This window comes from Dryas octopetala, chromosome 3, assembly GCF_963921425.1.
Source record: "Dryas octopetala chromosome 3, drDryOcto1.1, whole genome shotgun sequence".
Classification (NCBI taxonomy): domain Eukaryota; kingdom Viridiplantae; phylum Streptophyta; class Magnoliopsida; order Rosales; family Rosaceae; genus Dryas; species Dryas octopetala.
Genome location: NC_141368.1, coordinates 24,057,191 through 24,129,279, shown reverse-complemented (window position 1 = coordinate 24,129,279; position 72,089 = coordinate 24,057,191). Strand labels below are relative to the sequence as shown.

General features: G+C 36.4%; 2 protein-coding genes and 1 pseudogene across 3 annotated transcripts; 2 read left to right on the top strand and 1 right to left on the bottom strand.

Moving 5' to 3' along the window:
* Nucleotides 1–29,505: 29,505 nt before the first annotated feature.
* LOC147291933 (putative disease resistance RPP13-like protein 1 pseudogene) lies at nucleotides 29,506–34,083 on the bottom strand (annotated as a pseudogene).
* Nucleotides 34,084–45,767: 11,684 nt separating this feature from the next.
* On the top strand, nucleotides 45,768–49,224 carry LOC147291932 (helicase sen1-like). 2 transcript variants are annotated; one of them, XM_086236457.1, is made up of 4 exons: nucleotides 45,768–45,985; nucleotides 46,851–47,396; nucleotides 47,741–49,070; nucleotides 49,196–49,224. In XM_086236457.1, the coding sequence occupies exons 1-3, from the start codon at nucleotides 45,911–45,913 to the stop codon at nucleotides 48,938–48,940; spliced, it is 1,821 nt and encodes a 606-aa protein (XP_086092583.1). In that variant the 5' UTR covers nucleotides 45,768–45,910; the 3' UTR covers nucleotides 48,941–49,070; nucleotides 49,196–49,224. The 2 variants fall into 2 exon arrangements, with proteins under 2 accessions (XP_086092583.1, XP_086092584.1); XM_086236458.1 differs by lacking the exon at nucleotides 49,196–49,224 and adding an exon at nucleotides 49,145–49,195.
* Nucleotides 49,225–53,218: 3,994 nt separating this feature from the next.
* LOC147291931 (uncharacterized) lies at nucleotides 53,219–65,077 on the top strand. The gene is given in 13 exon segments (XM_086236456.1): nucleotides 53,219–53,336; nucleotides 54,188–54,733; nucleotides 55,075–56,277; nucleotides 56,403–56,730; nucleotides 57,589–57,847; nucleotides 57,933–58,149; nucleotides 58,329–58,696; nucleotides 58,816–59,325; nucleotides 59,623–60,493; nucleotides 60,495–60,827; nucleotides 61,107–61,460; nucleotides 61,701–61,938; nucleotides 62,173–65,077. Coding segments are annotated over 13 exon segments (8,079 nt in total). The 5' UTR covers nucleotides 53,219–53,261; the 3' UTR covers nucleotides 64,950–65,077.
* The last annotated feature ends 7,012 nt before the right edge of the window (nucleotides 65,078–72,089 follow it).

Genomic DNA, 72,089 nt, shown 5'->3' with positions numbered 1-72,089 from the left:
CTTTTCAAAATACTATTATAGTCAATATTGACTAAAATGTAATAAACCATATTACAAACTATGCAAAAGAGGACATAACATTACAAGAAAGGAAAATTTCATTAAATAGCCCTTTTTAATACAACAATATCTTTTCTAACCCTTCCTTCACATCTTTATTTTTTTTATAGATCTTTAGTCAATTTTCGGACAAAAATACCCTCATATATAAGTCATATGTAGATAGTGTCTGTGTGTTCACAACACTGTCGACCTTCACCCCTAAGAGCAGCCATTATCTCCGATCAACAACCAATAGCCATTAACCCTATGCTCGCAACCATTCTCCGATCAAATACTTTATCCGATCAATATTCCTCGATCAAAGACCTTTATTCGATCAATATTCTCCGATCAAAGACCTTTGTCCGATCAATAGCCATTCTCGCAATGTCCATCTTCGATCTAGCAATATCGAAGGCCCAAGTCTTGCAGAGCAACAGAGCCCATTAACATTGATGAAAGATCCATTACACCTAGGTATGATCTGATCTGAAAACGATTTAGGTATCCGTTCCATGGGGGTTATTCATTAATAAGGTCACTGATTAAACCATATGTATGTCCAATTTTTTAGGGTTTATGAGAGAACTTTTTCCAGAATGAAATTTTTTAGGGTTTATGAGAGAATGTGTGTTTACAAAAGTTTATCCAGAATTTTGCGAAATAATGTGGGTTTACAAAATCCTGGACTGTGTGTTTACATTATTTACAAAAGAATTTGTTTCCATAATTTTTGACTATAGGTTTACAAAAGAATTTGTGTTTAGAAAATTTTTGAAATAAATTAGCAATACAGAATTTTGTCCAGTTGATTTTGTATTTACAAAAGAATGTGCTATAGCAAAATGAGATTCATTGTGGGACGTTTGAATCTATTGCGGGCTACAGCACCAAGTATGCCTAGTGTTGCAGCACCAATTTAGTATGCCAGGTGCTGCAACACCTTACAACCAGTATCCGGACTTGTATATGAAAATGGCCTTTTTTACTTAGGGCTTTAAATTGTCTACACATGTTTCACTTTTCCATTAATTGACATTTGCTTTATAATCTGGAAACCTTTTGCAGGACATGGATGGGGGCATAAGGTATAAGCTTAAGCACAAATGCCCCCCACACCAGGTGAGGATGTCGTGTAGGTTAGTGATCAACGAGTGCTTAGGGAACATAAGGAGCGTGTTCAGCCAGCATCAGCTGGAATAGTTCAGGACCATCTGTTTTGGTCACTTCCTCGAGGTCGAGGACAAACTTAAATTCAGTGGACAACTATTGTAACGCCCCGATCCTCGGGCCCATAAAAACACCGAAACATCAACTTTTTAAATCTGTTTTCTCTTTCTTTTGAGCCATGCACATAAATATAAATAAATAAATTTCTTTCAAATAAAACATTTATGTAAAACCTCTGTATAAAAACATTTAAACAAAACAAAGTGGGTCCCATTGCGTCGACTTCTCTTTACTGCCTCCTCAGCCTGCTTAACCTGCAAAAACTCAAATAATCACACTACACCATATCCATGGTACACCGGGTCATTCAAACAAACAACCCGGTAAGCTCACTAGAATTCGTATGAGTGAAATGACTTAAACAAATAACCTCAATAATTTCTTCAATTTTCATACTCAAAAGTAATCCACAATAATAACCAAAATTTACTCAATCACATAATAATTTCATCACCAATCATCCAAGCATCAAGATAAATCATAAATCCTCGTATTCAAATCAAATCTCATTAATAAATAATAATAATCATTCTGCAATTTAAATGCATAATCGTCAACTATTAACCTTAACCTCAAATCATTCACATCCTAATCAACAACCTCAATGCATAATAATCATCAATTCCATCCTCAAGATTCAAGCCTAGATTTTACCAAGTCCTAGCAAACAATGCAATACAAGCACACAATACAAATAATCATCTATCTAATTTCATTCACATCGCTCTTTGAAAATCCCCCAGTTTTAAAACCATTTCTCAAATCCATTTTTAAATCATCTCCAAAACTGTAAATCTCACTCCACACTAGTACCCGGGGAACTGATGGTCATACACTGAGGTAATTAAGCTCGTCACATCTCGTGCATAGGCACAAGCAAGCAGATAAGCTCGCCACTTCCTGTGCAGAGTGATCTCGATGCACGGGCAGGCAAGTAAGCTCGCACAACCTCAATCACAGCATTCTTGAAACTAACTCATAACTTTTGATTGTTTAAAAAAAATATATATTAATGTCCCTTGTATTTCTTTTCAGATTCACCTCTACATATGCTTCATCATCCACACTTGCTGTGAGAAAATTTATTCCTAAAACATTTATAAAACAAGGTCCACTCACTATTTACTCCGAACTATGCCGAATCCTTTCCGAAGTTGATTCCTACTCACGACCCCTCACTTGTTTGTCACTCAAATTATACCCACTTCCTCAATAATTAATTTGATCATTTTGTATAATAACTGCCTAATCATCATTTATTTATCTCGACAATAAACATTCCTTCTCTAATTCAGCAATTATCCTCAGAGCAACTCTATAATTCCCAATTAATTTCTTAGCCTCAAATCCTTGTCAATTCATTCTCATGATTCAAATCCTACACTTACCTTCTCTAACATATAACAGTAAACACACAAAACAGACAATTCACTAACAGTACTTCACAATATAACTAGATAAGTCTCACTCACAGTTTAACCACGTGAAATGACTGAAATGCCCTTCATGGCGCCATTGCTCGAATCTACAATCCGGCAGCATAATGGCATCGGGAATGAGATTTTACGAGCCCGTATACCTGTTAAAACCAGACAACCAACAATTTCACAACCCAGAAATACAAATGGCTGCTAAACGACTGAAACGAGCGGCCGCCACCACACACGGTCGCTGCCCGACTTAGAACAGTACACAAAACACACAGAAACTCACCCACGGGCTTTGGGTGACTGGCCAGAGGCCAAAAACCAATAATTCAAGTCATCGGCACGGCCAAATGCCCGTAATTCTTAAACCGTAACTTGGATTTACGCGTGCTTCGTGTCTACGAACTCGTGGACTCGAGACCTATCCAACGTAGCCAAAGTCAAAGACGAAAGCCCACTAGTTTTAAAGGTCAACTTTGGGTCAAGCCCAATTATAAACATTAATTTAAAAATAAACATTTAAAAAAAAAAACTATAACTCTCCAGCAATTCATGTAAAAACAAGATAAATTATAAAGGAAAATTTGAATTTTCTAGGATATTACAACTATTGCACTTGCTGCTGCTTCGCCAGGGGCACAACGAAGATGACCAAGGTGAAGGCATGGTGATTATGCTGTCCAACAGCCAGGTGGCGAGGTTTGGCAAGAAGGAGTTTGCCCTTATCACCGGCCTTCGCTTTGGCAAGAAACCACTAATTAAGTTCAGTCCTAGTGGAAGCGTGGACTAGATGGACATCAGTTCTAGGCTAAACGCAACATATTTCAAGAAGAGGAAACACGTTACCAGAGGGGATTTAGAACTGGTGTTTATGTCTTGCCAGAACAATGAAGACATATATTGTTTGGGAATAGGTTAGTAGTGAATGTTCACTTGTTGTGTGCAATGTGAAACAAAGGCTAGTAGTGAATAGGTTTGGTTTAGCTTTGATTGCTTGCATCTTGATAGTAGCTGATAGTTCACTTGCATGGTAAAACATAAACATACACACATGCACAGTGTATATATATATATAGGCTCGATCAGGTGCGGACGTTCGCACCCTACACCTGAATAAAATTATATATATATATATACACAAACAGACACACCGCAGAGAAGTTGTCATTTTTGTGTGTAATGTGAAACAAGTCTAGTAGTGAATAGTGAATAGGTTTTGTTCTGCTTTAGTTGCTTCCAAAAATCACAGTAGCTGTGCCATAGTGTTTGATTTCTAAATTGTGAAAAACCCTACTTATTTTCGCCAAATAAAGGTTCATAATGTGCCACAGTGTTTGTTTGATATTATGAGTTCATTGTGTGTTTGTCATACACTGGTACACAGATACTGACACAAAACTTATGCACCTGCGCAGATCCAAAAATAAATGGCACCAAAAAAGACACAGAGTGAGGACGAAATGACACTTAAAAAGGCCCAATATCAGTGCAACTTGCAGGGGTTCTTTAAACAAATTGAGAGAATTAGAGATGATCTTTCTAAAGATCAACTTGATTTGTTGAAGAAGACACACTTTTGGCCACTTATTGGGCCATTTTACTTTGGGAGAATGGATAAGTTACATTGCATGAAGTCTGAAGATGATCTTTTAGAGTTGCTAAAAGCTTACGATGTTCAATCTGAAACTTTCAGATTTAGAAGTAAAGACATGAAAATCACACCAAAGGATGTGTCTAGAATATTTGGATTCAAAGAGGAGCGTCGTAAGCCAAGAATAACTCAGACTCTTTCAAGGTACACAGATGGCAAGAGAAAACTTTTGGAATCAAAACATGCATGACCATCAAAGAAAAAAGTGGAAGAACAATTGCAGGAAGCACTACAAGCAGCTAAAAAATATGAAGCAAAAGAAAGAAACTAATAGAGAAGATCGAAGAAGAGAAAGACCAAGACAGAAAAGTTGTACGATTGATAATCATAGATCTAATGACCACTGTCCTCTTTCTGAATTTTGCCAGCTCACTTGACTGGACTTTTATCAAATGTTGCAATGGCTTGGAGAAGCTGTTCGAATATTCATGGTAAAAGTTGTAGCTTTCTACCCCCATAAGTCAATCAATAGCAAAGCTAAAGAAAGGGGAATCCAAAAAGATTCCCTTAGAAATGTTGTTGGGGCTACGATACTAATATTGATGAGTAAAACCAAATAGATAAATTTAGAAACATATTAGATACTGTTGAACATATACTAATGATTTCCTTTTGGTTATGCAGTACAAAATTTGTGAGATGATGACTGTAGTCAAAGAAAAAGTGGGATTTGAAAACCAAAAGCCAAGTATGGTAAAGTGGAGCCTGCAGGATCTAAATTCAAAGTTTGTACAAGTAGGACTTCCAAATCTTGAGGTAAAACAAAAACAGACACACATGCACACAAATTTGTGAGATGATGACTCTAGTCAAAGAAAAAGTGGGATTTGAAAACCAAAAGCCAAGTATGGTAAAGTGGAGCCTGCAGGATCTAAATTCAAAGTTTGTACAAGTAGGGCTTCCAAATCTTGAGGTAAAACAAAAACAAACACACATGCACAGTGTCTATAAATATACATATTTATACACAAACATATAAATGTATACTTTTCTATACTAAGTTATTAAACATATAAATGGGTTCAAACACAGGAATATATAAAGAAGGACTGCACAACAACAATTGAAGTTGAAAGTGATATGAATGAAAATGAAAATGAAGAAGCAACAAGTGAGGAAGGTGATGAAGGAGGTGATGATACTGAAGAAGAAAGCAACAAGGATGAGGCTGAAGATGACGACGATGATGATGAGTATGACCATGACTGTCAAAACATGGAACTTTTTGCATCAGACCCAGTGTCACCACATTTTGTAAGTATTCTTAAACAGTGGCTACTTGACAGTGTGCACTTCTAAATTCAAGTTTTGCTGGAATAACAGTTAGAGAAAAAATTTAAAAACTCTTTTTTTGCAATTTTACAGGTGAAAGAAAGAGACCCAACTGTCTCAGACCAAGCGTCAGAATACCATTCACTTGAAGAGTGTGAAGCACAAGACATTAAGATGGTTCACTATGATACGTGCAACTTGTTCAAAAAAATACTTGAAGAAGAACAAAGAATTATACCCAGATTGGGAATGCCCCAGAGAAGTTAAAACGTGGTTGGATCATAGTGACCTAAATAAAGATTGCAACATAGATGATTTATGGGAATTGTTGATCAACTCAACCACTAAAGCACAAAGTTACAAGGAAAAAGAAAGGAAAGGAAAGGCAAAGATGCCTATCCAAAATGAAACTGCAAAAAATGAAAGAAACAAAATGCTTCGGTCTTTACATGAAGAGATTTACGTGCTGATTACACAACGAGACTCGGCTATTATTGAGCTGTAGAAAATAAAAGAAAGAAATGAAATGATAGAACAAGAAAACAGTGAATTGCGTTTGCGCAGGTTTACAGTGTATCAAGAGGCCCTAGATGAAATTGTTGTGCTGAATATTGAGAAGAGAAGAGCACTCCAAGAAGTGGAAAATCTGAAAATAAAAATTGAAGAGTTGGAATCTTTACTAAAGCAGAATGCTCATTTGAAATCCAAAGTAAATCTGACGTAAGAAGAAAAGCAAAAAGACAGAGAGTGAGGATGAAATGACACCTAAGAAGGCCCAATACCGGTGCAACTTACCTGGGTTCTTTAAAAAAATTGAGAAAATTAGAGATGATCTTTCTAAAGAGTTGGAGACGTTGTTTGACTATTCATGGTAAAAATTGTAGCTTTCTACCTCCACAAGTCGATCAAGAGCAAAGCTGAAGAAAAGAGGAATCCAAAAGATTCTCTTGGAAATGTTCGCGGGGCTACAATATTGATCTTGGTGAGTAAAAACAAATAAATGAAATTTAGAAAAATTCACATACTACTGAACATATACTAATGATTTCCTTTTAGTTTATGCAGTACAAACTTTATGAGATGATGACTCTAGTCAAAGAAAAAGTGGGATTCGAAAACCAAAAGCCAAGTATGGTAAAGTGGAGCTTGAGGGATCTAAATTCAAAGTTTGTACAAGTAGGGCTTCCAAATTTTGAGGTAAAATAAAAACAGACACACATGCACAGTGTTTGTGTATATATATATAAGGGAAAACTGCAATTTAGTACTTCAAGTTTGCCTCGTATTGCAAGTTGGTACTCCCAGTTCAACTTTTTGGCAATTACATACCTCCGATAAATTTTTCATCCAAAACTCTGTTAAGTGATGATGTGGCGATGACGAAGTGCACAGGTGGCGTTGAAAAATAGCCACGTGGCAAATTAACATAAATTATAAGAAAAAAAAAGCATTTTTTCATAAATTAAAGAATTTAAAATTAACATAAATTATAAGAAAAAAAAAAACATTTTTTTCTTTCTTCTTCTTCTATTTCTTGTTTGCAACTCTCTCCCAATCTCCAAAAAAAATATGTTCTTTGTTCTTTCTTGTTCTTCTTGTTCAGCTATTAAATTAAAAAAAACCCACCTCCTTTGCAAATCGCGGGACCTGGTTAGGCAACAGTTTAGGCTTGACGATCCCGATGTAGAGGAAGCTGGAGGGCGGCGCACACAAAGATGAATCGCCGTGGAACCTCTGGGAATTGAGGTCGCCGCCGCCATTGACAAGCTTCTGGGACTTGGAGGGGTGTTTGACGTGGTGGCAGTATAGGAAGAATGCGAGGTCGAAGAGCATGCTGAACGTGACGATGCCGACGGAGATGGCAATGGCGACTTTCTTGGTGGGTTTGGTTGGCTCGATGCTTGTGGGAACGATACGGTGGTTCCATTGACTGGTAGTGCGGGGTTGATTCTTCATAGATGCACATGATTGTCTTATGCTCACAGTTTATCCAAATGAATTGACAATATAGACTTCCAATGAACGTTTAGTCTCATAAATTTCAGAAAGTCAATGCATCAGGATAAAGATACCACATGGCTCCCACCACTTGTACCACTATCCTTTTCTAAATTCATTCAAGTCTCAATACTCTATCTCTCTCTCTCTGTGAACATTTTTCTTATTATATATTGTTCTTTTTGTTTTTTTTACAGGATTGAATTCATCATGAAGAGTCATTCTTTCTCTTTCTGATTCTTCTCTGTTTGGAAAGACACAAATTCGAAGACAGAGAAAAAAGAAAGTGTGAGTGAGTGGGAGGGAGAGATTGGGAGAGAGTTGCAGACAAGATATAGAAGAAAGAAAAAAGTGTTTTTTATTTTATTTTTTATGATTTATTTTTATTTTAAAATATTTTATTATTTATTTGCCACATGTCTATTTTTCAACGCCACCTATGCGCCACCTGTGCACTTTGTCATCACCACATCATCACTTAATAGAGTTTTGGACGGAGGATTTAACGGAGGTATGTAATTGCCAAAAAAATGAAGATCGTTGAAAATTAAATTGAGAGTACCAACTTGCAATACGAGGCAAACTTGAGGTACTAAATTGCAGTTTGCCCTATATATAACTATATATATATATATATATACACAAACATATAAGGGCTTGTTTGGTATGTCAGACTGTACTGACTAATTTCTGTCGAATAGTATTAATCTATTTCGGAGAGTACTGACTGTTTATCCAGAATATTATCAGGCGTTTAGTACTGTTCCGGATAAACAGTCTGACTAAGTTATACTGTGTTTGGTGCTCCATCGGATAGCAGCGAATCAGACTATTTTTTTTAATTCTTTAATAACTTAGTGAAAATTGAAATTCATATGACACATTATTTTTGGCAAGATTCATATGACAAGAAATTTTTGTTTCTTTTGTTTTTGCCAAGATTTATAGGACAAGAGGACATGAACTAACCCTTTTTGAAGAAAAACTAAACCCTATTTGAAGGAAAAATCATAACATAATTCCCATAAAAATGTAATAAAATCTATTAAATAAATCTAAAAGAAAATGAAAAATAATTAAACAAGAAGAAATTGGTTATGGTCAGGACCTAGCAAATAAATAAATAAACAAATATATATTAAAAAAATAAGAAAGAAATCAGCAAGCTTATATTGATGGACTTGAACAATTTTGTATCATTATAGGCCGTCCTAATGATTCAACCATGTCTTTTTATCTCATTCAAAGAGCAAAATTGCTTTCGACCCAAGAAAAAAAATTGCTCTCTTCATTAATTAGCAAAGACTCAAGGGAATTTGCTACCATGTTGTGGTTTCTGAGAAAAGAACAGAGAAGAAGCATATTGAGAAAGAAAGAAAGAGGGAGAGAGAGAGAGAGAGAGAGAGAGAGAGAGAGAGAGAGAGAGAGATGGATACCTGGAGAATAGTGAAGAGAATAACTTGTGGAGAAGATAGTAGAGAAGAACCTTAGGGAGAAAAAGATGAAAAGAGCGTCTGCTGGATTTCACGTAGAAAGCGTGTTTTTATTTTCCCAAGTCTTTATAAATAAGCATGTATTATCTAATCCGGCCTGGGTGTATGAGTTGTGTTAGTTAGTCAGATAAGAATAGTATTAAAAGCCCAGTCCGGTTTACATAGTCAGATAATTAAATAATACAAGTTGACACCAAACAACTGATATGGACTATTTACTCCTATCCAGAGTCTAATACGGTGTACCAAACATGCCCTAAATGTATACTTTTCTACACTAAGTTACTGAAAACATATTATTGTTATTTTTTAAATTCGATTCCACAAGACTTTATCAAGGATGACAAGAAAAAAAAAAAGACAAGCCAAGATGATGATGATCAAGAAGACAGTGTAAATGGCATAGATCAAGATGGTAGAGATGATAATGATGATGATGATGATGATGATGTTAATCAACAAAATGGCAGCAATGAAACAGATTATCCAAGAAAAAACTTAGCAGACTATGTAAGTGTATATAAAATTAGAAGTTCAATTAAGCTAATAACTGTCGAACAGCTACAGATACCAAAAATAACAAAGTTGAAAACTTAAATTTCGCAAGTGAATGAGCTGAAAGAAAAGCAAGAACAAGAAAATGATAAAAACAAAGAAAAGAAAAGAAGAAAGCAGATACTGACATAGATGATTGGTGATGAGATATACAAGTCTTTCAAAGACTATGTGAAGAACCATCTACAATCACATCCACATTGGGAATGCCCAACACCAATTTCTTATTGGCTGCAAAAGATCGAGTGATGAATATGATGACAAAGTGGATGAGTTGTGGGATATGTTAATCACTGCAGTGAATGATGCCCAAGAATACAAGGAGAAACAAAGATAAACTACTAGAAGTCAAAAAGCTTACAGAAAGAGTAACAATCTTGGAAAGCCAGCAAATGAGAAGAAGTCCAAACATTGATGCATATGTGCAGATGGATGATATAAATGTTGAAGTGATCGAAAGACACCAATGAGAAGGAGGAAAACAGTGAGGGGGACAAAAGTACTATTTTTTATTGAATATATAAATATATGTATATTAGACATTGAATAAGTGAAACATTCTTGGAAATTTAATATGTTCTTATAAAAAAAACACTTATTCGTGTATGCAGAAACATACATTGTCCAACAGTCACCGAAAAGTGACTTGCACAGGGAGGCGAAAATGTTCAAGAAGAGAATAACATTCGTGAAAGTGGCAAGGGAGACTTTAGCTCAAATTCAAATACCAAAAGAAGAAGGTCAGCAACAAGATGACAACGCATTTGAAGAACAAAACCAAACTCTCCAAGAAGAAGGTAAACATTCAAAAATTGGTCAAAAGAGAAAGAGCCATCCACCAATGACATCAACAACAAAGAGACTAAAATCAAAAAGCAGAAGGGAGCTTAAGGACCCATAATATAAGTAAAATTTGAAGGGAATGAAAACAAAGAAGGGTGCAAAGCCAATTACTATAGCAGAGCCGCTACAGTAAGTACCAATGGAGCAAACAGATCAAGTTGCTGATCATTAATTTTACAGTAAGTACCAATGGAGACTGTTGTCATCCATTTTGCAGATCTCGAATGTCCTGTAAAAAGGAAGAAAAAAAAAATTAAGGTGAAAAAGCAAGCCGGTCTTTGCAAACATGTTGCGAGATCATCAACAAATAATTGAAGATTTCATGCTGAATGAATATGATCGAGTAAGTAAAGTTTAAATAAGATATATTGCAAACTTAAAATTCGCATTGAAATAGTAACTGTCCAACATTTACTGTTAACAAAAAAACATTATTTCCCTTTTGTACAGCTTAACATTGTTGAAGTTGAAGGATGAAAGCATTAAAAACAGTGAAGTTGAAGCTATAGTCTTGGAAAGTGCACTTAAACAAAATGTGAGCACAACCAAAAACTTATTCTCTCAATGAAATTCAAAAATATATTACATACACTATGCAACAGATACTGACACAAAACTATACACTGTGCAACATATCGTTAATGTTTTCATAAGTTTGGAAGAAGAAAAATGGATACAAAAGCAGATACGAGCACCACTATACTTCAACACATGAATTGCGGTAATCATTTATCTTAATCCACATACTATATTACTAATACATGTGAACTAATCATCAATATTAATGATAACAGGAACACACCAAAGAAGATGAAAAAGCAGCGCGGCTGACAATGAATGTATACAAGCCACACTGGAAGCATTTTGGAAAGAGCACAATGATATTTTTCCCAATAATTTCAGGAGACGCTGCATACTACAATCTTCTTGTCCTCAACAAGGATACTTGAACATGGACATTGTATGATCCATTAAGGAAACTTGCTCAAAGGGATGCTCAAAATTGTCGCAACATAGGGATGAAAATTGTAAGTCACTGCTTCCTACAAATTCTCTAAAACTTTCAAAACACAACATGAACTAATCACACACATGTACTGTGGCATGGTTCACTTTTTAGGAGATTGTGAAATCAGTGACTGTGCAATAGTGTTTGGTTTCTGAATTTTTAACAACTCTTGTCATTTTTCCCAAGTTGAATGACTAACTTATACTTATTTTTATGCAGTTTTACATTGTTGGAAACTGGATGTCTGACTTGAAGGAAAACGCATAAGCATTATTCAAAGCATGAAAAAGAGAAATTCCACAAATAAAGCGCAAGGAAATTAAGTATGTGGTCAAAGAGATGGATGAAGATGAAAAGAGTACTATTGAGTGGATAAAAAAAATGACATCAACTTTAAATTGATGTTTGACGGTGAATCCGCACAACAAAGAGATGGATCGTAAGTATACCAACTTTCAAAAAACATAATATAAGTGCGTTGATTATAACTGACCAAAACTTACTTTTTATTTAATTTCAGGAATGACTGTGAAATCTTCATACTGCACTACATGACAAAGCTTGCAAATGGAAACAAAATTCCATCTAATTTGACAGATGAGTACATACTTAGTCTCAGAGTAACATTGCTTCATGACATCATCAACCATCCGGAAATTTGGAGCTCGAAGAAGACAAAACAAGTTCAAGCATAAGCAAACATATCAGAAACAGACTTCCTAATATAAAAAATGAAAAAATAGTGGGTTTCAATTGCACATTGAACAAGTTCAAAGTTTTTTCCTCTTTCAGTTTCAGTACTTTACGTATTTTCCAGTCATGTTTAAGTACTTTAAGTTCTTGATTCACACAAACAAGTGACAGTTTCTATTTAGCAAAATTAAATTATCAATTTTATTTGTTTTCGTTTATTTAAAATTTGATGATTGTGCCACAGTGTTTACTTTCAGAAATTTTGAAACACTCTTCTTATTTTGCCAAAGTTCAGTGGCTTACTTATACATGTAATTCTGGTTTTGAAAAATCACAAAATGTATAACAATTTGCAATAAAAATAAAAAAACTTATTGAGAGGGTTGCGGTGCAGCGGCACACTACTCTTTTAAGTGATTGAAAATTCGATAACTGTGCAACAATTGGGTTCTAGTGATTGCCTGACAATGTGCGAAAGAATGAATGATGAATATTTAGAACCAATTACTCAATGCAAACACTACCTACTTAGTGTTTGTCCAGCTTATGTTGTTTTAATGTTGAATGACTAAAATGGACTTAGCACAAGTAAGAAAAAAATGAGGTTAAAAAAGAAAAGAAAAATAAGAGGCAGTCATTCAGTACTACTTGATAGTGTGCAGACAGTGTGACAATGACTGACTTATTGAAAATTCACACACTGTGTGACAATGACCATTTGTACAACAAAAAAAAAAACTTATTGAGAGTCTTAGGGTGGAGCGGCATGGTGCTCTGTTAGGTGATTAACAAATCGATGACTATGTAACAATATTTGGATTCTGAATTTTGAAAAAAAAAAAAAATTAAAAAAAAATATATAAAGAATAAACATAACCGTTCAGTAATTGCCAAACAATGTGCGAAAGAGTGAAAGATGAGATATGTGATTGAGAAACCAGTAGCTGTGCAACAATGTTTGGTTACTAAAATTGTTTGATAGTCTTGCGGTTCAGCGGCACGCTGCTCTTTCATATGATTGAATAAACCATGTGACCCTTCCCTCACTAAGCAAAGAATAGCATTTACCATTTCAACGAAAAAGGACCTTATTGAGAGCCTTAGGGTGCATCAGCATGCTACTCATATAGGTGATTGAGAAACCAGTAGTTGTGCAATAGTGTTTGGTTACTAAAAAATTTTCAGTCTTGCGGTGCAGCGGCACGCTGCTCTTTCATAGCATTGTCCAATTCAACGATAAAATACCTTATTGAGAACCTTAAGGTGTAATGGACGGTGCTCTTTTAAGTGATTAAGAAACCAGTAGCTGTGAAACAGTGTTTGGTTAATAAAATTGTTAATAATATGTATTTCAGTAATTATGTGATAGTGTACGTATTCATTTTGGATCCTCATAACAAGTAATGGACAAAACCATTAACAAAGCAACTTTATAACCAAAATGAGTTATAATAAAGCAAAATATTACTATTTCAAAATAAAATCCATAATCCAAAATGACAATCTTAAGTAACCATTCCAATTCTAAAAATTCAAATGACCAAAAACTAACAACTACTGAACAAAAAGCACAAGAAAACATCAAATATCATTATGAATAATCCGAGTGCAAGAACACTTGTTGTGATCTCCAACTTCGCCACAACGACCACATGTCATCTTCCTTTTAATAGCTTTGCCAGAAGACTTTGCTCTTGAAATTTTTGGTCTTCCTGGAGGCCGTTTACTAATTGGGGAAATGATAACATATGATTATGTGTTATCCTCAACCAAATCCTTCTGAAGATATGGAATCGGTTTAATTCCAAACTCGTATGCCAATATGTGATAGTTAACCTTGAAATAGTTTTCAATATAATCATACACACATTTTCCGGTTTGTCGAATCACAGCCACTGCATGTGTGCATGAAAAGCTATTCAATTGCCACTGACAGCAACTACAATACCCTGTGGACAAATTCACCATAAAATTGTAATTTGTTTGAACCTTGGCAATATTCTCATCAGAATGTCTAACCATCCAATGTCTTCCAACCTCTATATTTTCTTTCAACTCTTTCTGCATGTTTGGACATAGGACAGTAGTCCAACTTTCTCCTTCCATTTTATGTTTAGCATTAAAAACCATCAATTTCTTCCGAATCTCTTCAATCATTTCATGGATTGGCAGCATTCTGAATTCTAAAATCCAGGAATTGAATGATTTTGAAATGCTGTTAGACATCTTCTCATAGCGCTTACCTACAAACTATGCACTTAATTGCATAATGCTCTTTAGGAAAATTATTCAAAAAGTATTGAATCCTAGGACGACCAACAGCAAGAAGATCATCCATATATTTATGATAAGCAATGAGAGTAGGTGCATAAGCAACCTTGGTAAACAAGCTCAAAACCTTTTCCCGAAGTGCCTTCTCTTGTGGTTGAGTTCCACCAAACTTCTTGGATAAATTCTGGGTTAAATGGTGAAAACAATATGAATGTGAATAATCTGGAAAGACATTAGAAATTTCATCGAACAAGCCTTTTTCTTATATGAAGAAAAGGTGATGATCCTTTGTTGCGGAACAATAATCCCAGACAATTTATTTGCAAACCAAGTCCAATTATCCTTTCTCTCAAGGTCAACTATAGCAAAAGCTAGTGGATAGAACCCTGGAAACATTAAAAAAAAAAATTAGAAAAAGAAAAGGAAAACTAAATAGATAAACAGACATTGTTGCACAGTTACAGATACAAAAACTGCAATAACAATTTAATTCTAAAAAGAGACATAACATTATAAAACAATAAATGGCATGGGAAACATTATTTATTGCGTCGTGGTACACCAGCACGCTGCTATTTGAAAATGTACAATTTGTGATTGTTCAAAAATATCTCATTTTCATTATTTGATAAAACCTGACACTGTCTAATAGTACACAATTCATGAAACGTGTCCTTCCAGAATTATGAATTCAAAATAAATATTATCTTGATTCCCAGTCCTTCTAGTTGCTCCGAGAAACTATCCTTTGTACTTTCCTTTCAAGAAGGTTGCATTAATGTAAAGAAGTGGCAAACAGTAGCTAAACGTATGCAGCAATATAACTCCCAAAAGAGAGAAAGGAACGCTAAAAACGATGCGTTCGCGGGTCACATTCCAACAAACAAATTGAGTCAGGGTTTGTAGAGTGCACATCGTCAACATACCAACGTAAATGGTCATATGATAAGGATTTGTGACCATGCAACTCATGTGAAGCCAAATTGTTTCCATACCAAGCTTTACGACATGTCACATTAAGACCATAGTAATCCTTGAATTACTTCACAATTTCTTTCAGTGTAAGACCTGAATTTTCATGAAGTTGGTCCTTAAACAATGAGGAAACAATGCTGGCCTTCATCATTTTGCTAGTAGGCTCAAGAACTAGACCATAGCATTTATGAAGATTGTTCAGCTTTCTAATAACAAAAGCACCAATAGATTTATCAATAGCAACATACACTCGCCAATCACAACTTTCATCTTCTCTCTTTGAGCACACAAACAATGATACGCTCCCTATCATTCGTTTTATACAAAAATTTGAAACCTCTTTTAATAGCATACTTAACCAGTTTATCTAGAAAATCTTCAACCCCTCCCTCAAACCGTTGAACTACTTCACTTATGTAAGAAACCCAATCACTAGAAACAAATGTTTTTGGCTCGGCTCTCTTATATCTTCCAAGACATTGGTTTTCATCAATGGTAGCACTAGATGATGAACTCACAGTAGAATATCCACTTTTATCCTCATAAGCAATATCACTGTTCGCCATACCTGTAATTGCAACAGTGATATTGCGAACTAGAATATCTATAAACTTGCTGTTAGCTATATTTATGCACACCAACATCAACTCAAAATCTTCTTAAGAATCTAGAAGAGAACTGGAATATCCAGGAAGAGAATACCGAATAGTAAAGCTTCTTGGTCTAAGGCTATTGAACCTCAAACAAATTGTATTCAATACATCCATATAAAAGCTATTGGGCAAGATACAAAATATCACCATATTTGAAATGTAAGTACAGCGGGAAATAATATCAGCGTCCATGACTTCACCAAAAAAGTCTTAATTAGTAAAATAAAAGATCAAAAAAATCAGACACTATCGTACAGATACTGAAACAAAAATGATGTCACCATATAAGAAACATAGCATAAAAAGAACAATCAGACATTAAAAAAAAAAAAAAAACACAAACATCTTAAAACAACCTATTGAGCCTTAAAACAAAAAAAATGGACAAACAAAAAACAAAATTTAGAAGAACAAAATAAAGAAATAACAGGAACTGAAACTATAAGTAAAAGATAGATACATAAACAATAATAACAATATAATTTTAAACCAAGACATGAAATCAATTAAAACTTACACTCAGATACAACCTAAAAGAAAAAAATACAAAACTAAAAAAGAGAAAATGAACACCATAAAGTTGTATCTGTCATACAGATACAATAAAAAAGAAGAATCAAAACCAATAGAGTAAAACAGCTAAATCAACGTAAAAAGAACAAATGAACAACTAAAACTACCATAGAAAACTTAAATTTAGAAGCTGAAAAACTCTATGTCGAACAAATTTCACCAAAACAAAGCTAAAAAAATCGGCGAAAATCAATATCAAAAGCGAAATTTGAATAACAATCCTCAAAAATTGAAAAAGCAACCAAAAACTAACAAAAAAAAAAAATAAAACCTGTTTGGATAAAACTCAAAGAAAAATGAAGAGATAGATGGATCAAGTAGAACCTTTTTGGAAAATTGAAGGACGAGTTTGAACCAGAGTAGACGCCAAAAATAGAAAGACAAGTCCAAGTACAAGTAAAAAACTGCCAAAAATGGAAAGAATAAATTGTACAATCGTAATTAATGGGCTGGGCTAGAGCAGAGCAGACGCTAAGAATAAACCAGAGCATACCCCAAGAATAAACCGTACAAATTAATCGTAATGGGCGAGGCCAGTGGGCGATTGACTAAAATGCAATTCTTCATAATATCCAATTGACTAAAATTAAAACAATTAAAAAACATAAAATGAACTCAATCACTGTTTCAAGTAAATCCGGTAATGAGCTGGGCCATTGATTAAAATGTAATTTCTTAAATATACCATTAACTAATATGAGATAAGAAATTTTGTATTGACAATAATGTAATTTCGAAATTTTTTATTGACTTTTTTGTAATTTGCTATAAAATTAATCTATGAATAGTACTAGTTTCTAGGCCTATGTTTTGACAAAAGATAGATTTAGAGGTTAAACCTTAGGGCTTATATATATATTTAATCTATGAATTTATGAATAGTACTAGTTTCGCGACTTCATATATGTCATTATTTAATTTAATATATATATATTCCTTAGTATTGTTTGGGTCTTTGACAAAATTATTTTCTTTTTCAGTCCAGTTCGCAATTACTGGAGATTGACTTTTGAGGAAATCTATGTCCGACCTGGCTGTGATGCGGCCAAGGCGAAACACGTTAGTTTTTTATCTTTTAATTTTTTCCACAATTATTTATATTTATATTTAATTTCCTAGTTTCTAACTTGTGTATAACATTTTGAAGGATGAGATGGTGACCAACAGGACAAGGTATTTGGAGGACTTGGCCAAGGTGCTCCCTCCTGATACTCCGTTGGAGTTTATCCAAGTATCTGATCCCGAAGTTGGCCTTCATTTTATGAAATGGATTTGCAACTGAGTCCTGACGAAAAAGAAACATCGATCATTCGATTTTTGTTTCGTTCAAGCAAGCAAAAGCACATTATGCCTAGTTCCATTATTGGGATGGTTGTGATAGGAAAGACAAAGTTACAAATAATATGCGCGAACTCATCGCTAACAATAACCGTAAGAATGTTCGAAACCTTGTTTTATATATTTATCAATATGATATTGTGTACTAATTAGATGAGTTATGCATGATTATCACTATGATAGTGCATACTAGTTATGTGTGCAACTCTTCACTTTCACATCATGATCGTGCAAACTATGTTTTTATACTAAGGTACAAAGCAATTTAGTGTTGAGCCATGCATAAGTATCCTTCTGGTAATTATGTCATTATTCAGACTTTTCTTGTTGTCTAAGTTACTTGGGAATGTGTGCATTGTGAGGGTTTTTCACTTTATTTTGCACTAATGAGCCTCTCTTTCTTTCTTGTCTTTTTCTTTTATGTCTAGATCCAACACGGACTCTGTGATGGAAGTCACTGTGGAGGTAGAGCACCTCGTGGAGATTTTGGACTTAACCACGGAGAGTGATGATAAGGGGGCCTACTTGGAGTCAGAGACCCAGTGGTGGAATATATTTGCTTGGACACGGAGCTTGAGACAGAGAGCAAGTCAAAGAGTGACTCGGACTTTGATGATGACGCTTTTGTTGATGGGATGATGGCTGAAGCTGGATAGGAAATTTGGACAGATAGCGAGGATGATTACAATATGGATGAGATGGTTGTAGTGGAGCCGATCCCGAAGGGTGTTGAGGACCCCAGAGTCGACAGGATCCTGGCAGATATTGCTAGAATACTGGCGAATTTGAGGCAAGAGGTAGAGCTAGTGGAGCAGGTTGAGCCACTACCTAAGCCAAATCCTGATGTAGCAGTAGTGCCGAAGATTCCTATGAGAGTTCTCATTGTACCTCATCCTGTTGTTGTAGACTACATGGGTATATTGGCAAATATACACCACATCGTGCAGTCGGTTTCATTAGTTCGCAAGTATGAGTGTCGGTTTAGGGCACTAGCTTTTTAGCTTCCTGCTTACTTATTCTTGGAGGCTGATTGGGCAGCGAGGTTTGCCTTCGGGCTTGACGATTCAGTTTGCGAGTATATTCGTTGCCAATTTGTTCCGCTGACCTATGATAACATGGTCCAACGTGCTTTGGAGTGGGAGGTTATGCGTATTACAAGGGGAAAGGCCCCCATTGATCCGAATGCACCCGGACCATCCCACTGATTTGGACTTGACTTGTTTGACTTTTGCTACTTTCTGAGACTATGTTGTGTTGTAATTATTTCTGCTACACTTTGTGTTGTACGTGTTAGATTAGGCTGACCACCAAATTTTGTTAGCCTTCCTTCGATGATGACTCCTATAGTTTCGAGGGCGGAACTTATTTCAAGGGGGAAGGATGTGATACCCGGTGAAAGTTCACTCTGAATTTTTCTCATTTTACTTTAGGTCACACGTACCTTCTTTTGTTAGCTAGACGTGCCACTACTTTTGATTTTGTTGTAAACGTGACTCGTCTACTTTTGCTTATTGATGAAACTACCCTTGTCCTTGTTACCGTTACTTTTCATTTTATTTTCTTTTATTTTGTAGCTCGTGCCTTGTGAGTGAAGTGAGGATTAACGGTGACTAACCTCATAAGGGTAATTTAGTAATTTCACACCCGAAGCCCTTAAACCCGAGCTTAAGTGTGACACGTGGCAAGTGGGGGTCGGCTTCCCATTTGTTCGGAAGCCCATTTATTTTTCCTTAGAAGAAATTATTTGTTTTGGACTCTAGTAAGTAACTACAAGCCCACTATTAAATTGCCCAATCAATTGGAGCCTTAACTAGGCCCAACAACCTAGTATTAGCATTAAGTGAGGCCCAATTATTGCACCCAAGACAGCTGGGTTTATTTTATTTTAATTTGTTAGTTAATTTAAAACCCTATTTAAGACCAGCACAGCCCAAAAGCCTATTTTAAAGAGCCTAAACTCAGACAAACCACAAATACACACATGCCAACTCTTCCTCTTCCTTGCAATGTTCCCCCCTCTGTCTTCTCTCTGGGCCTGTTTGGTTCACGAAATTGATTTTTTAGGAAATTAATTCCTTTACATTTTCCGGGGGGAAGAGAATGGGAAATCCTTTTTCCAGTGTCTGGTAAACTTAGGAAAGTAAACCAGAAATTACCTTTATATTTTCATTCCCATGCTTGGGTTGTGCAGAAATTGGAAATGAAAGTGTCATTTTTCCAATTATACACTCATTTATTATTTATTTAAGGAATGACAATAGATATGACATTTTAAAATAATAGCAGAGATAGTTTTGTCAAAAAAAAGAAGAAGCAATAAATGTTTTCCCAAGAGGGGGAAAACAAAACCCAAGCTGGAGCAAGGGTTTCATTCCCCCCCCCCCCCCCCAATAAGGGCATCAAATTCCATAAACCACTAGAAACCCCAAACCCGAACACTACCTGCCGAAAACTTATACCTTGAGTTGTTCCGTGAGGTTGGAAACCAGTGAAGGTTTTGATTTTCTTTTCTACTTTCCTAGCATCCAAACATCTAAAAAGGGGCTCTGATTAAAGGATTGGAGCAAGGGAGACCATAGCAGCCATCAAACTCAGGTAATAGACCTAAACTCGATACCCATTGTTTCGAGTTTGAAGCTTTTCACAATCAACCATTGAGTTATTTGTTTCTAACCCTCTGTCTTGTTGGAAACCTCATTGCATGTTGAATCTGAGAAGGGAGAAGGTGAGATACTGGTAAGACCTGAAACCAAGACCCTTTTTCCTAGACCTTTTATTCCATTCAACATAATTAACCCTTGTGACCACTAGTTTGTGACATACAAGGTCAAAAATTGAGTTTTGGGAAACAAAGTCGCTGCCTTTGCTCTCGGGTTGGTTCATTCCTTAACTAAAGGTAAGGTCTTGAAGCTTTCAGCCTTTGTGTGTGTTGCAAGACCTTTAGATATTCCTAATCCTCAGGCTTGTTTGTGACAGTCTTTCAGAGCTTGGGTAGAATTACTTGCATGCAGGGTAGTCCTTGAGCTTTTCTCCAAGCCGAGCTGTATTTTAGGGTAAGGACGTACCCTCTAACTGGTTGTGAACCCTGTGAAACACTTGCATTGATGTGTTTGACTGTGCATGCTTATTTGATGTTGGCAAGAGAGTCCCTGGTCTCAAGTTCTTACATAAAATTCCTATTTTTATGGTTTTGATAGTCACTGACCTTGTGACACACTTTGCAAATTCTGTATTGATTGGTAAGTGGGTTGAGCTAAATTTTGGTGAGTATAGACTAAACATCCTAATGGTTATTTAAAGACCAAGATCACCTCAATTGAACATCAAATGCATTAGTTATGCATTTTCTAATTGACCCTGAATTTCTCAAATCTGTCAGCAGCTATCCTCTTTGCATGTTTATATCTTCTTACCCTTCTCGTGTTCCTTGTGATTTTAACCCAAACTAAGATTGATGGAATGATGTTAGATCTTTGGAGATTGGTTTTCTTACGTTAAAAGATAGGGTTTGAGGTTGTGGGACATTAATCACTCAACCCTTGGATTTGGAGGATGAGCATTGCACCCAAATCCTAGGCTTGATTGATTAATGAAATTGTATTGATCTACAACTCCACAAAATTTGAAATTTTTTGTTGATGAACCACTGTATGTCTAAAATCATTCCACCAATTTTCAAAGCATTTGGAGGGGTACTTATTTTTTAAAAAATCTGAGAGTATACCCTGCCCCTGTGAGTCTATTCCTTGGCAGTCAACCTTGCAGTATACTTTCTTCCTTTCAAAACCCTCTCATTGATTTGAAAGTGATTTGTAACCTAATAAACATCCCCTGGAGTCTATCTAGAGCTCAATAAAGTCTTTTCATCTTTGATTGATACCCGATATCACTCTTGTTTGCCAAACAAGTACTAACACTCAATAAAACCTTAGTTTTGGACTTGTGTGTAACCTAGAGTGTGGTTGTGTCTCTTTGCATAACTTGTTGGTTTCTTGGAACTTTGGAGTTGGGGCAGCTACTTGGAAAGGTATGGAGAGACCCTACTTGACCTTGTTTGACCTTGTGTGTGGTTGTGTGTTGTTTACTTTGTAAACTTGATTGTGATCTTGATGCATGAGTTGTGTACTGTTGTAAGCTTATTGCAGAGGCTGCCTTGATCCTTTGGTTGTTATGCCATGCCTCATTTCTTGTGTAGTTGCTGCCATGAAATGTGTGTGTTGAACCATTACATAATTGCTTGTCTTTATGTGTTTTGGAATGGATTAAGGGCTGCCATGTTTCATGTGTTTGAGAAGGTGTCAACATATTTAGGCATGTTGATGACTTCAACTTGCTTCTTGGGAGTTGAGATTCGGCTTGTGCTGTGGTGAGTTCATTGAGATCAATGGCTCTATTGGAAACCTTTTGGTTAACAAGGGAATGGAAAGAGAAGTGTCAAGGTCGTTGACCCCTCTATTCGAATTTGGTTCCTTGCTTTGAAGTTGTTGTTTTGCTCTTTCATTCTTTTCCTTACTTACTCTTGATTACTTGAAGTGTTTCCTTGTTACTCTCTAATGGCATAAGAGCATGATTAGAGTTGTACCTTGTAGGTGAAGTGAGAACTTAATCAATCTAGATAACATGGCTTTATTAACTAATCTTGAGCATGAAACTGGTTAGGGTAATGTGACTCCACTCTTGCTTTGCTTGCTTGCTTGTCTTGTACCTGAACCCTAGAACTAGGTTAGGATGCATAACCGGTTAGAAGTAGATTTAACAACCTAGACAAGATGGTTTTGTGTTGCTTGTGAATAAAAGGATAGAGATTAGGGTTAGTTGAACTAGCCTAATGAACTTTGCCTCTTTGTTTGCTCTTGGCTTGTATCCTAAAACTTGATAATTTACATTAATTGAGGATTGGTAATGAGACTAATAATCATGTTTGAATAACTTTTGTTCTCTATTGGTTTACCTACTTTTCCTTGCCTTGGTTTATAATGATATTCACATACATGAATATGGTGATTGTGCATTGCATGCCTCGGGTACTATTTATGTATACATGCTAGAGATCTAGCATGGTTGTTCCATGTGCATACATATGATATATTTTGGATTGTGATCATGTCATTGAATCATGCATACATGGATGTTGGATATCATTTTCATTATATGTGAACTATTGAAGATGAAGTGTTTGGACTACTAGCTTAATAGCAAAGGAGCCTGTGGGGCGTGCCTTGGGTTTCGATCCCCTAAACTACCGGTAAGAACCTAGTAGGCAGTAATTAGCCCCTTAGATTACGGTCAGACTGCTATGTTGGCGACAGTGTGGTTACTCTGTGTGAGTATGACTAGAGAGCGGGTTGTGAAGCTATCACAAATGCATGCTTATATTGGACGTTCTTGCTACTAGGGATCAGTGGATGCTGTATATGTAACGCCCCGACCCTCAGGCCCATAAAAATACTGAAACACTACCTTTCAACCCTTTTTCAAAGAATGAGCCATGCACATAAACATAAATAAATAAATTTCTTTCAAATAAAACATTTATGTAAAACTTCTGTATAAAAATATTTAAACAAACAAAGTGGGTTCCACTGCCTCGACTTCTCCTCACTGTCTCCTCGGCCTGCTTAACCTGCAAAACACAACCCTACACCACATCCATGGTGTACCGGGTTATACAACAAACCCGGTAAGCTCGAAAGCTCGTATGAGTGAAAAGACTTAATTAATTATCCTCAATTTCCATACTCAATAATAATCCACAATGAAATCCATAATTAAATAATAATTATCCAATCACATAATATTTCAATCACCAATGATCCAAGCATCAAGATAATCATAATTCCTCATATCCACATCAAATCCCACAATTAAAATGTAATAGTCATTCCAACAATTCAAGCTTAATCATCCACCATTAATCTCAAACATAATTTATATGCCTATACCATATCTTCAACTGATTCACGATAATTCAATCCACACATCATATTCCATAATCTCATGGCAAAATCATTAACATTCTCATCCTCAAGATTCAAGCCTAAACTTTACCAAGTCCTAGCAACAATGCAATACAAGCACACAATACAAATAATCATCTATCTAATTTCACTCACATTGCTCTTTGAAAATTTCTCAGTTTTAAAACCACTTCTCAAATCTACTTTTAAATCATCTCCAAAACTGTAAATCTCACGCCAGACTAGTACCCGGAGAACTACTGGTCATACACTGAGGTAATTGAGCTTGCCACATCCCGTGCAAAGTGATCTCGATGCACAGGCATGCAGAAATGCTCGCCACTTCTCGTGCAGAGCGAATCTATACACGAGCAGGCAGAAATACTCGCACAAAGCTCTAACGCAACGTTCTTAAAACTAACTTATAACTTTCATTGTTTAATAATATATTAATGCCCCTTGTACTTCCTCTCAGATTCACCTCTACACATGCATAATCATCAACACTTGCTATGAGAAAATTTATTCTTAAAACATTTATAAAACAAGATCCACTCACTATTTACTCTGAACGATGCCGAATTCTTTCCGAAGTTGATTCCTACTCACAACTCCTCACTTGTTTGTCACTCAAATCATACCCACCTCCTCAATAATTAATTTGATCGTTTTGTATAATTACTGCCTAATCATCATTTATTTACCTCGACAATAAATATTCCTTCTCTAATTCAACAATTATCTTCAGAGCATCTTTAATATTTCTCAATTAATCTCTTAGCCTCAAATTCTCGTCAATTCATTCTCAAGATTCAAATCCTACACTTAGCATTCTCTAACATATAACAACAAACACACAAAATAGACAATTCACTAACGGTACTCAACAATATAACCAGATACGTTTCACTCACAGTTTAACCACGTGAAATGACCGAAATGCCTTTCATGGCACCATTGCTCGGATCTCCAATCCGGCGGCATAACAACATCGAGAATGATATTTTCCAAGCCCGTATACTTGTTAAGACCAGACAACCAACAATTTCACAAACCAGAAATACAAATGGTCGCTAAACGACCGAAACGGGCAGCCGCCACCACACACGGTGGCTGCCCGACTTAGAATAGTACACAAAACACACAGAAACTCACCCACGGGCTTCAGGTGACTGGCCAGAGGCCAAAAATCAACAATTCAAGTCATCAGCACGGCCAAACGCAGCAGGACCCGTGGTGGTCAACCTGCACGAATTTCAAAAATCAAAATCAATGTAAAACATTTACTCAGGCACGAAGAAGACGTTAAGAGGATCAACTTTTATACCTGGGTCGATGGCCAATTATCGCTGGAAAAGCTCGAAACTGACCGGAGAAGCCGCCGACCTTCTCAGCCTCGATCCGCCGTCGAGGAGCGTCGGGTGGACGATCGGAGCACACCACCGTGCTCGGCTCAACGAGAAGGCGCTTCCTGGGCCGGAGCTGGGTTGCGAAGATGCCGGAAACAGTGAGTCAACGCTGGAGCTCCAAACCGGCCTTGAACTGTGTTTCGAGTTTCGGGGCTTTTCTGGTTTGAACGGAGACCAAGGGGAGGAAAAGGGAGGGAAGGCGATGGCGGGGAGCCAAAGCCCAACCCTAGCCGCCACCAGACGCACCCTCACGCGCCGGTGGAAGGGGCGGCGAAAGTGTGTGAGAGAGAGAGAGAGAGAGAGAAAAAAAAAATGAGTGAGAGAGACTGATTTTGGGTTTTTAAAATCCATTTCTGTACATTTACAAAATTGCCCTTTACTTCAAAAGCCCGTAATTCTCAAACCATAATTCGGATTTACGCGTGCTTCGTGTCTACGAACTCGTGGACTTGAGACCTATCCAACGTAGCCAAAGTCAAAGATGAAAGCCCACTAGTTTTAAAAGTCAACTTTAGGTTAAGCCCAATTATAAACATTAATTTAAAAGTAAACATTTTTTAAAAAAACTATAACTCTCCAACAATTCATGTAAAAACAAGATAAATTATAAAGGAAAATTTGAATTTTCTAGGATATTACAGTATAGTAGCGTGCCCAATTTAGTTTGGTGCCAGTTAGGGTTGGTCCATTGTTTTGATAACAGGTGATTGATATTGCTTCTGCAGGATGTCAAAGGTACGCGTGCATTGGATTGATTCTACATGCATCTTTGAGTATTGCCATGCATAAGAATTATCCATTTTCGATTGCATTATTTATATATGCCTCATATATTGGTGATTGAGCATGATTATTTAATCCATGTGTACTTTTGTATTGTTGAGAAACCTGTGCTAGTTTTTATCTTTAATTGGTTGGTTTCTGCTTGTACTTGTAGTATGCTTGTTGTTGTGTTGTGTGCTTTCCCTATACGAGCTTGCAAAAGCTTACCGGGATGTGGTTTGCTCGGTGCACCTTGGTTTGTGATGCAGCAGCTTTTTGCAGATTTAGTAGAGTATGATGGTTGAGATCGAGCTACTTTCAGACGACGATACCCCGCCTACTTCGTTGACGATCGACCTTTCGCGTTCTAGTAGTTCGTTGGAGAGCGAGTGAGTACAGCTTCATTTGTAGACTTTTTATTTTATTTTATTTTATATATATATATTTTCTTAATTTAAGTGATTAGCTTGTGGCTCATTAATACATAAGCTTCATATATGTGAATTTTTTGTATACAACCTTTACGGAGGTTGTTGGGTTAACCCTGTTGACTTTGACTTTTGTTTGACGTAGGTTGATCGATGATTTTTTGTATGTAACCTGATAAATAATTATCAACTTGGGCCTAATTTAGGGCTTGTTAGGAGTGCTTCTGTAAGAAGCGTTTTTGCTCAGTAACGCTTTCACTCACTAGAAGCGCTTTTGTTAGAAATTCATAGATGTTTTTGAAAAAAAAATCAAGTACTTCTTATTAATATATTTGGAAGCACTTCCTAAGGAAGCACCTGGTAAGTGCTTCACCCGAAAGCGCTTCTAAGGTGCTTTTAGAACCCAAAAACGTTTCTTATTATTTTTATTTTTTATCAAACATAAGCAAAAACGCTTTTGACTATTTGAAAGCGTTTTTAAGCCTTCTAAAAGCACTGTCAAATAAGCCCTTAATAAATCGAATAGTAACACACCTTCCGGCAGGCTCGATCACGAGCCATAATGATGCGCACAGCTATTTGACTCTGCCTACTCGCATTTCTTTAAGGGTAGTTTGGTATTTTAAACATGCTTATTCTCTTCAGTTTATTTAAGGTTGAGGCATCGGTGGTGATGATCAATTCCAGGTTAATTGCAGAAGATGACGGTTGCCACGAGCTCATTTCCCCTAAATCGGTTTTGGGGTGTGACACTCTAGCAATTTAATTTATTCATTTGTGTGATGTGTTTACCTTAAATATGTGATTCAACTCTTGAGTCCTCCAATGGAGTTGCGTATTTTCTATCCCACAAGGTGTATGCTGAAACTCACTCCCATACAAAAAAGAGAACAATTGGATTCCCAATTGATATGCCAAAGACATAAATGACTGTATGTGGGTACAAAAAATTCAGTGACACATTATATGAGATTGGGTGATGATCATAACGTATTAGTTCGTAAAATAACCCCTTGGGAGCTTCATTTGTTTTCTAATGATGTATTACTTTTAAGACTGAGTTTGAAATGACCCAATACCAACTGGCTCCTGAATATTATAATCGTTTTGATGTTGTCCCTGCGACTCCAGGAGATACAATTGAAGAAGGTGCAGCTGCCTTTAAGGTATCCACATTTAGTATACAAAGGAGAAATTAAAACAAATATGTATATTTTGTTGGCATTTTGTTTTGTCGAACTAAAACTAATTCAATTTCTGATATAGTGACTCATTTAATGTGCAGGATGGACTATGGTGACCATATTTAAGGTATTCAAGAGTGGTGATGGTGTTCCCTGGCCATAAAAGAAAAAGAAAAAGAGTAGTGATGGTGTTCCCCTAAGGGATGTATGATTCTAATTTTAGAGCGGTCGTGGTGGTCTTCATGGTGGCGGTCGTGGTTGAATGTACTAAGGGTTTGGTTTTTTTCCCTTTTATTTTAGGGTTTATGGGAACACCATCACCAAGACATACAACAACGATTAAGTCCCTTAATTCTCCAAAAATCAGAGCCTTTACAATCAAAACAAAGTTATAACTTCCAAATTAATGTATGTACATTACCAGATTTAATAATGTCCTCAAGTAAACTTTTTTTTTTTGGCCACTGTCCTCAAGTAAACTTTTATTTTACTGATTCCCATCACAAAATCCTACACCTCGAACAGACATTTTGTAAATTCATTTGCAAATAACTTATATGAGAGTGAAATGGTATTATGCGCTTCCCAAGATTTTATTTTTGTAATGACAAAGCCTCCATTCGACCCATATTTTTTATTTTCAATATTAAAACCCAATACATATAATCAAAACCCAATCCAAATCTAAAAACCAAAAAATAAAAAAATAAAATAAAATAATAAAGTCTATAAATATGGATGATGGTAGTGAGAAATCCCTAGTTAACTGACAGTGGCATATTGAGCATTTAGGAATTAGGAATTTCTTTTTCTGGTCAGAAGGAATTAGGAATTTCAAAGATGAGGAATGACTACTTGCATTTAGTGAAAATTCATGAGAATTTCGAAAGGCAATGAATTGAGGCTGATAGTGGCTATGGGTAGAAAATAGAAACACAGACCTTTACCCCCTTACTATATACCTAAAGGGAAAGGAATATGAATAAAATCACTGAAAATAATGATATACCAAAGGTTATTTTAGGCAATACAAATTTTGGGGAACCTTGTTACACCAAAGGGAGAGCCTAACTTTATAATAGTAGAGATGTGTACAAATAATGTTCACTGTTCACATCCACAAATCAAACTGCATATATCCTACTATTAAATAGAACGAGTAGCAATATTTTTCTGGAATAATACCAAAAAGGGATCAGTTTCACTTGCCAACATGAGAGACAGCAGAGTTTGAATCAGAAAAAAAAAGTGGTGATTCAATTGCATATATGAAACTAACACTGAAAAGAGCAAGGAAGTATCTAGAATAAGTACACTGAAGCTAGGAAACTCAGATTAAATGAAAAAGTTTCGACCAAAAAAATTAAAAGATTAAATGAAAAAGTGAGTAATATAAATTTACACCCACATTAGTAGCACCAAAAAGTTTACACCCACATTATATACATATAGAACTGAATATGCATATCTTTGTCTGCCTGACTTCTGTTTAGTGTGTAACCTTCAATTTTATGCTACTGCAGTCTTAACCTCATGTTCTTAACAAATAAGTGAATGAATCTTTTGCATTCAAGTAATAGTTACTACATTGGAAAATCTAAGTTTGAATTATGAGAAAGACTAGAGCCTCTTTTGCACAGAACCGCCTCTCAGAGGACATCCAAAAAATGGTATCTAGTATAAGAACACCGAAGCTAGGAATTTCAGGTTATATGGAAACATCATTAATATAAATACCCACATTAGATACATACACACATGAATATGCATGTCTTTGGCTACTGATTTCTGTTTATTATGTAACCTTCAATCTTAGTTATACTACTGCAATCTTAACCTACTGTTCTTAACAAATAAGTGAAAATTCTTATCACAAGATTTTTAATCTTGTGATAATTTTTACATAGGAAAATATCAATTTGGGATTAAAGACTAGAACATATTTTAAACAAAACCACTTGTCAGCGGACATCCCAAATTTTCAAAATTTTGAAGCATCTTTGGTTGCTCCTCTTCCATAAAGGTTTGAAGTCTGTCACATTCTGATATTTCAAGATTATCAAGGAAGGTGAGATTATTCAACCTTTTGGGAAGGAATTCAAGATTTGGCAGTCGCTGAAGTTGAAGAGAGGACAAACTGGCTGGCAAAAACCAGTCCTCTGGAAAAGACACTAACCCTTGACAACCACCAAAGGCGAGGTTGGTGAGACAAGTGAGCCTGTGCAGCCCCCACTCGAATGAAGGCTTCAGATTCTCACAATCCAAGACTGACAGTGAGAATAGATTGGCTGGTAATCCACCCTCTGGAAATGACTCAAGATAAGAGCAACTTGCTATGCACAGTTCTTGAAGAGATGTGAGACTGTACATACGATTTGGTAGGGACTTGAGGCTTGTACAATCGGAAATTCTAATTGATTGCAGCATGGAGGTTGGCAGGCCAAATTCCGCGATAGACAGGAGAAGTGGACACTCAGTAATTTCCAAGTGAGTGAGATGCATAAGGTTGTGTAGGCCTTCAGGTAACAACTGGAAGTTGGCACAGTCGTTGATGATGAGCTTTTTAAGGTTCATGACTATGCTAGATGCTACTGCAGGGAGACCAAAAGTACCTTTCGGAAAGGATGTAACAGAATGACACCCGGAAATCTTAAGAAATTCAAGGGAACTATTGTTGTGAATCATGTTCTTTGGAAGGGACTCCAATTTTATGCAGTTTTGGATTTCGAGTTCTTTGAGTGTACTTGGAACCTCGCCTCTTGGTAAAGATTTCAGAGAAGAGCAACCTTCAATCACTAAGTACTCAAGTGGAAAGGACAACCTGTCACTGTTCTGCATCTTCCACTCGGGTAGGTATTGCAGAGCCTCACAACCCTTGATTTCAAGGCCTCTAAGTGTGGAAGGCAAGCCTGTTCCTGGAAAAGATACAAGTGAGGGACATCTCCACACTTAAACTCCTCAAGAGACGAAAGTTTGTACAAGCATTGTGGCAACTCCTTTAACAATGGACATCCTGAAATTTCCAAACGCTGGAGGTGCAAGAGATTTTGCAATCCGATCTCATTAGACAAACTGATGATCTCGCTGAGATGTGCAATTTGTAACTCTTCAAGAGTTGTCAAGTGTTGTAGAAATCCTTCATGTAGACATGTCAGCTGGGGAATTTGATGCAAGTGCAAATAGGTAAGTGAGGAAAGTCCAACTATGCTTTGCATTACCTCCTCAGCCAACTTTTTAAGTTCCAACTCGCGGATTGAAGGGAGATTGGGTAGTTCTGCTAATTCTTGACATCCATTTATCTCAAGTACTTGCAAAGAAGGAAAAAGGCTAGGTAATTCCTTCAAGTTGGGACAGGTCCATATAGAAAGTTCGAGGAGGTTAGGGAATTCTCTGCCTTGTTCTAGGCTATTATCAGTTTTCGAAAGGCTTGGAAGAGCAACCAATTCTTCACAGGACTTGATTCTCATTTTCCTCAAGGCAGAGAAATGTTGTGAGAACTTTCTTATCTTTGGACAGTTTAAAATTTCAATCTTCTGCAGGTGGCAGAAGTCTTCCCTACCTTCAACCCCAGAAGATGACCAATCCTCCCAGTTTATCATATTCTCAAACTTTAGCGTCTCCAACGACGGAAATGGAAGGACAGAAGAATAGCTATCCCCATAGAACTCAGCACCTATACTTTTTATCCCATCCATCCCTTCAACAATGAGGTCTTTTAGTGAGGGTAGTTGCCCGAGTGCTGGTAGTTGTACACACTTCCTACAATCACCAAGCTTTAAAAATATAATATTGAAGAACAATGGGGATGCAATCCAACTAGGAAATTTTGTGCCTTCATAGTCTTCGATTGTAATGCTTTTTATGTTTTGATGAGGTTGCAGCATCTCAAGTACAACCATTTCAACTCTTTCATTTCTTGAATGATCCAAACCGTTTCTCCGTTTCAACTTTAGCTCAGTGGCCTCTTGTTCATAAGCATCCATGGTTTCCTTAAAACTTGGAAATCTTGTAATATTATGACCTCTGTTGCTAAGATCTTCTAGTTTTCTGTCAAGTTGTGGCATGTTAGGAACTTCCTCTTCATCTGTATCAGCGAGTGAATCACCAGAAATGTTACTCCATTGGAACACCAAGTGATCAAGTTCCTTCTTGCCATTCAGATTAGCCTCCATTGCATCTACAAAATTCTCAACATTCTGCAGTCCCGAAATGATAAGTGATCCCTTAAGTTCAAGCATATCCCTCAAGTCTCTAATTCTCCATCCACTGTCTCTACCCACCATAAACTTAGACAAGGTTTGGAGATTCTTCAGTCTACACATTTGTGGTGGCATTTCTTTTAGTCTGCTCCCATTTAAATGAAGATGACGTAGGCTTTTAAGGTTCCCCATCTCTACTGGCAGCTTAGTGAGGGAGTGACATTCTGTTAATATCAATGTTTGTAAATTGTAAAGCATACCCATTGAATCAGGCAACCTTTTGATTGCAGTGCGAGAAAGGTCCAGATAGCGTAGGTGCTTTAAATTGCCTATTGAATCTGGCAGTTCAGTAATGCGACAAGCATTGAAAGATAGCACTCGTAGATATTGTAACTTTGGTAGCAGATCACAAGGGACTTTGTTAGCCACATAGCTGACTCCAATTCCATCTGTTGGATCCAGTGGAAGGAAGGTGCGTAAGTACTCAAGTCTGCTGAAGGACTCAAATCTTGAAGCTACCTCACGTTGCCGACGTATATATGATGAATGACGAGCCTTCTCAAAAGCTTTGTTTTGAATACTATCCTCATCCTCCAATCTGAAACAGAACTCTCCAGAAACAAATTGAGCTAGCTCTTTCATGAGGCTGTGCATTACAAATCGTGATCTATTGTGAATCGATTGTTGAAAGAATGATCTGGATACTAGCTCCTGAAAATACTCACCACCCACAGCTTCCAATTTTTTACGTCCTTTAGGTTGCTGAAGAAAACCTTCTGCCATCCATAATAAAACAAGTGAATCCTTGTCAAATTCAAATTCCATTGGAAACATGGAACAATATGCAAAACAAGGTTTCAAATGTGCAGGAAGGTGATGATAGCTTAATCTAAAAGTTTGAAGGATGTTACTTTCATCATCTGGTAGAACCCATATTTTCCTACACAATATGTCTTTCCATTCATCTTCCTCCATTCTAGAGCGCAATAGGATTCCAAAACTTTTCACTGCCAATGGCAAACCATCACACTTTCTCACAATCTCCTTACCAATGACCTCAAAATTTACATCAATGGTTCTATTCTCAAATGCTTGACTCCTGAATAGTAACCAACAATCTTCAAATGACAAACCTCTTAATTGATAAGCTGGAACTGTAGCCATGCTCGATGAAACATCACTATTCTGCGTTGTTACTATTATCTTACTCCCACTCTTCCCTGCTTTCAGTGGAATCAACAAGAGATCCCAATCATTATTACTCTTGTTCCAAACATCATCTAAAACAAGCAATAATCTTTTCCCAGCCAATTTTTCTTTCAAACAAACTTGAAGCAGATTTAAGTCATCAAGATCAACCTTCTCTGAATTGACTGACTCAAGAATTGTTTTTGTCAGCCTCACTACATCAAAATGATCAGATACAAATATCCAAACTCTTAAATCAAAATGCTTTTCCACTATATCATCATTGTAAACCAGCTGAGCAAGAGTTGTCTTTCCAATTCCACTCATGCCAACTATAGAGACTACATCAACTTTACAACTAGTCGATTCATCTGATAACAGAACTCTCACTATCTCCTCTTTATCATACCTTCTTCCATAAACACATGATTCATCGACCAGCGAAGTTGTTAGTGATCTATGTCGAAAGCCAAACAACCTCCCTCCAACATTCTCTTTCAAACCTAAGACATTTTTATATTTGGAAATCAATTGTAGCCTCTCAATTATTCTTATCAATTTAGATTCTATCCCTCTACTAGATGGACTGAGAGAGCTCGAAACACGTTTCCAATTCCATACCTTGTTTGTGTTGGCCTGAGATTCAGCTTCCACCTGACATGCCAAAGCTTCAGTAGCCAGCTCATCAAGTATGTCCTCTGCATCATATAGAGCGTCTTTAGTCATGTGCAGCCACTTCTTCACTGCTGGGTTGTAAAACTGCTTCTCCTCAGCATCATTAAGCAAAGTAGTAACCGTCAGCAGGGTTACCTTCAATTTATCCAGCAAATCATCGTATTTCGGGCCACATAGTAAGCCTACAAAATCATGGGAAGCCAATCTGTCAAACAGAACTTGAAGAAAGGCAGAGAGAAAAGCCTCTCCAATAGCCATGGTTTCTATCCAGAGTGCAAAAGTAAAGAGAGAATGCAAAACACCAAAGTAGAGTAAATTACTTTGGCTTATGCACAAAAAGCCTTCATTGTGTTTTTTTTTTTTTTTTTAATCTGGAGTATTTCCTGGAAGTTGCCTGCTGGCTGCTAGGAACAAAGTCAACACAAACAGTCTTGTACTTTTCTGTCTCAGTCCATATGTCTTCTAGATGGTCCATCATTAATAATTCATAAAGATGGTGGCCAAAGGAAAAAACTGAGCAGGTAGATCCAAAGTAGGATGACTAATTTAGCCAATCCCTTTTTTGAGATAGGAATACCTTTAGTTACGGTTACCAAAACCAGATTTCAAAACAAACCCGAAAATAGCCTTAAATCCCATAAATTCAGGTTTCAATATTTCAAGATTTCTGAGCTACAAAACCAGAAGAAATGAAAGCCCAAAGAAAGGGGAACGAAACCCACCTAGAATTGGGATGACTGGCGCCGGAAAACTGGTCGGAGAAGGGAAGAGAAGCCGGCGGTCAGGACTGCCTTTTCCGAGCTGGATTCGTGCGCAGACGTGGCTGGGCTGGCTGGAGGAGGCCCGAGCTGAGCTGGTCGGCGTCGGGGGAGGCTCGCCGGAGGTTGGCGACTGCGAGAGGAGGCCGGCGTTGATGGTCGGTGGCTGCGCACAGAGAAATTGCAGAGAGAGGGAACACGGGGAGAGAGAGAATAAGGAGAGAGAGAGTAGGCTGGGGGGTGGTCGGCGCCTGGGGGGTGTTCGCCGGAGCCTGAGGCTGGCAGGGGTGGCCGGTGATGGTGAGGGGTGGTGGCTGGGTGATGGCGCAGGGGAGGGGTGCGGGGAAGAGAAGACTGACAGAGGGTGCGGGCAGAGAGAAATAAAGGGAGAGGGAGAAAAGGTTCGAGAGAGAGAGAGAGAGAGAGAGAGAAACCCCTTAAACAGAAATCTGATTTTTGAATTTTGAATTTTTAAAACTCAATTTGTCAATTTTACAAAATTGCCCCTCACTTCAAATGTCCATATCTCTCAAACCGTAACTCGGATCGAAGCGTGCTACATGTCTATAAAATCGTGGACTCGAAACCTATCCAACGGACCCAAAGGTCAAAATCAAAAGCCCACTTATTTTAAAAGTCAACTTTAGGTCAAGCTCAAATTAAAACAAAACTTAATAAAATTTTAAATCAAAACCCTTTTTATTTTCCAAATAAATCTCAAAATCTTTAAAATACAATTCAATATCCTTTAAAAAAAAAAAAAAAAAAAAAACCTCTTAAAAACATAATTAAATAAAAATTTAAATTTCTAGTGAAATTTGGTTCGGGTCGTTACATGTGCACTTATATCATGAGTTGTCTTGGCCTTTTTTACCTAAGGGGCATATTGTTTATTTCTTTCTTGGATTCATTATGTTTTCATTTTGGGTTGAATTTTCTTTTTCATTACTACTTCATTTTTGCCTTGTTTCAGTGGGAGCGAAAGAAGGACAACACTTATACTCAAGAAGATATCGATGAAGTCCGGGCTGAATGGGCAAACTTTGTGGGGCAGTATATGTAGATCGAGTAGAAGGTGGATTTTTTACGTATATCATTTTTGAACTTGATTTTGTAGGCCATGTGTTTAGCTAGACTAGCTTGGGGTATATATATATATATATATATATCATTGATCACTTTGTTAGATTCTTTTGGGTCCTGTCAAGATTGATAACTAGGCTTAATTAATTGCTAGATTAGATTGATGGCAACAAATTGGTAGATTAGAAACTTGATGGCTAATTTTTGTGTTATAGATGGTTTTTGTGTACGGCATGGCTGGTTGTGTGAATAGCATTGGGTTAAGAGAGTAAACTACATTCTACATATATACAATTACTAGCTACCTTGAAATTCCTTTTAATATTTGGTACTTTATCAATTCCAAAATCCTTATTTATTGTGGATTAGTTTAAATTTGAGTAAATTGTGATTTTGTGAATTAATGTATAATTTATTAAGAATGTTAACATTATAAAGGAAAACATGCTACTTGGAACAATGGTGTTGTACCAAAAACACCTAGCTAGCTATTTCAGGTACTGCGCGCCTATGTGAACCAGATGTAAATATGGACATTTTACAACAATTTTTCTGACGAAATCGTGGTCTGTAACATTAATTTACAATGGTTCAATATCAGAAACTGTTGTATAATCCATAACAATACCGCACAAACCTTAGAAAGCCGATGTATCTAATACCTATAGACATCTAATTAAACTTGAAATTAGTATCTTACACAAAGGTTATATAGTTAAAACCCGATATTCTTAAATTCATAATACAACGGTTTCATATAAACACCGTAGTATGAAAGACATATACACATCTCAAACACCTATTTCTAGAATGACCTATACCACGGTTAGGATCCAAAAACCGTTGTTTTAAGGAGTATTTCACCTCGTGTTTATAACTAAAATAGTTGTAAAATACATGTATTAGTAAACGTAACCGTTGTCTTCAGAACATAAAACAATGGGTTCAAGGAGAAAACTGTTGTGTAGATATATACTCAACAACAGTAGCCTTTAAACCATGAGATTTTTAGGATGTATATACAACGGTATTTCTGTCATTATCATTGTGTTAATGTAATCAAGACAACGAAAAATAACCATTGTGTAATGGTACCCCAATAGACGTCGGTCAATTAGACGACGGTATTTTGGCAACTTACACAACGGATAAAATCCAAGGTCAACTATATGGTGACCACTTACTCTCTAGTTATTCTAACAATTCAATTATCATAATATAGGATAAAAACCACGCCACAAATGACAATCACAAATTATGCAAATTTCTTATGCATTCAGTTTATACTAGCATAATACATGCAGTAAAATAAGGCAACTAGCAGGGTGTGAGATTCCCCTACTTGGAATCCTTTGCTCAGCTTGATATCTACAATACAAATCCAATTTACAGCTCTCTACTTCACAAGAATTTGACGATTATTATTTTTTTCGAAATTAAATTATGAGAGTAGGATTTTTCATAATTTTTCTGAAAGCAATTTGACTATTTTGAGGTCATAGGAAAATAGTACTTATCAATACGAGTCCGTAGGATTTTTCGGTGAATTATTTGGAGTTTCGAAGTATTTTTGGTGAATTTCTGAAGTTGGAGAAAATAGAAAATATGAATTAATTAATTGCTGACGTGGAAAATTTCAATAATTTAGATAAATTTCGGTAAATTTCACTGAAAAATTGTTGAATATGTGTTTGATTTCGAAATCCTAAAAAAACGAAATTTAATACTTTGGTTGGGGGTGTGCAAAAAGAAAAAAAAATAAAAAAGATTTGCAAATAGCAGCTCTAAAAAGAAAAAAGTTATATAAAAGAGGGTTTTTTTTAAGTCCATTTTTAAAAATTGACTGTTCATCCGGCCCATTTGCTATAGTGAAATACTATAACGGCCCACTTTTTAAAAATATGTCACTACAAGAAAAATATATTTGAGCGACGAAACTTTGGGAGACGAACCAAAATTCGTCGCCCAAAGTAACATTGGGCGACGAGCCAGAAACGTTGTCACCTAATCCCATCTAGGTTTGGGCGACGAATTTTTTCGTCGCCCAAGATAACTTTGAGCGACGAATATAAATTTCCTCGCTTAAAGATACTTTGGGCGACGAAAATATGTCGTCGCCTAAAACACGCACAAAAACGATTGTTGATCCATACGTTGGGAGACGAATACTTAAGTTCTTCGCCCAAAGTGACTTTGGGCGACGAACAGAAACCTTCCTCGCCTAAAATGTCTTTGAGCGACGAACTGCTTCGTCGCCCAAGATGATTTTAGGCGAGGAAGGTTTCTATTCGTCACCCAAGGTCACTTTGGGCGAGGAACTTACATATTCGTCGCCCAATCTATAGGTGAGGAACATACATATTCCTCGCCCAAAGTCTCATTACCTTTTTTTTTGTACAATTTTATGTAGGTTATATTCATATAATGTGATCGTGTTTCCATTAATCCAAACCGTTCAATTTTTAATTCCTTACTCAATGATCATCATTGCAAAAAATTATCTCAATCGGAAATGTAAAAGTTACGTAACGGTGCTCGAATTTATGAACGATCGTGAATTTTCTAATACTAATCGATCGAGTAAATCAATTCCGATTTGGTCGATTTTTTGCATGAATGATCTTTTAGTATAAACGAATAAAATGAACGGCTCCGATTGTTGAAATCACATTGTAGTCTTCACAATTGTTGAATCGACAAAATTTCAACGAAAAAGCTAATAGAATTATACTCTTCAAGTGTATTTGTATGTAGAAGCTCACTTTTCTATTGTGTTTTTAACGATCTGAACCGATCATTTCTTAGTGCCCCACTCAAAAATCATCCATGCAAAAAATTATCTCAATCGGAGATGTAGAAGTTAGGTTTGGCGTTTAAGGTGTATAAACGATCGTGATTCTTATAATAATAATAATTGAACGGGTATATGAACTCTGATTTGACCGATTTTTTGCAGGGATGATCTTTGAGTATCAACATGAACGTCTCTGATCGTTGTAATCTCGTTGTGCTCTTCATAATTATTGAAACGACAAGGTTTCAATGAAAGAGTTAATAGAATTTTATTCTTCAAATGTATTAACCGTTCTTTTATATATAGAATCTAAAATACGATCGTGTTTTCAATGATCCGAATCGTTTATTTATTAGTTTCTCACTCAAAGATCATCTATGCAAAAAATTAGCTTAATTAGAGATGTAAAAGTTAAGTATCGGAGTTCGAACGCATGAACGATCATTGCCTACTAATAAAGGTTTGGGCGACGAACTTTTTCCTCGCTCAAAGTTACTTTAGGCGAGGAATGCAAAATTTCGTCTCTCAAAGAGGTTTTGGGCGACGAATATGTTCGTCGCCTAAGATATCTATGGGCGACGGAATTGAAATTCCTCGCCTAAAATAACTTTGGGCGAGGAAATAGTTCGTCGCTCTAGATTACTTTAGGCGAGGAATATTAGTATACGTCGCCCAAAGCGATCTTAGGCGACGAAATGTTCAGTTCGTCGCCCAAAATCTCATTGTTTTTTTTGTGTACAATTTTATGTATGTAATCGTATAAAATGCAATCGTATTTCTAACGATCCGAATTGTTCATTTTTTAGTTCCTCACTTTAAGATCATCCCTGCAAAAAATTAACTAAATCGGAGATGTGTAAAAGTTAGGTAACGGTACTCGAACTTATGAACGATTGTGAATTTTCTAATACTAATTGAACGAGTGGATGAATTCCGATTTGACCGATTTTTAACAGAGATGATCTTTGAGTATAAACGAATAAAATGAACGGCTCAGATCGTTGAAATCACATTGTAGTCTTCACAATTGTTGAATCGACAAAGTTTCAACAAAAAAGCTAATAGAATTATATTCTTCAAGTGTATATGTATGTAGAAGCTCACATTTTTATTGTGGTTTGATCATTTCTTAGTGCCCCACTCAAAGATCATCCATGCAAAAAATTATCTTAATCAAAGATATAGAAGTTAGGTTTGGCGTTTTGGGTGTATGAACGATCGTGGTTCTTAGAATAATAATCGAACGGGTAGATGAACTCCAATTGAACTGATTTTTTGCACGGATGATCTTTGAGTATGAACATAGATGATGAACGGCTCTGATCGTTGTAATCACGTTATGGTCTTCACAATTATTGAAATGACAAGATCGATTTCAATTAAAGAGTTAATGAAATTTTATTCTTCAAATATATAAACTGTTCATTTATATATATAATCTCATATATTGATCGTGTTTTCAACGATCCGAACCGTTCATTTATTAGTTTCATACTCAAAGATCATTTCTGCAAAAAATTAGCTCAATCAAAGTTTTAGAAGTTAAGTATTGGAGATTGAACTTATAAACGATTATGATTTTAATAATGATAATCGAACGGCTAGATGAATTCTGATTTGACCGATTTTTTGTATGGATGATCTTTTAGTGAGGGACTAATAAATGAACGGTTCGGATCGTTAAAATTAATAAATTGATTATATAAAATTAAAAACATAATTGATTATGTAAAATTAACAACATATTTAGTTATTTAAAATTAATTATTCTGACAGCTTTTAGGCGACGAAGTGGGAAAGTCGTCGCCCAAGACTCTTTAGGGCAACGGAATTACCTCTTCGTCGCCCAAAAGTTGAAAAATTGGGAGGTATAAAGCCCGCCATATATTTTAATGTTTGGGCGACGAACCTAGGTTCGTCGCCCAAGTTGTTCTTAGGCGAGGAGATTCTTAATTTGTCGCCTAAGAAGGTTTTGGGCGGCGAAAATGCTTCGTCGCCTAAGGTTCTCGAAATTTTTTAAGTCTCTTTTCTTCTTCTTCTTCTTTTCTTTCCTTTCTCCTGTTTTCTCTCATCTCTATGTTTTCTCTCCCAGCCCCAGCCCCGCCCCAGCCCCAGGCCGGCCATCCCCGCCGATCCCCTCCCAACCCCAGCCCAGGCCCGCCGATCCCCGCGGATCCGCCCATCCTCCCCGATCTCCGCCCAGCTCCAGCCCCGCTGTCGCTTCGCCTTCCCTCGTCGCCGCTTCGCCCATCCCAGCCGATCGCCCAAAGAAAACTCTCTCTCCCGATCTCTCACCCCCTCTTCTTTCTCTCTCCCCGAAACCCATCCCCTCATCTTTCTCTCTCCCCGAAACCCTCCCCGGCTTCCTCTTTCTTTCTCCTTCCCCTCTCCCTGCCGCCTCCCTCGATTCCCATTCCTATCCCCACTAGCAACCCCCACCTCGACCAGCAACCCCACCGAACCCAGCTGCAGCAAACCCACCCGATTGTAGGTTCTTGGTGGGTTTTTTTTTTTTTTTTTTTTTTTTCTGTTTTCTGTGTTTTTTGCTCATTAGCTTTAGTTTTTTTTTTCAAATGGATCAAGTGCAGGTGGCCAGGGGAATAGTAATACCCAGGGAAATTTTTTAGGTCAGACTTAAGACTCAATCGCTCCTTTAAAGTTATTTGGCTGGTGCCGTTCATTTTTGTTCTTAAATTTGCTTATTAGTGTTGAATAAATTAGTTTAATTCTGATCATTGTTCTTAGGGAAATTAGTTTGCTGATATTTTTTTATGTTAGATAACAAATTAGTTTTCATATAAAATTAGTTAGTTTTATATGTTTTTTAATTATAAAATTTATTAGGTAGTTTGTATGTAGATTAGTTAGTTTGTTAGTTTTTAAATATAAAATTTAGTTTAATTACAAAATGTAGATTAATTAGTTTGAGAAATATAATTTAGTTATAAGGTGGAAGGCGATGGAGTCAGCTCCCAATGATGTAGTTCAGCCATCCTCGAGTACTGGGAGCCCCTCTATGCCACGGAGGGCCCGTCGATCTCACCGCTCTAGTCAGGTCACCACTTCCGCTTCCGCTTCTGCTTCTGCTTCATCTACTACGACGTCATCCACTGCAACGAGGGGACCATGTAGTGGGTTGAAGTCCTCTCGGATCGTGCGCAGTACTGGGGCGCGGATTCCAATCATGTGTGTGCAAAATGGCCGACGACCGTTAGATCCTAACGTTGATAGTTTGTTCTCGCATGATGTGGGGGCTATTATCCGTGCCGAGTGCGCCATGGTTGCAACCACTTGGAAAAAATTGCCGGCAAAGATTCAACACAAAGTGATCCGCTCCATCTCAGTGAGTATATAGCTCAATAATTAATTCAAAACGATAAATTTGATCATTCATAACAATCTAATATTTTTTTCAGGTTAACTTTGACATTCAGATGGATGATCCCCTCACCGTCACGTACATGACAGATTTACTCATCAAGTCCTACAGGCAGTGAAAGCACGAACTACACGTGCATTTCAAGGGATTTTCGTCGGCAGTTGAGGTATTGGCGAACCCCCCTATGGAGTTGGTAGAGCGGTCTGACCAGTGGCGTTTTTTGTGCGATCATTTCATGAGTCCGTCGTTTTTGGTACGTTTTATCTTTTTAAGACTTTAAAAAATCGATTATTGTTTTGTTATTCTATTATTGTATATATACACTAACACATTTATAATTTGCTTAATATTTAACAGAAGAAGTCGGTCGCCAACGCCAGAAACCGGAAAGGGAAGCCGTTTAACCATCATAGTGGTCCGACGCTCATCTCATATTGAGTGGAGTCGCGACGTCAGGTACGTCATTATTTAATTTAATACATATATATTTTTTAATATTGGTTGGGTCTTTGACAAAATTATTTTTTTTTTCAGCGTGGGTCGCAATTCCCGGAGATAGACACTTTCGGGGATATCTATGTTCGTCCCGATTGTGATGCGGCCAAGGCAAAACATGTTAGTTTTTTATATTTTAATTTTTTTCACAATTTTTTATATTTATTTTTCTAATTGGTTACTTGTATATATAACATTTTGAAGGATTAGATGGTGGCCAACTCGAGAATATATTTGGAGAGCTTGGCCGAGCAGCACCCTCCGAGTACTCCGTTGGAGTCAATTCCAGTACCCGATCCCGATGTCGGACTTCGTATTATGATAGACTCATTGGGTGTTAGGCCCGGTAAGGAAATACGCGGCATGGGATATGGGCGGATTCGTGATGTTCGATCCTCGTCTTCATCTTCTTCTCAGCCATCTGCAGTCGTCGCAGGGTTGTCCGCTCAAGTGAAGAAGTTGCAGGAGGACTTACGAGCTGAGAGAGCGGAGAAGGAGGCGTTGTATGCTGCATTGACCAAGGCGATACCTGGGTTTGTCCCGCCACCATCTTCTCATCAACCTCCGTCAGATATGAATGATGATGATGCTATTGGTTTATAATAGATTGACCATTAGGGTTATTACTACTTTGTATGGATAATTTGATATATAAATTTATTAATTTTGTTTTATATAGTTTTTGAATAAAGATTTTTTTTAAATATTAAATTCAAATATATAATCTAAATAAAAAAACAATTTTTTTTTTAAAAAAGTTATGTTTAGGCGACGAAATTTTTCGTTGCCCAAACCTACTTTGGGCGACGAAGTTCCTTATTCCGCACCCAAAACATGCTTTGGGCGAGGAATCATATGCTTTAGGAGACGAAAAAACTCTGTTGCGCAAGGTGTCTTTGAGCGACGAAATTTACTGGTTCGTCGCCCAAACTCTTGGGCGTCATGAATTGGGTGGCCAAACTCTCGACGAACTCAGTTCGTCGCCCAAACTTTTGGGCGATGAAATCCGACTTTGGGAGAGGAACTAGGTTCGTCGCCCAAACCTTTTTTCTTGTAGTGTGTGCTACAGTAACGTCAATACAGTGACGCCGTTACTGTAGCACGCTACAGTTTTTTAAAAAATGCAATTTTTTTTTTCATTACCGTGCCAATTGGTACATAAACTACCAAAAAAAAAAAATCATAATTTAGGTATTTTTCATTCCATAAACATGTTAAATAATAACCAACATAAAACACAAAAAATTAAGATGAGGCATCCATAATCTTTTTTATTTTAATAGTAAATATAATTGTTACTGTTCGATAGTAACATTTATTGTTACTGTTTGATAGTAACATTTATTGTTACTATCGAATAACAACAATCACTTATTGCTACTGTCCGGCAGTAACAACACTTATTGCTATTGTCCGGCAGTGGCAATCAAGTATTGTTATTGTTTGATAGTAACAATAACAATAAATTAGAGAATATAATTTAAACCTAATACAATCCTTGTGAAAAGCATAAACAACCAAATGAAATTATAAACCTATGACACAATTAAAACAAACTAAAACAGAATCACAATTCCGTTGAAAAAAGAAAATAATTTGAAACTTCCGGATATAACTTAATGCTGTTGTAGCCCCTTACATCAAACAAAGTCGAGAGATTTCCAATAGATGTCACAAAAACATACTCTTCTCCTATTTATGCAAAAGAATATGAGAGAAAATGGGGGAACATTATATTCGATACATGAAGAAGATTTAAAATAATAGCTCAAAAAACAGGATGACTCTGGTGTTGCCTGGCCAGTTCATAAACATGCTTGCAAAAATTTATAACATTTAGACTACAAAGAGTGATCAATATCCAATAGCACCGTCTCCAAAAGAACAACACTTATTAACAATGACACACAAAATAAGTTTTTAATAGACATTACCATCCACAAAAAGTACAGATGCATTCATGCATAGGATCAGAATAAGCCACTAGGGGCACATGATAGTCATATCTAAATTAGTAGCCTAGTCGAAAGGACAAATTGCCTCTGTCTTTACCATAACTCAAACATAGTTGCAAACCAGATAAACCACCCGAAGATATACTTTATAGTTACCAAAAACTTGTGCAACCTAATAGGACTCCTAATTTAAGTCACATGTTTATTCTTTACAGAAATCACAACAAATCTTCTGTCCAATTATTAATCTTCTAAGGAAGTGGACAAAAAATGCACTCAAGAACCTTTTTGTTAAAAGACAGATTATCAATCACCTATTGTTACTGTATGGCAGTAACAATCATGTATTGTTATTGTTTGATAATAACAATCACCTACCGCTATTGTCTGGCAGTGACAATCACCTATTATTATTGTTTAATAATCACAATCACCTACTGTTATTGTCTGACCGTGACATTCACCTATTACTACTGTCTGGCAATGACAATCACCTATTGAATATTAACAATATGTTATTGTTAATCAAAAAGAAAATGAAACTTCTTAACAACTGTGTGTCAAATTCTTAATCAAGAAGATTAGCGCAACATCAAAGATGTACCAAAAGAACTAACATAAAATCAATGAATAAATGAAAATTATGATAACCATCTATAAATATTAGAGTGCAGCAACCATCGCCCCCTGACACCATAACTTGATTGCCCCCCTAATAAGATGAATATGGACCAGAAAGATACTGTAGAATGATATTGATAATAAAATGTCAAGTTATGTTAGTGTAACATGTAAATCAGGATCAAATAAGCATACAGTAGTCATATTAAAACAAGACCAAAAATCATAAGCAATAAAAGAATAAAAAAGAGTAATTAGATCAGTTTTAGACTTTTAGTCATTCAGAACGCATTAAAACAAGGTAAACAGAAAGCAAAGTAGGGATTTAAGTAAAAAATAATGATATCTAACCTCTAAATATGAACGCTTATGTGAAAGTGGCTCACACCTACATAGATAACAATTGATGGAATATTAATTTAGAAATGAAAAATTAAAAGAAAATAGGCAACATTTGTAGTACGGAGTCTACGAAGTACGGACCAGCCAATTGATCTAAATAACTTCCCCAGTAAGTAGTAAGTGGAAAACTTTTCATTTGGTCCCCCTAAAAAGAAAAAGTAAGAAACTTTCGGACCATTTGAATAAGTGGAAAACCTTCTTTATTAAGGTTCTGTTTACAACTTCAATGGAATTTGTAAACAGAAAAGAATTGGCTTTAGAGGCTAAAAAAAAAAGAGAATGGAATTGGCTTCTTTGGTGAAAGCTACAAGTTCTTAAATTGCATGTTTCTTACTTTTTCTGTAATGCATGGCAGTGCTCGTACACATTCTTTTGCATATTCCTTGACTTCTTGTATTTTCATAGTTCCTTTTCTTTCAATCCCATTTCTTTTATCTCCCTTCAAATGTGTTTTTGTGAAGCGGATTCACAATCTCATGCTTTCAAATGTGTTTCTGTGAAGTGGGTTCACAATCTCATGCTTTATATTGAGTGCAGATAAGAGAAGGTTAGCGTGGGAGACAGAGGTAGAGTGACTCAGTCTGATTGAGAGGAGATAATGGACCCTTTCACTGATATTGTGTTTTCTTGGTCCCTTGAAGACATTTTCAACCAAGATCTTTACAGGAACAAGGTATTTGCTTCCACTTTTATTAATAAAATCTACTCCCCGTGTCTTTGTTAATTAAAGGAAGTATTTTCTTATTTTCTTATCTAGTTGCTCTGTAGTCTGTGTGAAAAATTTTATGAGATTGTTATTGAAGCTTTTTTTTGGAATGCTTAGTTAGAAAGACCCACAAAAAGAAAAGTTTCTACAATCTTAATAAGCAATTCATACAGTAGAGGTTTTACACAGTCAGCCTTTTTTTTGGAATGCTTTTCAAAGTATCGCACTTTTCTTTGGTAGCCTTGACACAGTCAGGCAGAAGCCCATTTCAGTTTTCTAATTTGCCTTTATACCAAAATGGGCAAATGGTAAAATGGAAAGTGAGTATATATTGCTAATTGTATGAAATATGCATATATAATTTTCTATATATAAAGTCTACTAAACCTTTAGAATTCAATAAAAAAATTCATATTTTGACAAAATAATGTTGGATTACTAGCCTCCTCAATTCTATTATTATGAATCTTATGGTACCAATTACCAAGATGTTTACAAGTATAATTTGGAAACCCCGCTTGATCAGACATATGCTTCTCAAGACATAATTTCTTGTGGTATTCTTTTTCTGTGTTTTAAGAGATGATTTACAACATATCTTGTATGAGACATGAGACATCCTCATGCCGTGGTTAGCACTTTATTGCTTCCAAGGACTGCGGATACAAGCTATTTGAGCTTTTATCTTCTCCTCATGAAATGTTATCCATAGCTTTATCAAACAAGTAGTACTGATTCTCTCTCTCTCTCTCTCTCTCTCTCTCTCTCTCTCTCTCCCCCTCTCCCTCTCCCTCTCCCTCAATACTTGTTTTGGACCTTTTTTTTTTTCTAGGTGGAAAAGATTCCTGAATCATTCCGGTCAATTCAGCATTATTTTGGGTCTTATGTATATCCTTTATTGGAAGAAACTCGAGCTAAAGTGCATTCAAGTATGGAAACTATTGACAGAGCACCTTTTGCTAACGTAGTTGCTTTTGAAGAATCCAAGCCATATGGAACAAAGCTATATGATATTCAGGTTGATGAGTGGCGAAACCGGTTCAGTGATCGTGGCAAGGAACCATACAAAACTTTGCCTAGGGATCTGTTTGTCTTAGCAGATTCTAAACCTGAAACTGTTTCGGATTTACAAAGGGTAGGGAGGTCATGGGCTTTTGTATCAGTCACTAATGTCTCAGAAAATGAGGATGAGGATGATAGTTCTCCTATTCGTTTTAAAGTCAAGGCCTTAAAAGAGTTTGAAGTCAACAATAGCACTCAGACATCATTGTTTGTGGTTTTCTTGGTGAATTTAACCACTAATGGAAGAATATGGAAATCATTGCACATGTCCAGAAATCTGAAGATTTTCAAGGAAGTTCTATGTACTGATTATGTGGTAAGACCTTAAGGATCAATACTGTTGTTTTTGTTTATTTGAGTTAATATTACATTCACTAACATTGGAGCTATTCATGGTATGTGAACCATGCATAATGCAAGATATAATTTAATACTCACCAACATCATACAAAACACTCAGCGTATTAATTACTTTATTCATTTGTATTTTCGACACAATGTTTTGCCGTTTAAAGTGTAAGAAGAAAAATGACATTTTATCTCAACTTTGGAACAATGTTCCTGCTTTTTGTGTATATCTATACAACACCAGTTATGTACTCTTGATTCTTCTACTGAAGTAATCACATAGGACTGACTGAATCTTATGCTTGATAACAGGCTCAGAAAAACTCTGATCTCTGTATTGAAAAGAAAGATGACATCCTGGGCAAGAGGTTAGTTGAGAGCTTATCGTATGGATTGAATGAGTCCCAAACTGGGGCCGTTTTGGCCTGTCTTGAAATGCTACATTGTGATGCCAAGTCTGCTCTGGAACTTATATGGGGTCCACCTGGGACAGGAAAAACTAAAACCATCGTTACTCTGCTTTTTACCCTGTTAAGGATGAATTATAGGACTCTTATTTGTGCCCCAACAAATGTCGCAATAACTGTAGTTGCTTCTCAAGCTCTAAAGATGGTGGCTGAAGCAGGTTCCAATGATTTGTTTTGCTCTCTGGGAGAAATTCTTCTATTTGGGAATAATGATCGACTCAAAGTTGGTCAAGACATTAAAGACATATATTTGGATTACCGTGTTGAAAGGCTCGCCGAATGCTTAGGGCCACGGGCTGGTTGGAGCAACTGCTTTGATTCCATGATAGGTTTTCTTGAACATTGCGTTTCTCAGTACCATATTTTCTTAACCAAAGAAAAAGAAGAGATTAATGTTTGTGAAATGAAAGCGAAAGAATGCAGAAGTGACACTGAAGTTAGCAAGGGGAAGTGCAAAACATTTCTTGAATTTTTCAGGGATGAATTTGTTTCTGCTGCATTACCGCTAAGATCTTGTATTTCTACCTTCTGTACCCATATAGCCAAAAATTACATTTCGGTACAGATTTTCCGAAGCATGGTTTCACTTATCCACTTAGTTGAGTCCTTTGAATTATTGTTGTTTCAAGGCAATGTTGTTTCTGAGTCACTGGAAGACCTTTTCTCTTTTTCTGAAGTTGAAGATATGTCTGAGTCATTTGTAGATAACTCATTTCTTCTGTGCATGAGGAGAAGAGAATGCCTTTCAGCTTTACGTACTCTAAAGGATTCTCTTAGGAAACTTACCCTTCCAAATTGTATGAACCAAGAATCACTAAGGGAATTCTGTTTTCAAAGAGCTTCCTTAATATTTTGCACTGCATCCAGTTCATATAAGCTTCATAGTGTGGAAATGGAGCCATTGAGCCTTGTGGTTATTGATGAAGCTGCACAGTTGAAAGAGTGTGAGTCAACAATACCCCTGCAACTTCCAGGTGTGAAGCATGCTGTTCTTGTTGGTGATGAACGCCAGTTGCCAGCTATGGTGAATAGCAATGTATGTTGATGCTACTTAGTCATATATGTGTGTGCATATATTTTTATCCTTTGCTTCTCTTATCCTTTGCGCCATGGTTGCAACCACTTGGAAAAAATTGCCGGCAAAGATTCAACACAAAGTGATCCGCTCAATCTCAGTGAGTATATAGCTCAATAATTAATTCAAAACGATAAATTTGATCATTCATAACAATCTAATATTTTTTTCAAGTTAACTTTGACATTCAGATGGATGATCCCCTCACCGTCACGTACATGACAGATTTACTCATCAAGTCCTACAGGCAGTGGAAGCACGAACTACACGTGCATTTCAAGGGATTTTCGTCGGCAGTTGAGGCATTGGCGAACCCCCCTATGGAGTTGGTAGAGCGGTCTGACCAGTGGCGTTTTTTGTGCGATCATTTCATGAGTCCGTCGTTTTTGGTACGTTTTATCTTTTTAAGACTTTAAAAAATCGATTATTGTTTTGTTATTCTATTATTGTATATATACACTAACACATTTATAATTTGCTTAATATTTAACAGAAGAAGTCGGTCGCCAACGCCAAAAACCGGAAAGGGAAGCCGTTTAACCATCATAGTGGTCCGACGCCCATCTCATATTGAGTGGAGTCGCGACGTCGGGTACGTCATTATTTAATTTAATACATGTATATTTTTTAATATTGGTTGGGTCTTTGACAAAATTATTTTCTTTTTCAGCGTGGGTCGCAATTCCCGGAGATAGACACTTTTGGGGATATCTATGTTCGTCCCGGTTGTGATGCGGCCAAGGCAAAACATGTTAGTTTTTTATATTTTAATTTTTTTCACAATTTTTTATATTTATTTTTCTAATTGGTTACTTGTATATATAACATTTTGAAGGATCAGATGGTGGCCAACTCGAGAATATATTTGGAGAGCTTGGCCGAGCAGCATCCTCCGGGTACTCCGTTGGAGTCGATTCCAGTACCCGATCCCGATGTCGGACTTCGTATTATGATAGACTCATTGGGTGTTAGGCCCGGTAAGGAAATACGCGGCATGGGATATGGGCGGATTCGTGATGTTCGATCCTCGTCTTCGTCTTCATCTTCTTCTCAGCCATCTGCAGTCGTCGCAGGGTTGTCCGCTCAAGTGAAGAAGTTGCAGGATGACTTACGAGCTGAGAGAGCGGAGAAGGAGGCGTTGTATGCTGCATTGACCAAGGTGATACTTGGGTTTGTCCCGCCACCATCTTCTCATCAACCTCCGTCAGATATGAATGATGATGATGCTATTGGTTTAGAATAGATTGACCATTAGGGTTATTACTACTTTGTATGGATATTTTGATATATAAATTTTTTAATTTTGTTTTATATAGTTTTTGAATAAAGATTTTTTTTTTAAATATTAAATTCAAATATATAATCTAAATAAAAAAATAATTTTTTTTTAAAATATGTTTAGGCGACGAAATTTTTCGTCGCCCAAAGTAGGTTTGGGCGACGAACTTAACTATTCCTCGCCCAAATAATGTTTAGGCGACGCACAATTTCGTCGCCTAAACATGTTTTGGGCGAGGAATAAGGAGCTTCGTCGCCCAAAGTAGGTTTTTCATCGCCTAAACATGCTTTAGGCGACGAAGTTCCTTATTCCTCACCCAAAACATGCTTTGAGCGAGGAATCATATGCTTTAGGAGACGAAAAAACTCTGTTGCGCAAGGTGTCTTTGAGCGACGAAATTTACTGGTTCGTCGCCCAAACTCTTGGGCGTCATGAATTGGGCGGCCAAACTCTCGACGAACTCAGTTCGTCGCCCAAACTTTTGGGCGACGAAATCCGACTTTGGGAGAGGAACTAGGTTCGTCGCCCAAACCTTTTTTTCTTGTAGTGTGTGCTACAGTAACGTCGATACAGTGATGCCGTTACTGTAGCACGCTACAGTTTTTTAAAAAATGCAATTTTTTTTTTCATTACAGTGTCAATTGGTACATAAACTACCAAAAAAAAAAAAATCATAATTTAGGTATTTTTCATTCCATAAACATGTTAAATAATAACCAACATAAAACACAAAAATTAAGATGAGGCATCCATAATCTTTTTTATTTTAATAGTAAATATAATTGTTACTGTTCGATAGTAACATTTATTGTTACTATCGAATAACAACAATCACTTATTGCTACTGTCCGGCAGTAACAACACTTATTGCTATTGTTCGGCAGTGGCAATCAAGTATTGTTATTGTTTGATAGTAACAATAACAATAAATTAGAGAATATAATTTAAACCTAATACAATCCTTGTGAAAAGCATAAACAACCAAATGAAATTATAAACCTATGACACAATTAAAACAAACTAAAACAGAATTACAATTCCGTTAAAAAAAGAAAATAACTTGAAACTTCCGGATATAACTTAATGCTGTTGTAGCCCCTTACATCAAACAAAGTCGAGAGATTTCCAATAGATTTCACAAAAACATACTCTCCTCCTATTTATGCAAAAGAATATGAGAGAAAATGGGGGAACATTATATTCGATACATGAAGAAGATTTAAAATAATAGCTCAAAAAACAGGATGACTCTGGTGTTGCCTGGCCAGTTCATAAACATGCTTGCAAAAATTTATAACATTTAGACTACAAAGAGTGATCAATATCCAATAGCACCGTCTCCAAAAGAACAACACTTATTAACAACAATGACACACAAAATAAGTTTTAATAGACATTACCATCCACAAAAAGTACAGATGCATTCATGCATAGGATCAGAATAAGCCACTAGGGGCACATGATAGTAATATCTAAATTAGTAGCCTAGTCGAAAGGACAAATTGCCTCTGTCTTTACCATAACTCAAACATAGTTGCAAACCAGATAAACCACCCGAAGATATACTTTATAGTTACCAAAAACTTGTGCAACCTAATAGGACTCCTAATTTAAGTCACATGTTTATTCTTTACAGAAATCACAACAAATCTTGTGTCCAATTATTAATCTTCTAAGGAAGTGGACAAAAACTGCACTCAAGAACCTTTTTGTTAAAAGACAGATTATCAATCACCTATTGCAATCATGTATTGTTATTATTTGATAATAACAATCACCTACCGTTATTGTCTGGCAGTGACAATCACCTATTATTATTATTTAATAATCACAATCACCTATTGTTATTGTCTGACCGTGACATTCACCTATTGCTACAGTCTGGCAATGACAATCACCTATTGAATATTAACAATATGTTATTGTTAATAAAAAAGAAAATGAAACTTCTTAACAACTGTGTGTCAAATTCTTAATCAAGAAGATTAGCGCAACATCAAAGATGTACCAAAAGAACTAACATAAAATCAATGAATAAATGAAAATTATGATAACCATATATAAATATTAGAGTGCAGCAACCATCGCCCCCTGACACCATAACTTGATTGCCCCCCTAATAAGATGAATATACTGTAGAATGATATTGATAATAAAATGTCAAATTATGTTAGTGTAACATGTAAATCAGGATCAAATAAGCATACAGTAGTCGTATTAAAACAAGACCAAAAATCATAAGCAATAAAAGAATAAAAAAGAGTAATTAGATCAGTTTTAGACTTTTAGTCATTCAGAACGCATTAAAACAAGGTAAACAGAAAGCAAAGTAGGGATTTAAGTAAAAAATAATGATATCTAACCTCTAAATATGAACGCTTATGTGAAAGTGGCTCACACCTACATAGATAACAATTGATGGAATATTAATTTAGAAATGAAAAATTAAAAGAAAATAGGCAACATTTGTAGTACGGAGTCTACGGAGTACGGACCAGCCAATTGATCTAAATAACTTCCCCAGTAAGTAGTAAGTGGAAAACTTTTCATTTGGTCCCCCTAAAAAGAAAAAGTAAGAAACTTTCGGACCATTTGAATAAGTGGAAAACCTTCTTTATTAAGGTTCTGTTTACAACTTCAATGGAATTTGTAAACAGAAAAGAATTGGCTTTAGAGGCTAAAAAAAAAAGAGAATGGAATTGGCTTCTTTGGTGAAAGCTACAAGTTCTTAAATTGCATGTTTCTTACTTTTTCTGTAATGCATGGCAGTGCTCGTACACATTCTTTTGCATATTCCTTGACTTCTTGTATTTTCATAGTTCCTTTTCTTTCAATCCCATTTCTTTTATCTCCCTTCAAATGTGTTTTTGTGAAGCGGATTCACAATCTCATGCTTTCAAATGTGTTTCTGTGAAGTGGGTTCACAATCTCATGCTTTATATTGAGTGCAGAAAAGAGAAGGTTAGCGTGGGAGACAGAGGTAGAGTGACTCAGTCTGATTGAGAGGAGATAATGGACCCTTTCACTGATATTGTGTTTTCTTGGTCCCTTGAAGACATTTTCAACCAAGATCTTTACAGGAACAAGGTATTTTCTTCCACTTTTATTAATAAAATCTACTCCTCGTGTCTTTGTTAATTAAAGGAAGTATTTTCTTATTTTCTTATCTAGCTGCTCTGTAGTCTGTGTGAAAAATTTTATGAGATTGTTATTGAAGCTTTTTTCTGGAATGCTTAGTTAGAAAGACCCACAAAAAGAAAAGTTTCTACAACCTTAATAAGCAATTCATACAGTAGAGGTTTTACTATGGAAGGAGGATTGCTTTTCAAAGTATCGCACTTTTCTTTGGTAGCCTTGACACAGTCAGGCAGAAGCCCATTTCAGTTTTCTAATTTGCCTTTATACCAAAATGGGCAAATGGTAAAATGGAAAGTGTGTATATATTGCTAATTGTATGAAATATGCATATATAATTTTCTATATATAAAGTCTACTAAACCTTTAGAATTCAATAAAAAAATTCATATTTTGACAAAATAATGTTGGATTACTAGCCTCCTCAATTCTATTATTATGAATCTTATGGTACCAATTACCAAGATGTTTACAAGTATAATATGGAAACCCCGCTTGATCGGACATATGCTTCTCAAGACATAATTTCTTGTGGTATTCTTTTTCTGTGTTTTAAGAGATGATTTACAACATATCTTGTATGAGACATGAGACATCCTCATGCCGTGGTTAGCACTTTATTGCTTCCAAGGACTGCGGATACAAGCTATTTGAGCTTTTATCTTCTCCTCATGAAATGTTATCCATAGCTTTATCAAACAAGTAGTACTGATTCTCTCTCTCTCTCTCTCTCTCTCTCTCTCTCTCTCTCCATCTCCCTCTCCCTCAATACTTGTTTTGGACCTTTTTTTTTTTTTTTCTAGGTGGAAAAGATTCCTGAATCATTCCGGTCAATTCAGCATTATTTTGGGTCTTATGTATATCCTTTATTGGAAGAAACTCGAGCTAAAGTGCATTCAAGTATGGAAACTATTGACAGAGCACCTTTTGCTAAAGTAGTTGCTTTTGAAGAATCCAAGCCACATGGAACAAAGCTATATGATATTCAGGTTGATGAGTGGCGAAACCGGTTCAGTGATCGTGGCAAGGAACCATACAAAACTTTGCCTAGGGATCTGTTTGTCTTAGCAGAGTCTAAACCTGAAACTGTTTCGGATTTACAAAGGGTAGGGAGGTCATGGGCTTTTGTATCAGTCACTAATGTCTCAGAAAATGAGGATGAGGATGATAGTTCTCCTATTCGTTTTAAAGTCAAGGCCTTAAAAGAGTTTGAAGTCAACAATAGCACTCAGACATCATTGTTTGTGGTTTTCTTGGTGAATTTAACCACTAATGGAAGAATATGGAAATCATTGCACATGTCCAGAAATCTGAAGATTTTCAAGGAAGTTCTATGTACTGATTATGTGGTAAGACCTTAAGGATCAATACTGTTGTTTTTGTTTAGAGTTAATATTACATTTACTAACATTGGAGCTATTCATGGTATGTGAACCATGCATAATGCAAGATATAATTTAATACTCACCAACATCATACAAAACACTCAGCGTATTAATTACTTTATTCATTTGTATTTTCGACACAATGTTTTGCCGTTTAAAGTGTAAGAAGAAAAATGACATTTTATCTCAACTTTGGAACAATGTTCCTGCTTTTTGTGTATATCTATACAACACCAGTTATGTACTCTTGATTCTTCTACTGAAGTAATCACGTAGGACTGACTGAATCTTATGCTTGATAACAGGCTCAGAAAAACTCTGATCTCTGTATTGAAAAGAAAGATGACATCCTGGGCAAGAGGTTAGTTGAGAGCTTATCGTATGGATTGAATGAGTCCCAAACTGGGGCCGTTTTGGCCTGTCTTGAAATGCTACATTGTGATGCCAAGTCTGCTCTGGAACTTATATGGGGTCCACCTGGGACAGGAAAAACTAAAACCATCGTTACTCTGCTTTTTACCCTGTTAAGGATGAATTATAGGACTCTTATTTGTGCCCCAACAAATGTCGCAATAACTGTAGTTGCTTCTCAAGCTCTAAAGATGGTGGCTGAAGCAGGTTCCAATGATTTGTTTTGCTCTCTGGGAGAAATTCTTCTATTTGGGAATAATGATCGACTCAAAGTTGGTCAAGACATTAAAGACATATATTTGGATTACCGTGTTGAAAGGCTCGCTGAATGCTTAGGGCCACGGGCTGGTTGGAGGCACTGCTTTGATTCCATGATAGGTTTTCTTGAACATTGCGTTTCTCATTACCATATTTTCTTGGAAATTGAATTAACCAAAGAAAAAGAACAGATTAATGTTTGTGAAATGAAAGCGAAAGAATGCAGAAGTGACACTGAAGTTAGCAAGGGGAAGTGCAAAACATTTCTTGAATTTTTCAGGGATGGATTTGTTTCTGCTGCATTACCGCTAAGATCTTGTATTTCTACCTTCTGTACCCATATAGCCAAAAATTACATTTCGGTACAGATTTTCCGAAGCATGGTTTCACTTATCCGCTTAGTTGAGTCCTTTGAATTATTGTTGTTTCAAGGCAATGTTGTTTCTGAGTCACTGGAAGACCTTTTCTCTTTTTCTGAAGTTGAAGATATGTCTGAGTCATTTGTAGATAACTCATTTCTTCTGTGCATGAGGAGAAGAGAATGCCTTTCAGCTTTACGTACTCTAAAGGATTCTCTTAGGAAACTTACCCTTCCAAATTGTATGAACCAAGAATCACTAAGGGAATTCTGTTTTCAAAGAGCTTCCTTAATATTTTGCACTGCATCCAGTTCATATAAGCTTCATAGTGTGGAAATGGAGCCATTGAGCCTTGTGGTTATTGATGAAGCTGCACAGTTGAAAGAGTGTGAGTCAACAATACCCCTGCAACTTCCAGGTGTGAAGCATGCTGTTCTTGTTGGTGATGAACGCCAGTTGCCAGCTATGGTGAATAGCAATGTATGTTGATGCTACTTAGTCATATATGTGTGTGCATATATTTTTATCCTTTGCTTCTCTTATCCCAATTTTTATTCCACTTCCTATTCCTATGCAACTATTATCTACTTTATTTTTGTCTATAGGTTTCTCATGAAGCTGGTTTTGCAAGAAGCTTGTTTGAGAGGTTAAGTTCAATGGGTCACTCAAAACACCTCCTAAATATGCAATACCGAATGCATCCTTCAATAAGTTTCTTCCCCAATTCAAATTTCTATGATAACCTGATCCTGGATGCTCCAAATGTTAAAAGAAGAAGCCATGAGAAGCACTATCTTCCAGGGTCAATGTTTGGTCCTTATTCTTTTATAAATGTAGTTGGTGGAAGAGAGGAGAAGGATGAGGATGGACATAGTCGAAAGAATATGGTCGAGGTTGCCATTGTTTTAAAAATACTGCGGAATCTATACAAAGGTATGTCTAGCTGGAAAGTCATATTCATGTTCTCATGTCAATATTTTCAATGTTCTTCATCTTTTAATGTTCTCATCTCAATATTTTCAATGTCTAGCTGGAGAGGATATTTCTCATCTCAATATTACTTTTATGTTTTCATTTGAAGTTTTACGCTACCTAGTAGTAAAAAACATATATTCCTTGGTGACTATTTTTCATCATGAAAAAGTAGCCTAGTTGTCAGTGGTTGTATTTGAAATTTTAGATTTCCTTCATAAAAATAAATATGATTCCCTCGAGATTTTGTTCCATTGTAGAATAGTAGCGTCGTAATCATTTACTTATGAGTTTATGGTTAAAAAAATATCATTGTTCGGCAAGTGAAACATAATTGGGTGATATACACAGAAAATCACATGTTAGATCATGAATTATCTAGCTCATATCAATCTATAGGAGAAAGTTAAAGATTTTCTAAGATTTATTGAACTGTAAGAAATGTTAAAATCTATTTTAATGTCCTCTTCATCATAAATTTGGGTAGACTGGAACATTTAGGAGCTGAAAGACATTTTTATCATAATTGTGTTGGTTTTTGGATAACACAACTGAACATTGAAGAATTGTTATTTGTGCCTGATCCCATTTATATGGGTTTTAAAAAGAAAAAAAAAAAATCTTTAAGTAGAAAAATTGATTGAGCACTTCTCATGTAAATTCCCATGCCTTCACATTTGAGTCTTTGACCCATTAAGCCTGTCTTTAGTAGAGGTTATATCTCAAACCAGCATACAAATGTCAATTACAGGTTGCGAAATTCTTTTGCCTGTGTTTTCTTCTTTTCTAATACTCTTTTGGCTTTCTCTTTATTTGCAGAATGGGTTGATTCAAAACAAAAACTTAGTATTGGTGTAGTATCTCCCTATGCTGCTCAAGTTGTCGCAATTCAGGACAAACTTGGACATAAGTATGATAAACTTGATGGCTTTGTAGTGAAGGTGATGACAGTTGATGGGTCCCAGGGTGGGGAAGAGGACATAATTATCATGTCCACTGTACGGTCCCAGGGTGGTCACCAATCACTTGATTTTATATCAAAACCACAGAGAGTTAATGTCTCTCTTACAAGGGCTAGGTATGGTTTTATGTAATCTTGTATGCTTTTCCATCCATATTAATTAGTTTGGTGATAATAACTACTGGTCCTCTGATGACTGCAGGCACTGTCTGTGGATTTTGGGGAATGAAAGAACTCTATCTGATAGTGAATCTGTTTGGGAGCCCTTGGTCCGTAATGCCAAACGTCGTCAATGCTTCTTTAATGCCGATGAAGACAAGGATTTGGCCAAGACCATCATAGAGGTAAAGAAGGAGTTTGACCAGTTTGATGATTTGCTAAACGCTGACAGCATACTTTTCAAAAGTGCTAGATGGAAGGTAAATCTCTTGGTATTTCCTTATTTTTTTCTTTTCTTTCTTTCTTCCCCCCTTTCATTTCCAAAAAATTCCTACAACTTGTCAATAGGTGTTCTGAAAATGGATTATCTGGTTTATACATACTTAAATTTGTTTTTGTTTTTTAAAATTTTTCTCTTCCCCAAATCCATTACCTTTAGGTACTTTTCAGTGATAACTTTCTAAAGTCATTCAGAAAACTGAAGTTAAACCGTTTGAAGAAGTCGGTACTACATCTTCTACTGAAGCTTTCTAGTGGCTGGAGACCTAAGAAGCGAAATGTAGAGACAATATGTGGATGCTCTTCACTGATCTTGAAGCAATTTAAGGTTGAAGGTCAATATCTTATTTGCACAACTGACATTGTAAAAGATTTGAGATCGATACCGGAAATATACATTCAAGTATTAAAGATCTGGGATATACTGCCTCTCGAGGGTATCCCAAAATTGGTAAATCGCCTGGACGGTATTTTGAAAAGATATACAGATGATTTTATCAATCGCTGCAAGGAGAAATGTCTCGAGGGGTATGTTGTTTTGCATCCTAGTTTTTTTCCAAATACGCCTGAATTTATATAAAGTACAAATGCTTTTTCATTTTTGAATATCTAACTAGTTATTGATTTTCTTTGTCATTTGTGACCAGTGATTTGGAAGTTCCAACAAGCTGGCCACTGTCTTTGGATATTGTCCGGTTTAAGGATTTTAGCACCACTGAGACGCAGAGTGATTTAGTTGCTGACATTTCTGATGGCAGAAGTTATGTTGAGAATTCAAAGGTCAGCGAGAGTTTGTTGCTGATGAAATTTTACTCCTTATCATCTGGTGTTGTGAACCACTTGCTGTCTGACCGTGAGGGTAGAGAATTGGATATTCCATTTGATGTTAATGACGAAGAAATGGAAATTATCCTTTATCATAGAAGTTCCTTTATTGTTGGACGGTCAGGAACTGGGAAGACCACTGTTTTAACCATGAAATTGGTTCAGAAAGAACAATGGTACCAATTGGCGGTCCAAGGATGCTATAGTACTCAAAATAGCAAGGTTGATCAGAGTCCTGCAGCTAATAACGAGAGAATTCTACACCAGCTTTTTGTGACAGTGAGCCCTAAACTATGTTCTGCCATCAAGCAACATGTTCTACACTTGAAAAGGTGCGCGGGTTATTCAACAAAATGATAGTTATTGTTCTTTATTATCTTTAAAAGTGATTATAAAGTATTATATCTGAATCATAAGAAAACATTATTCTTGGAGCATAACATGCAAAATTGATGGCTCTTGGCTTATAAGCCACAACGAGCAATATGGGATTAAGATTCTGGTTTGGATGCACCATATTTCTTTTTTTAGTTCATTTAAATTGTTCTGTAATTATCAACTTCACATCAGCCACCAGAAGCAGCATAATTTTAACATACTAACTTTTTTGCCTTTTAATTTGTCCACAGCTTTGCAAGCAGTGAAAGTAATTCAACTGAAAAATGTTTGATTGGTATGGATGATTTTGATGAGGAGGAAGCCCAATTTAAGGATATCCAAGATTCATTTCATGATATTCCTCCCAATTCTTACCCTCTTGTTATAACATTCCACAAGTTCTTGATGATGCTTGATGGAACATTGGGTAGCTCATACTTTGAGAGATTCCTTGATGTAAAAAAACTTGCTCCTGGTAAATTGCGAAGTTCAAGATCAGTTGCGTTGCAGACATTTATAAGGACGAAGGAGGTCAATTATGAGAGATTTAGTTCATCTTACTGGCCCCATTTTAATATCAAGTTATCAAAGAAGCTTGATGCTTCAAGAGTCTTTACAGAGATTATATCGCATATAAAAGGTGGCCTGGGAGCCATAGAAGCTGGTGATGGTAAACTCAGTCGGGAGGATTATGTTCAACTGTCGGAGGGCCGGGTTTCCAATTTAAGCAAGCAAAATAGAGAAGTAGTATATGATATATTTCAGGTTTATGAGAAAATGAAGATGGAAAATGGTGAATTTGATCTGGCTGATTTTGTAATTGATCTTCACCGTCGACTCAGGCATGAAAAATATGAGGGTGATCAGATGCATTTTGTTTATATTGATGAGGTTCAAGATCTTACGATGAGTCAAATTGCTTTGTTTAAACATATGTGCAGCAATGTTGAAGAAGGTTTTGTTTTTTCTGGTGATACTGCACAAACAATTGCAAGGGGTATTGATTTTAGGTTCCAAGATATAAGAAATCTGTTCTACAAGAAATTTATATCGGAATCAAGAAGCAATAAGCATGAGGAGAGGAAAGAAAAGGGAAAAATCTCAGAAATATTCCATTTAGACTCAAAACTTTCGTACCCATGCTGGTATATTGAAGTTATCACAGAGCATTGTGGAACTGCTCTATCGTTTTTTCCCCCTATCTATTGATGTTTTAAAACCGGAAACCAGTTTTATATATGGGGAAGCTCCGGTAGTGCTTGAATCTGGAGAAAATGAGAATACCATCATAAAATTTTTTGGAAATACTGGAACTGAAGGTGGAAATATAGTTGGCTTTGGAGCAGAGCAGGTGATTTTGGTGCGAGATGATAATGCTCGAAAAGAAGTTCTCAAATGTGTTGGGAAGCGTGCTCTTGTCCTTACCATAGTGGAGTGCAAGGGCCTTGAGTTTCAGGTGATTACAATAATTTTCTTATTTATATTTTTAATCGTAGAAAAGCTATGACCATTGATGATTTTAATTTAAGCTCTTATGAGTACCTGATTGTACTTTTTTCTTGTTTTTTTTTTTTTTTCTTTTGCTTGCAAAATATTTTCTGGCTACGTTTTTTCAGGAAAGTTTACTGGCTTCACATCTGAAAATGATTAGTTTCTTGCTGCAATATTTATTAAAATTATGATATATTCAGTCCATTGGATCTTGATAACATTTATATATATGACCATTCTGAAGGATGTACTCTTGTACAACTTTTTTGGCTCATCACCTTCGAAAAATCCATGGAGGGTGATATACGATTACATGAAGGAACAAGATTTACTTGACTCAACATTACCTCAGCGGTTTCCAAGTTTCAATGAAGCCAAGCACAACATTTTATGCTCTGAACTGAAGCAACTATATGTAGCTGTTACTCGTACAAGACAGAGATTGTGGATTTGTGAGAATGTAGAAGAGCTCTCCAAGCCTGTGTTCGACTATTGGAAGAAGAAATGTGTTGTGCAAGTTAGGAAACTTGATGATTCATTTGCACAGGCAATACAAGTTGCAAGCAGTCCAGAGAAGTGGAAGTCACAGGGGATTAAGGTTTGCTTAATTTTTCTATGTAACTTTAAAAGCATTGTTCTTGGCCAAAAAAAAAAAAAAAAAACTTTAAAAGCATTGTTGCTGTAGTAGCAGCTAATTTATACTATTTATTATTATTGTCACTATTATTATTTTGATCATTACCATCATCAATGCCAGTATAAGCATCATAATCATTTGTGTTGTAACACCATTATGTTGTATAATATTAATCTAACTCATTCTATTTGTTTATTGCAGCTATATTGTGAACATAATTATGAAATGGCCACAATGTGCTTTGAAAGAGCTGGTGATACTTATTGGGAAAGAAGATCCAAAGCTGCTGGCCTTAAAGCTATCGCTGACTCTATGCGAATGTCAAATCCTGAAGTAGCTAATTCTATTCTTAGGGAAGCTGCTGAAATATTTGATGCTATAGGCAAGGCAGATTCTGCTGCTAGATGTTTTTCTGATTTGGGGGAGTATGAAAGAGCAGGTATGACTATTTAACATCAGCTGTCCTTTGCCTGCCAACATTTACATGACAGTGAATTGGCAATAGCATTCCGTTGATAACGTTCAGTTTATTATTTGTTGGACTTGAACCTTCATATTTATTGCTTGTCTCAAGTACAAAGTTTTATTTCATTGTATAATTTGAAATATTGAATCTTTGCCTGTAATGCTGTGTACCACTTAATTTTGAAACCTTTATCTTATATTGGTGCAGCTAGGATTTATTTGGAAAAATTTGGTGAGTCCGAACTGGAAAGAGCTGGAGAATGCTTTTATCTAGCAGGATGCTATGAAGATGCTGCAGATGTATATGCTAAGGGCAATTTTTTCTCCGAGTGTCTCACTGTTTGTGCCAAAGGAAAAATATTTGAAGTGGGTTTGCAATACATTAATTATTGGAAACAGCATGCAATAGAGAACCGTGCTGTGGCTAGAAGAGGAAAAGGAATAGATAAAATTGAACAGGAATTTCTAGAGGGCTGTGCGTTGCACTATTATGAGTTGAAGGATAACAGATCCATGATGAAATTTATTAAAGCTTTTGATTCTATACATTTGATGCGGAACTTTTTGAAGAAATATTGTAGCCTTGATGAACTTCTTTTGTTGGAAGAAGAATTTGGAAACTATCTTGAAGCCGCAGACATCGCAAAGCTAAAAGGAGAGATTCTGCTCGAAGCTGATTTCCTTGAAAAGGCAGGCAAGTCCAGAGAAGCATCATTACATATTCTGTTCTATGTGCTTGCTAACTCTCTTTGGTCATATGGCAGCAAGGGCTGGCCCATAAAGAAGTTTTCACAAATGGAAGAGCTTTTATCAAAAGCCAAGTCATTTGCTAAGAATGAGACAGAAAAATTTTATGAGTTTGTTTGCACTGAGGTTGACATTTTATTAAATGGGCAGAGTAACTTGGCTGTGATAAAAAATCATATGAATGCTTGTCAGAAACATAAGAGCAATGGAGGTGAATTGTTATGTGCTCGTAAAATATTGGATGCTCATCTTTCTTCAAACGCCAATGAGTATTTGTGGGAAGAAGAATTGATTGCTGATCTGATAAAGTGCTCAGAAGACAGAATATCTAAAAACCAGGTTTCTATAGATTCACTGGTTTGCTTCTGGAATATATGGAAGGATAAAATTGTTCACATAATTGAATATCTAGGATGCCTTGAAACGCATGATGTGAGTGAACACAAAAGTTATGGAGACTTTTGTTTTGATTACTTAGGAGTGTGGAGGCTATATCATAATCTGAGTCCAGTCTATGTTTTACTCACCTCTGGAGCTGATTGGGTTCAAGGTCTGCACAAAAGATATTTCCGGAATCATGGGAAGTTGGTCTCTATTGATTTTCACCAGCTTGTTTCAGCCGCTCAGAATTATTGGAGTTCAGAACTGCTCTCTGTTGGTGTGAAGGTTTTGGACAAGCTTGAAGTGCTTTACAAGTTTGCAATCGAGAATTCAGATCCAATCTTCTGCCAAAGCAGGTCTCTGGCCCAGATATATGAGGTTGCAATATATCTTTTGCAGTCCAAATGTTTGAAGCAAACGTATCAAGATGCTGAGACACTGCAGAGATTTGTAACTTTTTCCACTGAGAGTTTTGTTGCTTGCATATTTCCTTTAGATTGGAGGAAATCATTGAGACATAATATGATATCTCTTAGAAGAACCAATGCTTCAAAGAGTGTGATGAAGCAAGTAATAGTTGAATATATCAGCTCAAAGAACAAGCTGTCTTATGGGCAAATTGGAAGGCTTGTAATGGTCATTTTTGGGTCTGGTAAACTGAATGATGATGGACCGTATGAAAAGCTTGTGAAAAAGCTGGACTGCAGCCCACCATGGAAGGAGTTTGTTGAGATTCTCTATGGGAATGTTGGACCTGTTAATACCCGTCAAGAACTGAGAGAGGTGTCTGTTATGCGGAAGTTCCATATAGCTCTAATTGAAACTTATACTGCAAACTGGAGGGTTTATGACTACATATCACCTGGTTGCTTCTTGTATCTTGTAGAGCGCCTTTTGTTTTCTGAAAGTTGCTTTCAAGGTTATGTTATCACTACGAGTTCTTGTTTTATTGAATGGCTTATGTACCAGGAGGAAGATACCAACTTAAGTTCCATAGTGGTTGATGTTCGACCATCTTCTGCAGGCATCCTTAATTTTGTGCGTGATGTGGTTCAGAAGTGCCTTTATGATAAGGGGGATATGATTGAATGGATTAAAATGTCCAGTGCAGATTGGAAAAACTATTATTCACTACTCATACTGAGACTGGTCGTTGTGTTATGCTTGCTTTATGTGAATTATGGGATGTGTTTAGATGTACTCTTTGATTTGCTGGGGAGGAGCTCTATCACTGAACAATTGCCATGGGAATTTTGTGACACACTTAAAAGGAGGAGGAGTCACAATTCTCTTAGTATTAATGTGAATGTGCTAGCTTCAGCTCTTAAGAAGATTGGTAATACTATGGTAATTGCGAGTTTTGGGTTTGATTGTTCAAGGTTCTTATGTTCTGATGCCATTTTTGTCAACATGAAGGTCAACCAGTGCAAGGATGACATATTAAGAAAATTGATTTCTAAACCACCCGTCATTCAAGCTTCACAATGTCAAATTGGATCTGATGTAGTGAAAGGTAATAATACGTGCACTGGTTTGCATTCTGCAAACAATTTTGACGAGGGGAAGAGTTCTGAGGTTCTGCCTTCAAACTCCAGTTTGGTGGAATCGTTAGAGATTGATGTTGCTTCTGATAAGCAGTGTAATGCTGAAGCCAGTCACAGTAAAGGTGTAGAAGATTGCATATCCAATCCGAAGTGTCCTCAAGCTGATGCTGTTTCTGGAACCCAATGTGGCAGTAAAGAATTACCCAAGTGTCCGCAAGCTGATGCTGTCCGCAACCTGATGCGTGCTGCTGCTGTTTCTTTAATATTTTCTAATGTGATTGAGTTAATACTAAAGATTTACCACACTTCTTGATTCTTATACCAAGAATCATATATGCTACTCTTAAATCTTTCATGTTAAAGTTTGAAGAGAGTAGAACCTTTGTATAATTTACAACAAATACCCCCCTTATATATCAGTGAATAACTTATGTCTTTTCATGTTTTCGGGCGATGTCTAGGCAGGCGATATCTAATGTACCTACTTAAGATATCAGTTTTATACTGATATCTATAATGAGGTTAGATATCTTTTTTGTTTAAATTCTGATGTCCAATGGGTCCTTTAGATATCAGTTCTCCAATTTTCTGGTGAATTAAGATTCTGAAACTGATATTAAAGATAGAAAACACATCGTTAATTACTATGAAAATGATCTAAATTCTGATTTAGACATCAGTTTTCTTATATTTATCGATATGGTAAACTCATTAAATGTATTTTTTTATGCTTTCTACATCGTATTTTATGTGATTTTTGATATGTAAATTATCTTAGATATCATTTTATGCTCCCAGAACTGATCTACTTGCTATGTTACATATCGGATTTTTTCTATAAATAGATATTTGAATGTATTTAAAACATATGTATTTGATCTATAACTGATATAAAAGACATTGTTGGACATAGGTTTTTTATATTTATTGATATTGTAATGTTACTTTGATATTGGTTGTTTTTGGTAAACTGATGTGCATGCTATTTTATATTTCTGTCTTTTAACATAAACTGGTATGAAATTTATACTATAATATAACTGTTATTATCCAATTTGTACTACAATCCTGATATAAAAGATATAAATTGACATCCAAGCCTGAAATTAGTGCAATCTCAATCTATTCCATTACCATTAATTCCAACATCCAATACAAGTCTTTCAAGACCTTCCGAAAAAGAACTCATATGTACAAATAAAGAACTCACATAGAAGGCTCTATCTTCTATACAACTTTTTATAACTAAAAGAAAACATAGAACATGTCAGACCTTTATCAGATCCAGCTGCTTCTAAACAAGTTCCTGGTCATCTGGGGTTGTAAAGCTTCCAGACCATGTAAAGACAGTTGAAACACTATGTAATATGTAAGAGTAGGAGGAATTCAAAGATGATGTAACCTGATGGAAAGGATTAAGGAAAAAACAGTGAAATCAGAAAGGGGTGAATGTTAACAAGTATAATATTGCCATATACAGGACAAGTATATGTGTGTGCGCGCAGACACAAAACAACACAATAGTCTACAAGTATAACATTGCAAAAAAAAAAGGTAGCTTACTGCTTCGACTTGTATTGCTTGCATATTATCAGGCCCCGTTCCTTGGACACGAAATAATGCAACACCATCTTCTTGATATGTCTCATCTGCAACTTCTTTCTCCGCAACATAATTTTTGTATCCATCACTTGGACCACCCTGATAGATTTCATATAGTCTATTTTTTGGTCATTTGAAAACATGCAATTATGTATAAATGTTAAATAAAGAAAGTTTGTTTCTTAATTTTTTTTTTCCAATTTTTTTATGCTATCTTAGAATCCACAAACCTTCAGAACAATTATGCTTTGGAAGATTGAATAGAACTGAATTGGTTCATTTCCTTCTTAGATACAAGCCTAGAAATTTAAAAGGAAAAATTATATCATCAGTAAGTAACAAAGTAATAAGGACAATTAATTACATCAGGGTAACTATAGCATTTACAGTTGAAGGAAAACTACCTGGGCAGGCAGAAACTTCAATGACTCAACCATCTTGCTTGCTAGTGAAATAGCTGACGCTCTTTCTTCCTATTTTAAGTAGTAATCATAGTTAGAAAGCCTTCCATCAGCTGTGCAATCTAGATGCATTTATATGAGCTCTATGCATGAAGAAACGTACAACTCTCTTATCTCTTGTAAATATGTCACATTTAGCATGGAAAAATGAGGGAGGAAAAAGACTTCAGTAACTTGCTGAAAGTTATTTTAGTTGAGTTGATGTCGTATAAGCACAATGTGCATCAAGGCAATAATTTGAAACAGTTTACAGTCACATTTTAAGTACATGACCCAACACCAATCACATTTCCAGCGAATGCTAAAGATTTAAAAGTAATCTGATTTCATGCATAGAGAGGGGGAGGGGACAAGGGAAAAAAGAGAGAGAGAGAGAGAGAGAGAGAGAGAGAGAGAGAGAGAGAGAGAGAGAGAGAGATCTTCAGCCATCTGTGGTAGGTTTCAGGACCAATAATACATTACAAAAAATGCTAACCTCTACTTGAGCAGCAGACTCTTTTTTCTTTTTAGGAGCATTTTCATCATCTGCTGCAGTCCTTTCACCAAGTAATTCATGAAATTTTGCATAAATGGATTGTTGTCACCTAAAAATGCATGGCAGACACAATGCAGTAAGCAAATTATTTAGCAATTACTTCATAAAAAAAGAAAGAGTTAAAAGGTTTGACCAAAGAAAAAAGAAAAAGAAACATGTTCAAAGGTAGTAAAATAAGATCACCTTGACAATTTTTGGATCAGCCCATGGATGCCTCTTCCTAGAGACAAAGTGTGAAAATAGATCACCCACTAGAGACAAAACAATAGAAGAAGAATATATACTAACAAATGTTGTACTGTAGATACTATTGGTCCATATGGATGGAGGTGTTGGAATTAATGCACTTTAGTGACTTTTTGAAACATTTATATTTATGGCAGCAGTCAATTAAGCTGGTGCAGACAAAGCATGGCTCATCTTTAGAGTTCCTAGGCAAAGTCTTTTCAGCTTTCTAGGAAAGAAATCTCTAGAGCTATATGATTTTATATTTGTATTAGCTGTAATGATCAGTAAGCCAATTTAATCAAACACTCAAGAGCTCTGCTGTAGCAACTCAAACCTCTCTGCATAATTTTTCTGCAGTAATCTCTTGTTTTGTTTCTTAGTTTCATTCCTCATCCAACAAATTGGTATCAGAGCAGGTTCTTTCAATCATACTGGGCGGATAACAAACTGCATCAGAGGAGATGTCTTCAAAGGAAGGTGGATCAGTTTCATACTCTTTTCTTCCCATCTTTGGAGGAGAAAACTATGATTTTTGGAGAGTAAAAATGAGGACTTTGCTTCGGTCAGAAGGACTTTGGAGTATTGTTGACAAAGGCTTTAATGAACCAGCAAATGAAGCCGAACTTACACAGCAACAAAGAGAAAGGTATGAAGCAGATATGATGATTGATGCTAAAGCTCTCTCAAAAATACAGAACGGAGTCACCTCAAACATTTTTCCAAGAATTACAACAGCTCAGACAGCAAAGGAAGCTTGGGAGATCTTAGAACTAGAGTTTCAGGGAGATGCCAAGTCAAGAACTATAAGGCTTCAAACTTTGTGCAGAGAATTCGAAAATCTCAAGATGAGTGAATCTGAATGCATCAAAGATTACTCATCAAGAGTAAATGAAGTTGTCAATCAAATAAAAACACTTGGAGAAGCAGTCTCAGACCAGAAGGTAGTTGAGAAAATACTGATCAGCTTGCCTGAAAAGTATGACCCCATTGTTGCTGCAATAGAAGAATCCAAGGACATCACCACTTTATCAGTTGAACAACTGATGGGTTCTCTAAAGTCTCATGAGCAGAGAAGACTGAGACGAAATGATCAAGCTGTTGAAAGTCTTTCCAAACCAAGCTCACTTTTAAGCCACAGAAGTTCTACAAGAAAGGAAATCCAAAAGGTAACCAACGGTTTGGAGATCAAAGAAGATGGAAGAAGGGAGACTCCAGCAAAAAAGAAGAAACTAAAAATGACAGAGGTATGACTTCTGATGACAATAAACCTCCTTGCAAAATTTGCAATAAACCAAATCACTCTACTGCTAGCTGTTGGCATCGTGGAAAACCCAAATGCAATTATTGTAAGAAATTTGGGCATGTTGAAAAAGATTGCAGATTCAAGGCCACTAACCAAGCAAATTTTTCTGAAAGTAAAGATGATGATGATGAAGATGAGAACCTATTCTATGCTTGTCAATCAGCTCTCGAAGAAAAAGAAAGCATTTGGTACCTTGACAGTGGCTGCAGCAATCACATGTCAGGAAATGAAAAAATATTTCTTGATGTGGATACTGCAATTACTCCTAAGATAAAGCTTGGTAATGGAGCTGTTGTGTATGCGAAAGGTAAAGGAATTATTGCTGTCAAAACCAAGAAGGGAGTGAAGCATATTAATGATGTTTTACTAGTTCCTGAACTAAGTCAGAACTTGCTTAGTGTTGGACAGCTTGTGGAAAATGGCTACAGACTTATGTTTGAAGATGGTGGCTGCACCATTTATGATAAAAAATCAAAAAATATGGTCATTGCTTCAGTTAAAATGGAGAAAAATAGAAATTTTCCCATTGAATTTCATTATAAGCAAATGGTTGCATTGAAGGCTGATGTTATTCAAGATACTTGGTTGTGGCATAAGAGATTTTGCCATTTAAATTTTCAAGGGCTGAAGCTATTGCAACATAAGAGCATGGTGAATGGGCTGCCTAAAATTGAAACATCATTTGATGCTTGTGAAGGGTGTATTATGGGCAAGCAGCACCGAATTCCATTTCCAAGACAAAGCACATGGAGAGCCAAAGCACCGTTGGAGCTTGTGCACACTGATATTTGTGGCCAAATGCGAACTCCCTCCTTGAATCAACACAGGTACTTTCTCACTTTTATTGATGATTATTCGAGGATGGCCTGGGTCTATTTTTTGAAAGAAAAATCAGAGACTTTTCTGGTTTTCAAAATATTCAAGGCATTTGTAGAAAAGCAAAGTGGCTGTGCTATTAAAGTTATTCGAAGTGATAGAGGAGGAGAATATACTTCTCAAGAATTTGAAAGTTTTTGCAAAGATGAAGGCATTTGGAAGCAATTGACAGCAGGATATAGTCCCCAACAAAATGGGATTGCAGAGAGAAAGAATCGAACAGTTGTGGAGATGGCAACCTCAATGATGTTTGAGAAGGGCTTACTTAAGAGTTTTTGGGCAGAAGCTGTACATACAGCTGTCTACATCCTCAATCGATGCCCAACTAAAGCTGTGAAGAACAAGACTCCATTTGAAGCTTGGAGTGGATTCAAGCCCTCAGTAAGTCATTTAAAAATTTTTGGTTGCATTTGGTATGCTCATATTCCTGCTGACAAAAGAACTAAGTTTGATGAGAAAAGCCAAAAATGCATCTTTGTTGGCTACAGCCCCAACACAAAAGGATACAGAATTTATAATGTTGAAACTAAGAAGTTGATTGTGAGCAGAGATGTTATTTTTAATGAAAAGGCTGGCTGGAATTGGGGTGAAAATAAAGTGCAGGAGATGCCATATGTTGCTGTTCAAGATCAAAGAAAAATTCAAGAAGAGTAAGAAGAAGAAGCTATTCCTCAGTCACCAACACTTACAACAAGCAATTCAAGTGGAGATGGTTCCTCCCCAAGTTTTTCTTCACTCGAAAGTCCTCCATTAAAAACCCGAAGGTTGAGTGACGTATTTGAAAGCTGCAATTTTTCTGGTATAGAACCAGCAAGATTTGAGGAAGCTCAAAATCAAGAAGTTTGGGTGAAAGCAATGAAAGAAGAGATAAAGATGATTGAAAAGAACCATACTTGGGAGCTTGTTAAGCCTCCAAAAGATCGAGAAGTCATTGGGGTGAAATGGATTTTCAAGACAAAGTTCAATCAAGATGGAAGCATTCAAAAGCACAAAGCAAGGCTGGTGGCTAGAGGTTTCTCTCAACAGCCAGGGGTTGATTTTACAGAAACTTTTGCACCAGTTGCAAGGCTTGAAACTATAAGAACCTTGATTGCTCTTGCTGCTCAAAAGAAATGGTTAGTGTATCAGCTTGACGTCAAGTCAACGTTTCTAAACGGAGTTTTAAAAGAAGAAGTGTATGTAGAGCAGCCTCAAGGCTTTCTAGTTAAAGGGGGAGAAGATAAAGTCTACAAGCTGAACAAGGCTCTTTATGGGTTGAAACAAGCACCCCACACTTGGTATGCTGAAATTGACAAGTACTTTGCTAAGAGAGGCTTTCAGAAAAGTCCAAGTGAGCCTACACTTTATGTCTTGAAGGGAGATTCTATTCTCATTGTTTCGGTGTACGTTGATGATTTAATCTTCACTGGCAATGATGAAATTATGATCCAGCAGTTTAAGAAAGATATGATGTGCACCTATGAGATGAGTGACTTGGGTTTGTTGCACTATTTTTTGGGAATTGAAGTTCTTCAATCAGAATCTGGGATTTTCATTTCTCAAAAGAAATATGCAGAAAATATTCTTAAGAAGTTCAATATGCTCGGATGCAAGTCAGTGGCTACTCCTCTAGTGGTAAATGAAAAATTGAAGAAAAATGATGGTGCAAAGAAGGCAAATGCTGCACACTATAGAAGTTTGATTGGAAGCCTTTTGTATCTTACTGCTTCCAGACCAGACATCATGTTTGCTGCAAGTTTACTTTCAAGATATTTGCAAGAGCCAAGTCTAATTCATTATGGAGCTGCAAAAAGGGTTTTGAGATACTTGCAAGGCACACTTGATTATGGAATTCTGTACAAGTTACACTGACAGTGGTTGGGGTGGCTGCCTTGATGATTTAAAAAGCACTTCAGCTTATGTTTTTTCTCTTGGCTCAGGGATTTGTACTTGGGTTTCAAAGAAGCAGAAAGTTGTAGCCCAATCATCTGCAAAAGTAGAATATATTGCGGCTGCCAAAGCAACATCACAAGCCATGTGGCTTCGAAGAATTCTTGATGACATTGGAGAAAAACAAGAAGAAGGAACCATGTTGCCACTGCCATTGCAAAAAATCCAGTCAATCATGATCGTACCAAGCACATTGATCTCAAATACCATTTCATTAAAGATGAAATTGAGAAAGGGGAGATTCAACTTGTGTATTGCAGGACAGAGGAACAACTTGCTGATGTACTGACCAAGCCACTTCCCAGAGAAAGATTTTGTTATCTTAGAGAGCTCATTGGAGTTGTGAAGAAAGTGCATTAAGGGGGAGTGTTGGAATTAATGCACTTTAGTGACTTTTTGAAACATTTATATTTATGGCAGCAGTCAAGTAAGCTGGTGCAGACAAAGCATGGCTCATCTTTAGAGTTCCTAGGCAAAGTCTTTTCAGCTTTCTAGGAAAGAAATCTCTAGAGCTATATG

Excerpts from the sequence above, each read along its gene's own strand:
- LOC147291932 (XM_086236457.1), top strand. The coding sequence starts at position 45,911 with ATGGACCCTTTCACTGATATTGTGTTTTCTTGGTCCCTTGAAGACATT. Across the intron at positions 45,986-46,850 it reads AAGATCTTTACAGGAACAAG|GTGGAAAAGATTCCTGAATC; the intron begins GTATTTGCTTCC and ends TTTTTTTTCTAG. Across the intron at positions 47,397-47,740 it reads TTCTATGTACTGATTATGTG|GCTCAGAAAAACTCTGATCT; the intron begins GTAAGACCTTAA and ends GCTTGATAACAG.